This window comes from Emydura macquarii, unplaced genomic scaffold (genome assembly GCF_026122565.2).
Source record: "Emydura macquarii macquarii isolate MOO-44397 ecotype Brisbane River unplaced genomic scaffold, CSIRO-AGI_Emac_v2 contig_1790, whole genome shotgun sequence".
NCBI classification, from domain to species: Eukaryota; Metazoa; Chordata; order Testudines; family Chelidae; genus Emydura; species Emydura macquarii.
Window position 1 is genome coordinate 28,088,166 of NW_027131927.1, and position 60,948 is coordinate 28,149,113.

Here is a 60,948-nt window from a genome sequence, read left to right on the forward strand (position 1 = left end):
TGGCATCATTTTCAAAAGTGCTGAGCCCTCAGCAGCTCATGCTGATGTCAACACTTCTGAAAAGTAGACCATTTACCTAAATGCCTAAATGCACTGAATGCCTGGATCCCCAAGAATACGTTTAATCACAATGGCACTACTAAAGACTGATTTTTGGGTCTTCTCTTCTTATTTAATTGGTTTTGTCAGGCTGTATCACACCTCTTTAATAATATGGTATGTATTTGTTAATACATTTTCTATGAAATATCCTAACCCAACTGTCTCTGAGTTTTGTTCCAAGCCATTGTATTCTTGCCATATTTTGAACAGGTCACATTCATTATTATTATCTCTCGGCACCCTCTACATTTAGCTATATAAGAATCTGTGTGAATACTTCAGGGTACAATTCAAAACTAAAAGACCAAATCAGAGTTAAACCTTAAAAAGTCTTTGCCCACATTCCATTGCCTTTCTACATTTATGGATTGTAGCTGTCTCAGGTGACTCTGTGATGTTTCATACTTTCTAGGTGCTGCAATATTTAGCCACAAAAAGGGTCTGTTTAAGCTGTTGTGCCTGATCCTACAGTCGGCAGTCAATCAGAATTCCCAACAAACTTAACTGAAACTGCAGGACTGGAGCCAGATTAGCCATTTTTATTTTTGTCTTGATTCTGTGTGATTAAATCGAATGGTTAATAATGTTGAAACAGAGTTTATTTATTGGTATTTAAATTATTTCAATTTTTTACAGTATTTAAAACAAAACAAACAAGAAGTATTTGCATCAGCTGCCAGTGGCCCAGAGGGAGCCATCAGAGTAGCTGAGAGGATGGGAGAGCATAGAGACGTGATATGTCCCTTTTGCAGTGGACAGGGACCAGGAATGGGATGGCATAAGACCCTAGGCAGAGGATTCCCCTGAGCTGAAGGACTACTCTACTGGCTAGTTAACGTGAATTTATGGCAATTTTGAGCCATCAAAGCATCATAAAGCAACTTTAATGGACTGGAGAATCCAGCCCCCTATTTGTGAATTGACCTGATAGTCTCTGTAACTGCCACAAACAGAAGAAAATAGGCAACTATAAATGTAAGTTTAGCATATTGCTGGATAGATACATAACTACATAGTTTTGAGATACCTAATAGTAAGTAGAACAGATAAATACGTGAACAGGAAAGTTTTACTTTTGAATCTCAGAATGGCAGATACAGCTCCGAGAGAGATTATAGTGTTATAATGGATGGTACTACTTAGAGATCTTTTAATTCGCAAATCACTGCCCTGATCAATGCTGTTGTGGTCTATTGGGTAAATGTACAGTGAGCCAGATCTTCACCTGGTGTAAAATCAGCAAAGCTCCATGGCTGAGTAAGTGCTGGTGTAAGTACAGTCAGACCCAATTCAGCAAAGCACTTAAGCATGTGCTTAAAGTTATACACGTAAGTACTTTGCTGAATTAGAGCCTGTGTGTGTCTGCAATAATGCTTTATGAAATCTAAGACCTATTGTGCATGTGCAGTACTTCCGATTTAAAATGAAATAACATAAAAAAAAATCCAGCTGGCTAAAGTAAATGTTCATTCTGATATAAGAATTATTATTAGTAATGAATGACAATGCTCTTGTGACAGTACAGCACATAAAACCAAAAGATAATCCTCATCCTGAAGAGCATGAAGTGGGATTTTCAAAAATGCTCAGGATTGACCTAACTATGCTCTCATTAAAGTCAACATAAATCCCACCCTTGCCATCTAAAGATAAACACAGAGAAGATGGAACATTGGGGAAAAGAGAAGGATATTATTGATGAGTAAGTTCAAAACTGTTGCACCGCAGAATTTGCATCACTTTAAAATAAAGCATCACTTTAGAAAGATCTATAACATTGCGGTCTCTCTATAGGTGAAGGCCAGTCGTATTCTCTGTTAAAAATGCTACTAAAGCGAAAGGTGCAGAATTCTGAATTGTTTAAGGAAGTGACCAGAATAAATATTTTCAGTTCCTCTCTTGACAATGTGTCAAGTTTTTGTTTTGGTGGCTTTAAGGGTAACTCTCTGTAGACCTTTAGACAGTCAGTAAGCAATTGATTTTATATTCAAGCTCAAGAAATATAATCATACCGTAACCTCTAGCAAAGAGGGTATTTGTTCATTATTAGCATTACCACTGGACAATAATGACAAAACCAGCAGAAGGAGATTACTGTTAGTGTGCAAGCTTCTAGAGTAACTTGTTGGTGGACATTTAAAATTTTAATAGGATCCTTAGTTATGTGCTCATATACAGTACTCTCTTAAATAAATGGGGCCAAATTCTGCCTTTATAATCCACAGGTGAAGAGTATCCATCTATATTTCTCTCCTTCCTGAAGGAGGGGGCCCTCCCTTTTTAAAAATCCCATGGATAACTGTGAAGGAACAAGGTGTGGACTGGGCAGCCAGGCAGAGGGAGGAGGTGGAGATGTGGGGTGGCATGGCAATGGAACCTAGCAACATGGTCTGCAAGTCTGCATCCAGGAGAAAGGAAGCAATACATTTAATGCCTGCCTGTATATTAATCCCCTGGAACTTTAGGAGAAAGTTATGGTAAGGTGAACCCAGTGCATACTGGAATTTTGTTTGAGCTTTCTTTTCAGAATTGAACATTCATTGATAAGTTTTAGTAAATCTTCTCCAGGTCTTTTGGCTTTTGAGCCGAGATTGAGTTAGGAGTGCTACTGAGAAATTCTGGAAGGACTTCTTTGAAGAGTTGAGTAGTCTTCCATGGACTGAACTCTACGTTTTAATAATATACAGAGGATCCTTGTGCTAGCAGTAACGGCCTGTTTTTCCTTACACCTGTCACAGATTGGTATAACTCCATTGATTCCATGGCCCTAATTTTTTAACTTTAGTGTAACCTTTCGGACTTGTCTCTTCTCACATCCTAGTGGTTGTTATGGCTTGTCCTTTTGCTTATTTGCCTGGCCATTTGTTAATAATGGAAGGAAAGTAAGTTTCTGCATGAGATAAAATAGTTTTTTGCAGTGTTATTGTAGCCCCGTTACTCCCAGAATATTAGAGACACAAAGTGTAGGAGAGGTAATACCTTTTATTGGACCAACTTCTGTTGGTGAAAGAGACAAGCTTTTGAGCTTACACAGAGCTCTTTTTCAAGTCTGGAAAAGCTACTCAGAGGCAGGCCCGCTAAAGGGGTGAGAGGGAGGCAAGGGGGCAATTGCCTAGGGGCCCAGCAATTTAAAAGAGTCTGGGAAGATGGGATAGATACCTTGGGTGGTCGATGAAGCTTCCCCTCAGGGAGGCTAGCTCCCCGTCCCATCTCTTCCACTCACGGTGCTGCCCATACTCTGCCCTCACTTCTTCCCCAGGCCCACCCCTTCCCCGCATGCCACAGTGTCCTTTCCCCTACCCCCTCAGCCTCACGGCTTGCTCTGTCCGTCTTCCCCACTCAGCCCCCCCCCATTGCTGCTTACTGTGTGCATCCCTCCTCTCCTCCCCCGCTCACCTCTCCCACCGCCGCTTGTCATGTCCCTTCTCTCCCCTCCTCCCTGCCCAGCTCCCCCACCATTGCTCTCTGCCTCGTGGGAAAGGGGTGTGGAAAAGGGGGGGCCAAGCAGGGAAGGGAAGTGTGGAAGAGGGGAGGGAGAAAGGAGGGACACAGTGAGTGGCAGGGCTGAGCAGGGGAAAGGGCAGGTCCTTGGGTGGGGTGGAGCCTGGGGCAGACAGGAGGTGGAGTGTGGGCAGGTACAGGGGCGGAAGAGATGCAGTGTAGGTATTCGAGCTCTGTGGGAAGAAGGGTGAAATAATTCAATTGCTACACTCTCAAATGAACTCATGCAGAAAAACAATAAAAGACAAAAATAGCATATCATCCCTGGGTAAACACTTTCACAAAGAGATCACGCCATACCTTACCCTCAGTGCTCATCCTCAAAGGAAACATTCACAACACCATCAAAAGAGCTTAAATTCATAACTTTGCTAGACAGTAAAGATCATGGATTTAATAAAGGCACTGGATTTATGGTTTATTACAACAATCTGTAACCCACTAATCCCCCCTCTTGTGTCCTGTGACTGCAGAGGCATTAATTGGCTACTTCATCTTGAATGGATTCTTACAATATGTGTTAACTCCTTATGCTAAACAATCTGTTCCACCTTGTATATAGCTGTGACATCCGAAGTATCTTTTGCAGACCTGAAGAAGAGCTCTGTGTAAACCTGAAAGATTGTCTCAATAGAAGTTGGTCCAATAAAATATATTACTTGCCCCACCTTGTCTCTCTAAAATAGTGTTGGAGTGCTGGAAATTACTCATGAGGACTGGCTGGTGGTTTTGTGATGTATCCTATAATAAAAACAGTCTCTAGCTGAATTGATTGGTGGGCTTCTATTTTTGTAAAGCTCCTTTTAAATCAGAAAATGGAGATCGCTTCCACCATAGTGTTCCCTCCAGCATTTTGTTGTAAGTTCTGGGCTGATGTTGGAAAACTAATGCAAGAGTTGTTTCTGGGATATAGATTCCACATCCCTATTATGAGGGAGCTAAAGAAATGTCCTGAATTACTGCAGTTAAACAGACAGCCATTTAGAATTCTGGCTCTATAAGCTTGATTGTCCCTAGCGCTAACTCAGCTGCACAGGATAATAACAGGAGTAAGGACTCTTCCATGGCCCCTCTGTAGCTGCTTTAGGACTGCCTGGATGTTCCCGCAGCTCAAAGCTATGTCGTTCTTTCTCTTTCATCAATGTGAAGCGTCACATGTCCTTCCACAAAGAATGTGTTTGTGTGCTAATAAAGCTTTCTTAGTTATACAGAAGTCAGTTTTAATTTATGTATATAGACACTCCTACAAGAGGTGTTAAAGTACATTTTACCATTTGATTTAACCATCCTTAAAAATCTATTTTGTGTTTAGAATTATTCCCCAAATACACACGTTTAACTTCCTTATCTGTTTCCCACCATTGTTTGAAGCTTCCTCTATAATGTGTCTTTAGTGCAACGTTTTAGTTTTATACTTTCTACACTGTTAGCTTTATTTAATTTCAAAGGAATTTGCCTTTCTTTCACTGAAACACTTGTTTTTTCTCCATAAAACTCTTTCTCCCTGTGGCAATGCAAAATAGTCTGCTGGCACCAATGGATGACCTAGACCTTCAACATGTTAATTTCAAATTCACCCTAGAGGTCATTTTGTCTCATGGAGGAGCACAGTTTTGTAATTTAAATATATAAACTAAAAACACACAACAAATATAAATTTGCATACTAATTAAGCAGGGTTCATCTCCTGACAAATTGCTGATTCAGCCTTCTAGACTCTTAACATTATCCACTGCTGCTGGAGCATCCATTGACCTTAAACCAAAAGTTACTTGGACAGTATGCTATCTGGCCTAAGACCATAGAAAGTTATATATATAAATAAATCACTTAGGGCAAGATTTTCAAAGGCATTTAGGCATCTAAATATGCAAATAGGTGCCTAGGTGGATTAGGCACCTAACCACCACTGAACTAAAAAAGAATTAGGCATTTAACCTGATTAGGCACTTTAGAAAAATTCCATTAGCACCTGTCTGCATCTTTTAGCCACCTAAATACCTTTGAAAATCTGTCCCTTACTACATAAGGAGTTAAAGCCATAGTGAGATAAAATGTTACATGTCCCTTCTGCTAGGTAGAGTCAGCAGCAACAAGGGGTGGATTCAATGTGTAAGGGTTCATCTTAACATTACAAAATAGAATCAGCTTGAGCCTTCATCCAGAAACTTGGGAGAACTAAACACCACTCCTGGACACCTCTGAGTCCCAATACTTCCCCACTTGCAAGCACTGAGTCTCTGTGTAACAAGAGAAAACTTTTATTAAGAGAAGGCGCACAGCATTAATTTGGGGAACGCAACACAATTATTCAAAATGATGCAAACAGTAAATAAACACCCACCCCCACAGTATCTTGGACAGTTGTCCTTTGCCTCAGTTTCCCTCCATGCAGTGTGAAAGTCCAACAGATGAATGTTCCTTTAACATGTCACTTCCCCCTTCCCTGCGCTGCTTCCCACTCATGGTTTGTTGTCCAAGATCAGCAACATCCCAGAGTTCAGGGGCGTGTTCAGGTGGGTTCATCTCCCACTCCTGAGGTAGGGTGACGGTTGAGTAATGCCTCTGTCGCTGCCAGTGCTCGCTGCTGTCGCTGCCACCACTTCGCTGTTGCTTTTGCAGCACACCACTGCTGCCACTGTTCATCACTGTCTCCATCAGTGCTCACTGCAGTTGCTGCTGCTCTTAGCTGCTGTGTCTGTTCTGAGGTTCCACCACCTATTCCAGTCATTAGTGATTCCAGCCCTTCGTGGTTTAACTGGGTAGTGGGCAACTTCACTGATGCCTCTTTTGAGTTGTCTTTCACTGCAACACTGCCCCCTACAGCTCAGCCCCAGCTTATCAGTGATTTCAGCTCCAGTGATCACTGAGAAGAAACAAGGACTCCCAGTTAAGTCTGATCAGCTCTGGCTTTAAACACTAGAGGGGGAAAGTCAAAGGACATCTAAGACCCTTTAAACACTGTGCCTGTGACCAGGTAAGAACACCTGTCTCCACCCCCTTTGTCTTTCACTTGGATTTGGCATCATTACACCCGTTTAGTGAGTGAAGTTAAATTTAGCATGACTCCCACTCAGTTTGGGTATGTTATTTACAGTTCTGCTGCCCATTAGTCATACAATAAGGATAACAACATTTCCTTACCCTTTGCATGACGTAAATGAATTTTAAGCCCAAACCAGTGAAAAGTGATAAATTTGGCAAACAAGCATATCTGCTGATCTAGGTAAAATAGGCTTCTGTGTAAATATGCCCCTGAGGCCTTTTTCCCCCCATTCATCAGTAGAAGGCAGGGGAAAGCTCACTGAAACCACTGGCTTACGCAGGTTAAATGGAATAAGACAAAATGATGGTGATGAATGAACTATAATTCTTCCTATAAAACTGCAATTCCATCTCTGGATTCTGGTGCCATTAACAAATCAATCTGTGTGTACAGCACTCTTATCAATGTAGTAGAGCTTTATAAATGTATTAAAGTGAACATGCACAATTCTTTGGTTTCCCCTCCATTTTCCAGTGTGTGCACAGGATTGGTTTTTGTTGTTGTTGTTATAGTTGTGGTGACACTATGGGAAAGTAGGTCAGAGAAAGCTCATTCTGCTCTGAAGGCTCTGAGGTTGGTTGTCATTATAATCTCATCTGGAAGTGAGTTCCACAGTCCTGTGCCAGCTGCCTAAGAAGTTCTATTTCCTGATCACACAAGTTTTGTTCTTGAAGGTGTAACAGTTCCTTGGTTCCGGAGGAATGTAACAGGCATAGGTAGTCATAATCATGATGCAGCGTGAGGCAGATCCTCAGGTAACTTGGGCCAATCACGTGGAGAGCTGTGAAGATGAAGTTTGAAACCTTGAGTTTGATGTGGTATTCATCTGGAGCCAGTAGAATGATGAGGTGGAAGTGCGCTTGGTGGTCTTTGTTCTGCAAATGGGTTGCTACATTCTGAACCAATCAGTGCTTGATTCAGGTCAGTGGTGTCATCCTTAGATTTACATTACAGTAGTGAAGTCTAGAACTCATAAATGCATGGACACAATGACCAACTTCAAACCCACTAGAATATGCCACCATCTCCTAGAAAATGATAGGTAGACAAGAACATTTTTTGCAGTCATGGCTTAAGAGGTATCCAAAAATAGCAAGAAGTTCAATCTACTAGTGCCTTTATCTAATGGCTGCAGGTGTAAACGAACAGAAAACCCCTATGACCTCTAGGACATCACTATTCATGATGAGAGGAAATGAAGGACCAACGGATAAGGATAAACAACATTTTATTCCCGGAAAAGAGAGGGGGTAAATTAAAAGAAAGAAAAAAGAGGACAGGCAAATGAATTATTATATCAAACAGATGAATAACCAACCAATCCCACAGCAATAATTGAACACGAAATGCCCACAAACAAAGTCAAATAACAAAAATGCCCCCAAGTCGCTCCACAGGCCGTAGCTGTCTGGTGGAGATGGAGGTCAATAAGGCGGGTTGGTGTCCCTCACTGGGAAGCTGATAGCTCTCCTTTTTGGTTGGAGTGGATCCTTCACGGCCCTGCCTGTCTCCTGCTGCTGGAGAGGCCTACAAGGCTTAGCTGGCAAGTCTTTTATTATATTCTGAAACACAGCAATAGTAATTTTTTGCCTATTATTAAATACATATTATTGCCTCTGTTTTTTGTTTTGAAGATTGCTTGCATTTTTCTATATATTCTGTACCGCCCTTAACAGACAGAATTCCTGCTTTTTGTATGCACATTCTGAAAACAATAACGTGAAAGTGGGGGAGGGCTGGGAGGAAGCACTCTTGCCTGAATTTGTAGCTGTCTTGTCAGGTAAAATAGAAAAATCTCGGGGGTTTGCTGGAGTCAGAGGTGGGAAGAAGGGTCAGCCAGATTGGCAAGCATGATGAGGCATGCAGCTGGATGTAGCAGAAGTGGGTTGGACTTGTGGCATGTGCGGGATCAGGTGAGATGTTGGAAAGGAGAAGATCCTATGTATCTGGTTGAGAATGGGGTGGATAGACTGGATTGGAATTGTGAAGGGGAGAGGCAGACTGGAGGTCATGTGGAATGGAACCGGTGGTGGGCTGGCAGGTCAGGCAGCTAGGGAAGCTGGAAGAATGGGCTACAGAATCAGAGAAGGCAGTGATGAGAGAATGGGACTGGAGGGCAGGTGGGTTCAGGGGATATGTTACACCAAAGGTTTACAGTGCCAGTGGGAGCATCATAGACATTTACTAACACAAGTACCACTGACTTTCAATCAAACTTAGGCTCCTAATTCACTTAAGCACTTTTAAAATTTACCCTTAGTTTAAAGTTCCTATTAAATGTCTTAAGTTTAAAGGCAGAACTCACTGTTGTCTCATATTCTCAATGGGAAACCAGCTCTTTCTTCCATTAACTCGGCACTTGTATCTCTTCTCTTCTACACCTTGAAAAGTCATAGAAAAAGTGAAACTTCTCTCTAAACTTCGGTGCTTTAAAGTGCTGCTGAAGGGTGTTCACTCGTACAGGGTAATAAAAGCATGTATTCATAAAACATGAAAACAATCTATATAGAAATTCAAAGAGAAAATTCCAAAGATTTTCCCCTGCTGTTATGTATGGCAGCAGGATGCAGCATCGCTTTTTCTGGGGTAAGGACACTTGTGTAAAAGAAAACATGGAGGATAGAGAGAAGCAATCATAATCATTAGCACTATTGTTTATATGATGTTAGAGTAGATTAGGTCTGTCAGAGCACACAACTCTGCCCTCATATATGCATGCGCATCCCCTATTAACTTAATAGCAGTTGCAGGAAGGAATGCGTCTGAGAGTAGAATCAGATGTAAAAAGACTAGAAATCCAATGCTGCATATTATGAGAGAAATGCCTCAGCTTCAACTTCAAAGCCCTGGTCCTGTTTCCAAAGAACTTAATGACAGTTTTGGTAATAGGAGCAGGATTGGGCCCCCCAATTCAGGTATAGCTAGCAATGGATAGTGTTGTTTTTGTAATTTGGCTTGAGTTGTTACTTTCAGACTCTGTTCTGATGCTTACTTTTGCTGTGTGTTGGGTTAGATTTTGATTAGTGGGTTAAAAAATATACGCAAGCTGTTTTCAATGTAAAGAAAGAGCTTGTATAAATTCGTGCTGACTACCTAAGTACGTCTCAGATTATGTCTATTTGGATTTTTGGGTATAACTGGATGCTTTATGTACAGCTTCTTTGAGCTGGATGGTGCATGTGAGATACTGAAAATTCAAGGTTTGATCATTTAAATTGTTGTTTTTATTTGTAATATAAAATAACACTTCAAAGGGGTTGTACTCTTGAAATTTGGCTACGAAATGTGCTAGTTGGATTTCCCCACAAAATCTGTACTGTAAGTATGTCACCTATGTTAGACCCCACCAGGCATAAAATTCTTTTACCACATTTCTTACATGCTTGTCCATCTGTCTATATGCACCTTGAAAAATGAACATCCAATTAACGAGAGCAGCCAAAGCAAGGCTCCAGCAGTACTTTGCAAAGGAAACCAGCTGCAAAGAGAAAGCATATGATTCTAATCAGTTTGGCCCTGTCCACACTATGGCATATAATCACGTTTGAAATTCTACCTGTGTGCGTATTCTTAAATAGTGTAAGAGGGATTTAGGTTTTAATAAAACGAACTTCAGAGGTATGTGGAAAAATTATACAGTATTGTAACAGACAAAACAAAATTATCAATTTTACCAATCATTACATTTTCATTATTATTGATTAGTTCTGTGCACTGTGAGGCTTTCATATGAATCACATTTATAGCTGTCAGGTCCTATTAATTGCAAAACTGAATTTAGTAATTTCCCCTCCCCACATTGATTCGTGAGATTGGATGTGCAGGGAATTTAGGGTTGCTGATGGGTAATGTTGAGGATATAACTGGTTTATTCTCATGGTCTTGTCAACTTGAAATGGAGCACTAGAATTTTTTTAGATTGTATGTTTGTTTTGGGGAATAGTTAATCCACTGTCACACTTCGTTAGATTCTTTTAGTCACACAGAAACCCATTTGTGAATGAATAAGGAAGTCTAAGTTGGTGTAACATAGATACAGAGAAACTGGAAGAAATTGTAAGTTAAAGTGGCATTATAGCTACTTTTTCTTAGAGAAGCAATTGCCATGATAAACATAAAATCAGAACAATGAGTGACCAGATTAATTAACTGAGGCAGCTCTAACTTGTGGTGTGGAGGTGGTGGTAGGTAGAGGGGAGTGGAGCATGTTATTTCAGTCCCTACAGCAGCTTAGAATCTGGGAGGCACAAAAATAGTTTAAAGCTGCCATTGTCCCCCCCAGTTCTCAAGCTGAGCCTATTGTACTGTGCCCCTTAGGAGTCACAAAACAGAATGTCCCTAATTAAGTTGTGAATCACAAAGCCAAATATTCTTCCTTTGCTGTGCAGCTTCAGTTACAGCACAAGAGCACGTACTCCAGCATAAAAAGCCTATATGTTGCATAACAAGGAAAAAAGCCTCAGGTGATTATTGAAAGCTTCTCAAATTCTGTGTTTTTTCCAGAGTCAATATGGGCAGTAACTGGATTTCTGTTTAAGATTCCTGCTCAGACACTCAACCAAATCCGAAAGAGAAGTTACAAATCCACTTCTGTCTTTTAGAAAAATCCTCCAGTATCCACTGTCCCTCAGGTCCTCATTTTATGTCCAGTGCTGCAAGGTTCTTAGTGTGTCCTGAAAGTTTCTGAGCAACCTCCTTTCCTATCATGGCCAAGGAGCACTGAGGCTGCTCAGGAACTAACAGGAGGAACCCACACCTGGCAGAAATGGATTATAAATCCCCTTATAGTTCCATACATAGACCATCACCCAGTGTATGTCCACAACTTGGACCCATATCGGCCTGCGACTGGACCGTATGTCAGGCATGGTGTTTCTGCTCATCCTTGCTAATGGGTTAGTTGTACAATACAGTACCTGCTTATTTGCTGTACAATAACTTGACAGCCCTCATTTACCATTAGCAGATGTAGTAGATAAGATTCTCAGGTGTTTTACTAAACCACTTCTCTTCTTGATCCTGATACACAATATACATAATAATGTGACTACTTTCAATTTTGGTATGCTAGGATTTATATTTGATAAAATGTAATTTTTGCAATGAAGTAATGTAGATTGCACTGAGGTTAGAAAGTAATGTAACATTTCCACATGTTAACACTTGAGGATTTAAACTTTATGAATTACTGAGTAATGGCCTAACTTGATCTGTAGTCTGAATAAGTCAATCTTTCATGGTAAATAGTTGGAAAGATGTTATGGAGGCACGGTTGGAACATGCTTTGTTGTGTCATAATTGCAGTACTTTTCACCAGCAGCAGGTCAGATTGCTCAAGTGTTCAGTGTCATTTTAAAGTAAGAATTTTTACAAATGTGATTTGATGCAAAAATAAATAGTAAAAGTTATTGCCCTCTATTAGAACTAGCATGGAATTCTGAAAGCAGCTGAGTAATACAGGTCAGACAAATAGTCCATACTCATGGTTAATAGGCCCAACATTTAACACACATATGCACCACACCTAAAATTTACCCTTGTCATTTTATGTTTCCTGTCAGGTTTCAAAACATAACATTATATACTTAATGTTTTCACTGAAGTGAAACCCACTCTAAACTTTCAGTCAGAATGTCTTAAATTTTAGGTTAAGAAAAACAGCAACAATGAAGAAGGAAGTATAGAATGATTAATGTGTGTGTCTCCTTTGTACAGGCTGCAGGAACGCTGATAACAAAATGGCTCTGATCTTAGCACACAGGCAAAATTTAGAAATGTCAAGGTGTAATACACAGAAAACAAAGTAATCACAGTTTCGTAGTTACGTGCACTACAAATGAGTGCTCAATCCCTTGTCCTTCAACTGGATGACCCAATAACCACCTCAAGATGCACTGTATGCAAGGTGACCGTGCAACTGCATGTCAAAAATTTACAGCAGTAGGTCAGAGTGCATTATGAAACTTTTAGTGCATGGTAGCATGGTCCACAAAGCCAGTTAGTATGTGTCAAGCTGATATGCTGTAGATTCACATTCTAGCTTGCCAAAGACCAAGTTTCCATGTAGACAGGCCTTAACAGGTTTGTTGACGTAAATAATAAAGTAACAGCAGTGACTGCTGTAGATAAGTTTCAAAAGTGATTTACAATGTAGCAACTTTCCTCATAGTTTGGTCTCTACCACCATAGTTAGTCTGCAGCTGATTTCATCCTGTAGATCTGAGGGAGGACATACAGACTCTAGGGCCCTGTTAGAGTTATAAAGTTTTTGAATTGCCCTCTGGGACCTTTTTGGAAAGGAGCACATTGGGCCCAATATTTAAAACAAGTAAACAATTCTAAAGAAAAGGTAATGCACAGTGTTAATAAAATGCATTTCTGTTCTCACTCTTGCCGAGAGTAATTTCACCCATAAATACATCTCTCTTTACTAGAATAGCTATTTCCCTCCAGGGACTGGAACTGAAAGATGAGACAAATTATGTTGGGAGACTTCACTGATTAGTCAGTTATTGAAACATAAAAGCTTAGTCACTCTGGACTATTTTAATCAGATTTATTAGTTATTCTTCTCTCTAAATGTTTCATTATCAGAAGGTTTTGATGAGTGTTAGTCAGAACAGTGCAGGATTGCAATAGATTTTTGTCATTGATTATACTGAACAACCACATTTCAGCTTTCCAATACAATTGTCTGTAGGTATTTTCATCCTGTTTTATATTTAGTGATGCCAGCACCTTCCTCTTTTGCCCACAGAGTATTTTTTGTACTAAAAGCCCTAAAGTGAATATACATGCAAAGCAGAGCTACAGTGACCTTTTATTTTGTCTCTTTGTAACATGGAGTTTATTGAAATGTCACTTTCAACATCCCTAGAGGAAAATAAGGGAAAATGGCCCCTAAAGCAAGAGTCGCATCTAAACAAATACGAAAATACATCCAGAAGCTGATGAAGTAAATCCGTTTCATTGACTCAAATACAGAGAAGTGAGATAGGGAAGAAGAGTGGTTGAGCAGTAATTTCATGTTGTTTGTTGTCTTTTTTTTTTTTTTGTTTGTTTAATTGTGCTTCCTACATCAAAACAGTAATGATCTATTTGTTCAGCTTTCCAAGGTCTGGTCTGTGCTAGAAACTTTTGTCATTGTAGTAATATCGCTTAGGGGTGTAGGGTAGTCATAGTTATACTGGCATAAAAGTGCAAAAAAAGATTTCTTCTGCCAGTGTAATCTGGGTCTACACTAGCAGCATTTGATGGTATAGTGTAGACAAAGCCCAAGAATGATGTCTGGTAGTAAATTGTTGACATTTGGGGCATGAGGAAAATAAGATTGTGATCAAATGTAAACAGTTTTGGGGAGAAGGGAACTTTGAAGTAAGCTCAAGGAATCAAAATGACAAATTGACTCAAGTGTTTAAAGGGAAATCCTGCAAAATAAAAGCCACAAAAGACAAAAAGAAGGATAAACCCTCACAGCAAGTGTGAATACAAAACACATTAGGCCAGTTTCTGAGGTATGGGAAGTGGCTGAAAAAGGAATGGAAGCATGTATGACGTGCATGCCAAGGGAACAGAGGAGGGAAGTTTAGGTGGAAAAGTGACTAAGCAGGACGGTCTAAGAAAATGTAATTAAAGTAGACCCTTCTTACTTCAGTGTGCACCTTTTTGTGGCCCTATGGCAATCAAGTTACACCAAGTGAAAATATCCTTACACTTAGTTAGGTCCATTTGAAACTTAAGGTGAGCTGTATCGGTTCAAATCAAGTCTACAATAGAGGTTTGCACCCGTGCCCAAAATTCCAGTGTAGACAAGGCCTTAGACATTCTTACATGCACCTACTAATACATCATTCACACCACCCTAAGCCACCTCTGAATTTGGCCCGTACTTTTGTGTCCACACTTGGTGTGTGCATATTTGGGTACGGGGGTGTCATTAAAATTATTTCCCTTTTAGCTTTGTAGTCTTTATTTACTCCTCGATCTGGAAAAGCAGAAACAGCAGGGGCTAATTGGTTGAGCATTGTTTCATCTTTCAAAAATAAAATTACAAAAGCTTTAACTGATGTGTTCTTTTCATCTGCAACTTTTTTTTTTTTTTGGTCTGTATTTTGGGAGTAAGGGGCCAAGTTTGTTTTCCTGTCTCACCTCTGATTTATTTGCTAGACAATTAAGTTATGGCTGTTAATTATTTATCTTCAGTTTTGTCGGCAGGGCTTCTAACTGTCCAGTGAGTGAACCACTTCATGCAATGTTGTGGGTTACAAAGGGCAGCATTTGATGTTTTATTCACATTGTAGGTAATGGTATTGGCTCTATCATGATTTATCAGGTCAAATTTCTGACAAAATCAAACTGGAAGATAGTGTAGGAATGACTTTCAAGGAGCCAGCAAAGTAACTATAAGATGGGGATAATATATATAAGATATAATTATATCATGTCAAGAACTGGCCCCAGTGCAGTGAGAGACATCTTCCATGGGTAGAGTCTCTAAGGTCAATGGAAATTAATGGAAGTTCAGCAAGGTATTTGGGATTCAGTCTCAAGACAACCAAAAACAGGGGGAAAGACAAAAACAACCAAAAACAGGGGGGAAGACCAAAAAAGCCTAGCCCTTGACCACATCTCTCACGTATATTTGAAGATTTTCCCTTCCTTCAGTAGCAGGCTCTTCAGTACTTAGATTTATAAAGACTGCAAAGATTTCTCTCTCTCTCACCCCTATGCCCGCTTTCTTAAAACCAGTTGGAATTTCCTAAGTGACGAAGACTTCATGCAGGTATATGAAATTGCTGTAGTCCAGCCGTGAGGTGACAAAGACGTGAATAACTGAGGTCAGGTCATCATATGTCAGGGTGCGATGGGGTCCCGTAGTCACGCAGAGAGGATAGCAAGTTTTACTTGCGATTGCTGCTATATGAGAGCTCAGTGTCAGTGAGGCATCCTGCAGGATTCCTAACCTGGGGACTGAACTGATCAATTCAAATCAAGAAGGGTAGCCGTGTTAGTCTGTATATAGCAAAAACAACGAGAGTTCTATGGCACTTTAAAGACTAACACATTTAATTTCAGCAGGCATAAGCTTTCGTGAGCCTCAGCTCACTTCCTCAGATGCAGTAGGTAGAAATGATACAGCAAATAGGTAACATATATAGGAGGCATCATATACATATACAAGTGCATAGAGAACAATGGGTAGGTGGATAAAAGTCGGGTACTTGAGGCCTGATTACAACCATTGAGTAGGAGGTGAGAATGGGTGATCAAAGCAATTTACTTCTTGTAATGAGAGAGCCATTCCAAATCCCTGTTTAAACGCAGTTTGAATGTGTCAAGTGAGCTAAGGCTCACGAAAACTTATGCCTGCTGAAATTAAATTTGTTAGTCTTTAAAGTGCCATAGAACTTTCGTTGTTTTTGTTTTATCAATTGTGAGTGTAGACCTTCAACCAAAGGAGACTGCCCTGTGGCTGCAAACACATCAAAATGCTTTCCTCTGTCACCTACCATCACCTTTGTCTTGGCTGGGTTCAGCTTCAACCAGCTGTTCCTCATCCATGAGCTGATCACGGTGGTGGTAGTGGCACGGTTGTATGTGGTGAAGGATAGATCAAAACTGTCCCATTTAACCCTGTACACAGCTTTTCCCCTCACGTCCACTTCATGGGCTCTATCTCTCACAATGCTATGCTCCTTTAGAGAAAGCCAGAGGAAAAGTGACTAGAAAGCTGTTCACTTTTTTAACAACTCCTGCTCTCTTTCTAAACAAATTTGCTCTGATGGTTCTCAGGGTGCCCAGGACTGCGAATCACCTTGTTACCCCCTACTTCCAACATGAGCGAGTCTTACTTGTGCTTAGATGCGTGTCAGTTTTCTAATACAGCCAGGCTTGTAGCCACTCAAGCATTCAGCTCTTACATTGCTTTGCAGGTTAACAATAGGTCCAACCAAGTCCCTGAGCCTCTTTGAAGCATTCTCCCGTAGTGTTCAGCCGCTTATCCAGTGAACACACACACAAACACCAGTTCTACTGTCCCCAAAGGAACAATATACACACTAGTGTCTAACATTCAGCTCTAGAGCAGCACTTCACTTAATATCACAGCACCTTAGATACATTTATAGTGAAAACAAGAATACGTTTATTATCGAAGATTCAAGTGATTGTGAGGGAGGATATTGGAAACAAATGGTTACATATAAAACAAAATCACAGCATGCTTTTCTAGAGGCTAAATATCACTAACAGATTAACAAGCTCCTATCTAAAGAAGTTTGATCTCACGCAAAGTCTTCTGTGGCCTTTTCAGCCATGGTTGCCTGAGATCTCATTTTCATGAATGTAAATGCACTGCGTGTTTACTTCCTAGGTGCAAGATGAGGGGGTGTCTTCTTTCCCTCCTACATACACCCACAGAGTTCATTGATCTCAGAGACAGAAAAACTACCCAAGGCTAGTTTTTCCTTTGTGCTGCTTCCTGGTTGACTTCACATCTCTTCGTTAACATCTGACTTCATGGTCATCCATTGTGTTAGCTAATTTACATCCCGACAGAGATATATATTTCTGACCTCCTGTCTGGAGGAAAACTGTTCTTCACATCTGCTAGTGACTAATGCCTTGGTATGGAGTTTAAAAACAGATTTTCAGTATATATACATAATATCTTTCATAGTATCTGTATATACATTTCACAACCATATTAATGACCAGTGTGACCCCAGCTTTCATTTAAGATCTCACTTGACATTCTTTGGTGAACCAGAATGTACATGCCCGTGTCAAGATATTTCTGTAACCCATTGCCAGTTGGCATTGAGGAGTTCTTGGGTCACACCTGCTTCTCCTGCTGTGCTTCAACTTCTAGTGAGGCTTCTCTATTGTCAAGATGTTCCATAAAATGATCTCCCATGCATAAACCCTCCTCCAGCCTGTCCAAGTTCTTGCTAGTTTACTCAAAGACAAAATAAATGCTCTCCAGCAAAGATCTTCTCCTCTTTGACTGTAGCCTTAGACTGTAGGGTCTCTCTCCTAATGCTCTCTGCTATCCCTTGGACACCCTATATTCTGATGCCCTTTTCTTTCCTGCACATCCCATACCTGCCCTATTATTATTATTATTATTATATTTTTCAGATCACCCCAAAGTGTGCTAGACACCTCACAGAACAAATAAAAATGCCTGTGTCAAAGGGTTTACTATCTCATTACTAGCAAGCTGCAATGAGCGATACCATAGCAAATAATAGGATAGCAGTGGGTTGTGGTGGCAATAACAAGATCACACAATTATCTATGGTTGTTATGTCCAGGCCTTGGAGGTTCCATTAATTTTGGGGAGGAGGGATGGTGGTTGAGTGGAGAACTGAGGCAATAGGACATACATAATAGAAGAGGTCAGAAGGAGAAAGAGATGTAGGAGGTCTGTGGAACTAGGAACAGGCAAATTGAAAATAAGGGCTTCACTCTCTTTTTTTTTAAATCCACTAGATCTGTAATATCTTTGGTTGAAGAATCCAAAACTTCTTGACCTTCTTAAGCTTGTATCATCACCTGGTTTAGATCTTATGGGCTACAGTCTGCCCTGCCTTACATCCTGTATAACCCTGGGTGCAAATGAGGGCACAATTTGGCTCTGTGAGCCAGATCTTCAGCTGGTCTAAAATGCCAGAGGTCCATTGACTACAGTGGAGCTAAGTCAGTTTACACTAGCAGAGGATTGGGCCCTATCTATCTGAACTGTTAGTATTTTAACTAGTATGTAAGCTCCCTGTATGTCTATAGATTGATAAACACACTGTTAGCAATTAATAAATAATAATCTCTATTAGACTTGCAGTTCACAATCTTCTCATTGACAATGCTAATAAGAGCTGAGTGGATTAGCTGCAGGCTGTCTTGTTCGCTGAATTTGGCCATCAATAGACTTAAACTTGTTTAAAAAAATACACAGGGATTTGGTGGTTTTGTTATTAATGCACTGCTGATAGTGGCAGTACTGGGAATGTCAAAATTATTTAACATGCTTGTACGAACACAAGCATTGCTACAGCTGCTGTTTTTCCTCTTTTCTTCCAGTTTTTCCATGTAGAGTTCCCAGGACTCACAGTATCGTCAGTCAAGAGGATTGGGGGAGGGCGGGGGAATAGAAACATAGGAAACTAGTCTTTGTCATTCCCAAGGTCAAGTAAAGGGATATGATTAGAAATAATGTTGACAGTTGGCATTGCTACTAATAAAAGCAGATGCATGATGAGCTTTTTGTTTGTTTGTTTTATTGAGACTTATGTTGCATTATATAGAATGCACCCTAACTTAGATTCTGTTTCAGCAAATATGGTACCTATTTATATACAAACCCATCTTTGCCCTTTTCATATCATCAGATTAATTTCATTATTCTGAACCTGTATGTTGTGCCTCTAACAGTTTTTAAAATATTTCCTCTTACATCTTTTTATTGAAATCTGTATTATTTAGCCCCAAAAAAGTCATTCAGGTTTTTGATGGAAATTTAACTCCATTAACAGGTGACCTGAAAAAGACTGTATGTGTTTATTTTCAATAGTTCCTTTGGGCAGGTACTGTGCTTTCAAGTCCCTCTGTAAAGCAACATGCACACATATAACATTATTATTTATATTATGGTAGGATATAGGAATCCCAATCAAGATCATGATCCCATTGTGCTAGGCACTGTACAGGCACTAATGCCAGCTGAAGCCAATGTCACTGGCATTGAAGCAATGATTCTTATGCACCAACTATGCTGGGTTGGACATTGTTTGCGGATACCAGATTTTCACTTACCAAAACAAGCTGTCTACTCTCAGCTCACCTCTGGTCAGAGATCTTGAGGTGGTCAGAGGAAATGCTACAAAGATACACACAAAGCACATCTCAAGAAAGCTGATGTGGATATCATAAGCTGGGAGGAGCAAGCTACCAACCGACCTGTATGGCACCATATCCTCCATCAGTCAGTGGCCCGCTTCAAGGAGAAGCGTCTTGTCCTCAAAGCTGAAAAGAGAGAGAAGGAAGGCAAAATAAATAACTTTCTTCCAGAAGGCAGCTAACCCACTGGGAAATGTTTGTACCTATTGCGGGTGGATCTGTGGCTCCAGGATTGGATTCCTGAGTCAGGACTCGCATGTAAATCCTGTGGTAGAGATCATCCTCGAGTTGAGGGATTGCCAAATGACTGTTTAGGCACATAACAAAAAAGACAGTCCCTCCCTCTAAGGATTTACAGTCTACACTCAAACAGGAGACAAATGGGATGGGGGTGAGTTGAGAGGATGAGATTACAAAGCTTTGCAGAAAAGCTGAGTTCTCAGCTTGACACCCAGACAGGGAGTGACTGCCAAGCATCATGGCACTATACATAAAGATTAAATAATATAAATAAAACAGATTTTTATTAGGACCTCTCCTTAAACTCCATATTCTTTTAGCATTATCCACATGCCCCCAAGCAAAAAAAAGAAGGTATGTTGTGTGTGAAAGGTGCTGGACAGAGAGGCTTGGAAGGTCAAATGCTCTGTTTATGCATAGTACAAATATAGCATTGTGAATGGTAAGGCCAAATACCCTGCGTGGCTCTACAAAAGTGTCTCAACTATATATGTAAGAATCTGGCTTTAATTTGTAGCATGTGTTTAGAGAGGTAAAGTGTATGGCCTAATTGTCCCCTTGATTAAAAACAGTGATTGCGGTAACTTTAATTTTTCCTTTGCTTTTCTTTCCAGATCCTGGATATGGGAACTCAACACCACATTGTGACAAAAGTAGATGTTCCTGGTCCTATACTTTATGCTACTGGAACCTGTGTTCTTTTAATCGGATCTGTTGGAGTTATAGGAAACCTTTTAGTTCTCTACGCATTTTACAGGTACAGGAATTCAGTTCCATACATGGTTGATTTAGCAAGCCCAATGACTTGAGCTTGTACAGTAGAGTGTGTGTGTGTGTATGTGTGAGGGAGAATATTCTGAATCAGTTTCCTCTTTTATTAACTCTGCAAGTATTGGTTGATGACATAAGATGCAGACATGACCCTGTGCATATCACCACAGGGAGCATCACTGTAAATTCCTTTTCCATTGAGTAATTCAAAACTATGAGAAAATAAACACATGGGACTTGTTTTATGATTAACTAAAATTACAAATTTGAAGGAATGTTTAATAATTGAACCATTATATTCTCTCGCTCTCCCTGACTTCCTTCACCCTCTACCGTTCATGAATATGTAAAAGATACTGTCAAGACTGACTCTCAGACAATCACCCCCAGGTGCTGGGGTAGGGGTGGGTTGGATCCAGGAAACTCCATGGAGCATGAAATGAGCATATGCCATCAATGCTCTCCATGCCTGCAGGCAGACAGTAGAATTCCTGTCAATATTTATATTTTGATAGCTCATAACAATGTAACAGGCTGGGGAAGCAGGTACAAGTAGTATACATGTGCAGTCGCAACAAGCCAGACACCCTTGTTTTATTGCTGGTGGAGCTGGGCACCCGATTCTTCATTGCTCTTCCCCTTGTGTAGTCATTCACACCAGTACAAAGTGGGTATAAAACCAAATCTGAATGGTCATGTTTACACTCAGGGCAAGTCTACACAACAAAAATAAGTCAACTGAAGTTACATTAACGTACAGCCACCACAGTAATTAAATCAGTTTTTTATGTGCACACTACGTTCCTTCTGTCACCGGTGCACATCCTCACCAGGATTGCTTCCGCTGATTTAACTGTCAGTGTTGGGCACTGACAGCTGGAGCCGAGCTGAGCTGAGCCTCCTGGGGCTGAGAGCTGGAGCTTGGTCTGGGAGGGCTGGTTTACCACTAATTTTCATTTAGGAGTCAGATGATGACTGCTTTTGGTCATACCAAAAGGTATAAATTCAACCCAGTGACCTAATGCAGAAGAGAAAGGTTCCATGTCTCTTTACCAGTCCTTTGAGCCAGACTCCAACTTTAATATAGAATGACATTTGTAGGCTTTATAATGCAGCATCACATGCCACTCCTTTGGAGGTCATAGCTCAAGCTCTGTCTCAGAAGTCAGTCGTTGGGCCAGAGCATGACAGTGTATGAAAACAGCACATCTGATATTGCAGGCTTTTGATGCTTGTACCCAGCTATGGTGGATAGTTAATATATGGCATGTCTGCACTTTCTGATAGCTGAAGGGAGGATCCTTCTGGCACAGCTAAAATTCTCAACAAAGATTGAGCGTAGAGAGAGAGAAAGATGAGAGAGTATTTTACAGGGGGCAGAAAATGTGGATCAAACCTTGGTCAGGCTTTTCTGTACAAGTCACTGCCTTGTAGAAGTTGAGTGCAACTTTTGGCATATGCCTTGAGTTTGAATGAATATGAAAATGAGAAACTACATAGAAAATCATTGAGATGAAAGCTCCACAGTGCCATTTTTACAGTCACTTTTCAGTTTAATGGTTTTAGAAACCTAGAGAAAGTAAGCTTAGCATTGTATACAAGCTTCTTTACAATGGAGGGATGAGATATAATTATGGTAGCCACCATGAGCTACAGTAGTTATGAGCTGCTTCCCTGCTGTGATGTGCTTCAGCTTCTTTGTTGAAACACATCATAAAGATATTCCATTGCAATATTAATTCATCTGTGATCAGTATGGTAGGTACAGAGAACAGTGTATTTTGCCAATGTTACATTAGGTGGTATTGAAGCAGTTAAAATTGTCTCATCGTTTCCATTCTGTAGGTGTATCTTCAAGGATTTATAACTTGGATGTAACAATTCTCCCAGGCAGAAATTTGGCATACAAGCAAGACAAACATTATACATCATACAGTGTTAGTCAGAAGAAATGAAAATATGTAATTGTTCATATCTTATGGTATTTAGTCTCTTTGCACACAATTACTGTTTCAATTATAACTACATAGTCCATAGTTTTGCCTGTTATAAACAGCTCTATAATGTGAGACTTCAAGTGAACATAATGTTCCTTTGGGCTCGTGGATCTCCTTTGATGCTTAGGTTATCAAAAAGCACTTTGCAAAAAATTAGTTAGATCCTGCTAATACAGTGACTATCTAGAGCACACAGCAGCTCACTGAGCTCAGCTCAATGATCACCCATGTGCAGCCTTTGACATTGTACTCTCCGTTAGGATCTGACCTGTGAAGTGGTGAGCACTCTCAATACTTACTGCTGTCCATTGCAGCTGAGGGTGCTCAGCACATGTCAGGATCTGACTTTTGAGCAAAAACATGTTTCTCAGGAAATTTAGAGTTAGATCCTACTCTGTTAAAATGGAGTCCGGTAAGTACAGGTGTATTCAATATATTTCTACCTTTTTATTTTTAAAATGTTGGAAAATAGATTCCCTTCCCCACACTCCCGTGCTAGGCATTGTTTCAAAATCCTGACATCCATAGCTGTGGTAATTGATTGATGAATGAATCATAAAAGTGTGACCTAGCAAGCACCCATTTCTTTTAGGAAGTAAACAGTAAAAACAAAGTTAACTTTCTGGCTTGTTTTATTTACTTACTTATTTATTGTATTATTTTTAAGCAACAAGAGGCTGAGGACACCACCAAACTACTTTATAATGAATTTGGCTGTGAGTGACTTCCTGATGTCTGCTTCTCAGGCCCCCATTTGCTTTATCAACAGCTTGCACAAAGAGTGGATACTTGGAGAAATGGGTACTTTTCAATGCCACTTCCTATTTCCCTCTCCCCTGCACTGCATGGAACCTGTCTTAGCCAGCAACACAAGACTCGTGAGGCACAAGCCAGAGTCTTGGCATCATCAACCAACAAGACTGGCACACAGTCACTGAATCCTTAACCTCTTGTGTTTTATAGGTTTGGTTCCTTCCCCTTCCAGTTCTTTGAATGAAAGGAATCAAACCTCTGGCTTCAAGAGCAACAACATAATGATCACACGACCACTTAGCATGTAAGGCCAGTTGCCATGCTTGATGATGGGTATAATAATTAATTAGGTAGGACAGTTTTGTTAAGCCATGTATAGAGTTTTTTTTCATTTTCTTGATTTGACAGTGAATTATTAATTTATTTAGAAATGTATACCTGGTACACAGTGCGAGGCCCCTGGGAGCATTACATCAATAAAGAGAACTGCAGAATAAGAGAGCCAAATGAAGGCCTCAGCTGCTTCTCTCTTCCCCAAAACAAGCAATGTGAGAATGTGAGATCCAAACTGTAGCTCCTTTGAAAATACTGCAAGTGTCGATTAAAGGCCTGATTCACAACTGCGTTACTTTTACTTTTAGGCTGGCATAACTCCATTGATAGCAACAGAAAAAATCAACATAAAACTGGAGTAGCACAGTGATGAATCAGGTCCTGAAACAACCTAGCAGAAAAGATTTTTTCTTTGGGCTCACAATTTTGTTTCTCTCTCCCACTTTGTTATTTAGATATCAGTCCAAATCCTGCCTGACTTGCTTCTACAAGTCAGCCTGTTATCATAAATGGAACAATTGCATGAGTGAGCCAAGGATTTGATCCATTAATTCCATGCTCCTGACAATGACATGGTTACTTTTGGTGTCAACAGTGGCATTTGAATTATGTCCTGTCTCTAGCGTATCATCATGTGTGATGACATGGTGTCACAGAAAATCCCTAGAAACAGCTATTTGACACAGATTTCCAGGTTAAATTCTTCAAATTGCATCTCTGTCAGTCTTTGTCTATTAGCAGAATAGACAAAGGAAATATCATTCTGCTTCAAAGGGAAAATTGTAACTTAAAAGAACATTTTCCACCATATTTCACAGGCTGTTTTTTTCCATATAGGCTTTTAAATAGCTGAGGAATGAAAAGCACCTCTGCATTTTTAATTCATATAAAACAAAGTTAGAGAGACAAAGTGAGTGAAGTTTTATTGGACCAACTTTTATTGGTGAGATGACAAGCTTTCAAGTTACACAGAGCTGTTTTTCAGGTCTGGGAAAGGTACTCAGTGTATCACAGCTAAATAAAAAATGGAACGAATTTTTATCGTGAGTAGTTAGCGCATGTATCAAGTTCCAGAGGGGTAGCCGTGTTAGTCTGTATACAGCAAAACCAACGAGAGTTCTGTAGCACTTTAAAGACTAACAAATTTAATTTCTGCAGGCATAAGCTTTCGTGGGCTGTCACTCACTTCATCAGATGCAAGAAACAGAAATCAAATGGCAGGTATATATATACATCCAAGTTTAAGGAACAACAATGGGGAAGTAGTTGAGGCCTATTCACAACCATTGATTAGGAGGTGAGAATGTGTGAATAGAGAAATTTACTTCTTGTAATGAGATAGCCATTCCAAATCTCTGTTTAAACCCAGTTTGATTGTGTCAAGTTGGCAGATCAGTTCAAGCTCAGCAGTTTCTCTTTGAAGTCTGTTTTTGAAGTTTTTTTGTAAAAGTGTGGCAACTTTCAAGTCGTTTTCAGAGTGTCCTGGGAGATTGAAGTGCTCCCTGACTGGTTTATGGATGTTTCTATTTTTTATGTCTGATTTGTGTCTATTTATTCTTTTGCGTAGTGACAGTCTGGTTTGGCCAAAGTACATGGCAGAGGGGCATTGCTGGCACATGATGGCATATATTACACGGCTCATTCATCTGCACATCTACTAATGTAATATATGCCATCATGTGCCAGCAGTGCTCCTCTGCCATGTATATTGGCCAAACCTGACTGTCACTATGCAAAAGAATAAATAGACACAAATCAGACATAAAAAATAGAAACATCCATAAACCAGTCAGGGAGCACTTCAATCTCCCAGGACACTCTGAAAACGACTTAAAAGTTGCCACATTTTTACAAAAAAACTTCAAAAACAGACTTCAAAGAGAAACTGCTGAGCTTGAACTGATCTGCCAACTTGACACAATCAAACTGGGTTTAAACAGAGATTTGGAATGGCTATCTCATTACAAGAAGTAAATTTCTCTATTCACACATTCTCACCTCCTAATCAATGGTTGTGAATAGGCCTCAACTACTTCCCCATTGTTGTTCCTTAAACTTGGATGTATATATATACCTGCCATTTGATTTCTGTTTCTTGCATCTGATGAAGTGAGTGACAGCCCACGAAAGCTTATGCCTGCAGAAATTAAATTTGTTAGTCTTTAAAGTGCTACAGGACTTTCGTTGTTTTCACATGTATCAAGGGACCATTCAAGGTAAAGTGCTCATTAACACTTCTCCAGTCATAGAGGGAAGGGGGAAGGTAAAGAGTCGGGGAGGGGGCGGCGTGGGTTACAGATTGTTGTAATGAGCCATTAATCCAATGTCTCTGTTTGGTCCATGATTTTAGGTATACAGCAAAGTAATTAATTTAAGCTCCCAGGCTCATCTTTTGAAGTTGTGCAGGTTTCCTTTGAATATGAGGACTGTGAAGTCAGATATAGAGCAATAATTTTTTGAAAAGTGTTCACCCACAAGTGATATGGTGTTTTTGTCTTTTATCATTTTCCTATGTGAGTTAATTCGAGAGCACAGTGATTCTCATTTCACCCACATGGCTTGTGTAGGACCCATGGTTCTTGAAACATGTGTTGTGAGGGGTGTTGATCTTCATAGCAGTAGAGATAAATCTACAGGTTTTGCATTCTCTGTTCTGGCAGGGTCTGGTGCCACTATGAATTGGTGTGTCCAGGTCTATTGAGAACTTGCTTCTGATGGTGGACTTGGAGAGGCTAGGGAGTTGTTTGAAGGCCAGAAGAAGGGTTCATCCTGATTTCTTTCAGAATGTGATCCTAATCTAGTATGGGTTGTAATTGTTTGATGATATCCCATGCGGGTTCCAGTGTGGGGCGGTGGGTGACAACTAGAAGGGTGCAGTCGGAGTGGTTTTATTTCTGTATTGAAGCAGGTTCTCTCAGAGTATTTGGATAGTCCCTTCCCCTCTATGACTGGAGAGAGATTAACAGGCCACTTCACCTTGAATAGTCCCTTGAAATATGTGTTAACTACTTATGCTAAGCAATCTGTCCTACCTGGTATTTAGTATTTAGCAGTGACACTCTGGGTAGGTCTACACTGCAGTTAAAAACCCACAGCTAGCCCATACCAGCTGACTCGGGCTCCTGGGTCACAGGCTGAGGGGCTGTTTAACTGAAGTGTAGAAACTCAGGCTGGAGCCTGGGCTCTAGGATCCTGCAAGGTGGGAAGGTCCCAGAGCTTGGGGTGCAGCCTGAGCCCAAACATCTACACCACAGTTAAAGAGCACCGCAGCTCGAGCCCCATGAGCCTGAGTCAGCTGGCATGGGCCAACCGTGGGTTTTTAATTGCTGTGTAGACTTACCCTCTGAGTACATTTCCCAGGCCTGAAGAAGAGCTCTGTGTAGCTCAAAAGCTTGTCTCTCTCACCAACAGAAGTTGGTCCATTAAAAGATATAACTTCACCCACCTTGTCTTTCTAATATTCTGGGATCAACACGGCTACAACAACACTGCATAAAACCCTGTTGATTTTTTGATATAGGAGACAAATGTCTGTTTCAGCCTAGTTAAGGTCATTAAATTGGGCAACATTCCAGGAAAATGTAACTTTAATTGTATTGGATTTTCTTTGAGGCAGTTTTCCATTGACAAATGGTTCTCAGTTATAGCCTGCAGTGGAGGGTGGGACATTTTTCCTCCTTACCTTTATATTAATTTTATACTTTCCGTATTAAACAAAACAAAATAAAACAAAAACACTGATGCAGGGAGGCTGTAAAAATTGTTATGATGAAAGAAGAATCAAGAACCACATGATCACAAATAGGAAGTTTACTGCATCAGGCAGAGAGAGAGAGTTCTTCATTTGTTTAGAAAACTAAAAATCTTACGCTCCACTTCTCTGTTTAGGTTGTGACCTGTATGCTTTTTGCGGGGCACTCTTTGGAATAACCTCAATGATGACTTTATTAGCTATTTCTGTTGATCGATACCTTGTGATCACTAAGCCTCTGCAATCAATGCGGTGGACTTCAAAGAAACGCACATCGCAGATCATTGTTGTTGTCTGGCTCTACTCGCTGGGATGGAGCGTGGCTCCGCTTCTTGGGTGGAGTACGTTTTTTATTCTTTTGTGTGTGTGCTTGTACATTATGGCGCTTTTGCTTTGTTGGAGATGTGTAACATAGCCATAGGCATTATTCTTGAGTATATATAGCTAGTACCTGGCGGATTGCATTAGTATAGTATATCTGTGTCTATTGCAGTACAGGTACACTCAAGCAGAGCAAATTCCCCAATGGAATAATAGGTATATCTCAGCACTTGTCAAGCCAGGAGGGGTAGGTACCTTTTCTTTTCAGAAGTTGTTGCCAGCATGCTCTTACTTCTTCAGATAGTGAGTTTTATGTCACAGGACTAAGTGACGGATTATTAAAACCTTCCCTTCCCTTCTGAGCCTGCAAATAAAGACAGGAGTGATTGACATCACGTAAATATCTGAGGTGAAGATATAACCTGGTAGTTGGTTATCTACATTAAATCAATAGTGACTATTTATTTGCACATACAAAATTGGGTACGCAGAAAGGGAGGCCATATTGAGACAAGGCCAAGAATTAGTCCCTAATATTTTTCTTCCTTCTGTACTGACCATATATAAGTGAATTGAAGTAGCTATCTCAGGAGAAGTAAAACAATTTAGTGTTCCCATTTTTAAAGTAAGCAACTTTGAAAGATAACATTGAAAAATAGTATCTGTCTGTCCTCATATTCAATGAGAAAAACTTGTCATCTCCATTTCAGCCTGGAGAGAGATTAAAAAAAAATATTAATGCAATATTGGGAGTCTATTTTTAAGGATTTATCCAAAATCCACTGAAGAAAGGGGGACCCAGTTCATTGACTATAATAGGGTTTGGATCAAGACCCTAAATTCATCTACCTTATTGTCTTTGCTAATGAGTATCTCGGTCTGACTTCTGAACTTTTCCTTGGAAGTGTTTGGCAATTCTAATTTTGTTTAGCAATTGTCATGCTCCTATGAAAAGGCAAGTCAGCACAGCTGAGAAGTAACAGTTCCATCCTGCATTGTGATCAGAGAATCTTCTCTTCACCCATCTGAAGAAAGAAATCCATGAGTTCTATCCAGCTTATGTGATGCCCAATGCACGCACAAGTGTAGGGCTAGACTAGCAGGTGGAAATAGCAAAGTCAATATCTTTTGAGCAGCCTGCAAAATGTATTCATAACTCCTTTAAATTGTACTAAAACTAAGTATTGTATTAAATGTTATGCACAAGCATACCGATATATATATGAGAGGAGTTATGATCACATTGTGTAGATAAGAACATAAGAACAGCCATCCTGAGTCAAACCAATGGCCCATCTAGTCCACTATCCTGTCTTCTGTCAGTGGCCAATGCCAGCTGCTTCAGAGGGAATGACCAAAACAGGCAATCATCGAGTGATCCACCCCCTGTTGTCCACTCCCAGGTTCTGGCAATCAGAAGTTAGGGACAGATAGAGCATAGGGTTGCATCCCTGACTAATTTGACTAATAGCTATTGATGGATCTAACCTCCATGAACTTATCTAATTCTTTTTTGAGCTCCATTATAGTTTTGCCCTTCACAACATCCCCTGACGATGAGTTCCACAGGTTGTGTGAAGAAGTACTTCCTTTTGGTTTTATTAAACCTCCTGACTACTAATTTCAGTGGGTGACTTGTGTTATGTGAAAGAGTAAAGAACACTTCCTTATTCACTTTCTCAATGTCATTCATGATTTTATAGACCTCTACCGTATTCCCCCCATTACTCACCTCTTTGCCAAGCTGAAAATTTAGATCTGCATCTAAAATCAATCAGTGTTCGCTTCAACTTATTTAATTTGGAATTAAACTTTGATCATAAATAATTTTAGCTTCCTGTGCTTGTAGTTTCCTTTCTCTTTCCTTTTTTAAATTCCTGCTTTCCTCCTGATGCCCAATTTTTCCTCCATTTTCTTTTCCAAATGATCTCTCCCTCCTCCTTCCTTTTCCTGCTGCCTCTCCCTTCTCTCCTCCTTTCTCTCCACCACATGCCCCAACCTTCTCATACTCTCTGCAGCTAAACTTCTCCAGACACGTGTGCACACACTCACACAGCATACCTATCTGTCCTTACACTAGGGTAGGGCTCGACAAACCCCGGGTGCCAGGTCGCCATGGTGCCCAGAAATTTAAGTCTGGCGCCTAGTATTTCTCCGGGGGGAGCGGCTGCCGCACTCCAGCCAGGACACCACTGCGCCCATGTGGCAGGGCTGGGAGGGGGGAGCACTGCGGCTGGGTCCACGTTGTGGGAGAGGGGCGGAGAGAAGAGGCAGGGCTGGGAGGGGAGAGCGGCCGCTGCACTCCGGCCAGGGCGCCCTGCCGCTGGGCCTGTGTTGTCTGGCTCCTTAATTATTGAGCTGGCTCCTAGCTCCAAAACAAATTTGTCGAGCCCTGCACTAGGGTGACCAGATAGCAAGTGTAAAAAATCAGGAAAGACAGTGGGGGGTAATAGTGTGTATATAAGACACAGCCCCAAATATCAGGACTGTCCCTATAAAATTGGGACATTTGGTCACCCTACACCACACCCACCCACAGATCTACAACCTGTCAGATATCCTCTCCACCACACATACATCCAATCACCCAGCAGTCATTATTTCCTCCCTCTGTTGGGTCATTCGCAAACTTCTCTCCACTCTCAAGCTCTTATGCTGGGACTTTGAGTATCTATCTCTCCTGCTGTCCCCTGCTTGGCCTCTCAGAGGGCCTTTCCCCCCCTACTCCATCTCAGGCAGCCTGGCAAAGTGTGACAGGGGAAGTGAGAAAAGCGGAAGAAGTATAGTCTTGTGGTTAAGGCACAGACCTGTGAGCTAGAGTGGATAAGGATTTTGTTCCTAGACTCTCAACTCCTGACTGATCTTGTCCAATAACTTGACCTCACTGTCTTTTAATTTTCCTGTCTGTAAAAATAGGATAGCACTTCTTGCCAATCTTACAGGGCTGTCATTTATTAATATTTATTAAGCTCTCTAAGATCCTCAGATTAAATGTGCTACAGTGGAGGAAAATAATATTTTTGAAGGCCAACAATTTCAAAAATGACTATCAGTTTTGGGTGCTTGTTTTTGTTTTTTGGGGGTTTTTTTTTGTTTGTTTTTTGTACCCCATTTGAGACACCTTAAAATATTTTTAGAGTTCTGAAAACTGGGCCTCTTTAAAGCATCCAAAAAATCAAGGCATTCAGAATTATTGGTCACCTCTGAAAATGTCAGCCTTCAGTAACAATGACATTAAGTTGGTTTTCTGTAGCACATTTCATCTGAGGATCTCAAAGTATTTTACAGATATTTAAAGTGTCACTCGCCCCTCTTGAAAATCTTGGTCTAAATCTAGATATTTAGCATATCAGATTTTTGGTCTTAAACTTTGAAAATATTGTCCTTTCGGCTGTAAATTTCTCTACTTTTGGGATTTTACCTCATGACCTTAAAGTGAGGTTCCAATGTGAAAAATGACCTATCCAAAATTGTACCTTCGTACTGAACAGAAATGTTCCTTGAGTCAGATCTTCAGTTGACAGAAATTGGTGGGGCTAATGTGATATGCACTTGTTGAGGATCTGAGTCCTTGTGTTTATTCAGAGTCATAGCTACTGACTTCAGTAATAAAAATAGCCTCTTACTACTTTTGAGGCCTATTAGCCCAGGTAGTCTCAAAACAGTTGGATGAGCTGGATTTTTGCTTATTATTGTGCCTCATTCACAGACACGTTTTGTTAAATCCCATTCAGTTAAACCTGTGCAAACCAACAAAGGCAGTTGGGATGCAAAGATGTACCAGAGGACATAATTTAGCCAGCAGGACATTTATTGATGGTGTGATGCACAAAAAAGAAAAAACTGAGGCTGAGTTTACAGGGCTGGTAGTTGGGAACGGGTATGGAGGGAATGGATTTTTACTTATAGGCAGAGCAGCTTTGTTATGGAAATTATTGAGAGACCATGACACTATGTTCACAGACACCTTTCAGAGTAGAACAACACTTGAATATTTCACATTTAGTATTTGATTAAGCAGAACAACCTCTTCAGACTTAACAATAGTGTATAATCTCATCACAAATAGTAATGAAATCTGTTTATTTACCTTTTCCTTGGGTAACTGAGACAAACATGCCATTTTCTTCTTGAAATTTTGTTTGTATTTTTAGAATTGACTTTTTTTGTCAAAACAAAAAGTAATCTGATTATTGTGGGTTTTGCCCCTTTTCCCTCTCCTTTGTTCCCTTTCTCAGAGTAGAACCAAAAATGGGGAGAGGAGGCAGATCATTCCTGTTTGAATCAAGTTGAGATGTTTCATTTTGAATCAAAATGAATTTCTTTTGTTTCATTTCATTGAAAAATTAAAATTTCTGCCACATTTTGGAAAAAAAAAAAAGCCAAACTCACACTTAAATTTCTTAATTTTTAACTGAAAATACATTCCATTTTTGAAACAGACCTTATATTATCCTAAACTATTAATCTACTATAAAGCCAGAAGCATTTTAGCCTTCTAATCCCCTTTTATCAGAATCTTATAAATTCTGATTTAAATGCCTGTTATTCCTTTCACTGCAAGAGAAGTTGCAGTATAATAACTGGCAATAGAATTTGTATTTTAATATTAAGATAACTCAATCCTATGCCTTGTTTTGCTGTTCTGGTTTACTGTATTGATTTGTTTATTAACCAGCTTTATTTTAAAAGAAAACAAATTAGGTGATAATTAGATATCCCAATAACCACAAAAATCGCATCATTGCTGCTCTTCTGTTCAGTATCCAAAACTGAATTATTGTGATCATAGAACATAGCATATTTCCTGCATTTAGGCTTTGAATTGAGCTGCACTGCAAAAGACATCTGCCTGTAATGTATAGCTTTACAGCTAAGTGTACTGTGTAGGATTTAACTCAGAATAAGGCTTTAGCATTGATATCTGTGGCAATTAATTCTTGTAATAGTAAGCAATGATCTGCTTAATTGAAAGCCTTGGATATGCCAATAAAATAATATAAGATTATTGCCTTAAATCAGGCTTGAAAATTTTACTCACTCATTTGCCTGCAGTAAAATTTTTGTAAGATCTTTAATCATGAGAGCTGCCACAACAACAAATTTGGGTCTTAGTCCCATTTACACTAGGAGGTTTTGCACTGAAATTTACACAGATGCCCAATTGTCAGGAATAAATTCTTTACAATGCAGCGTGACCTGATAGATCTTTTCCATCGCGAATTCCTAATATGTGAGTGAAAACAATATTGTTGCACCAGTAGAAGAAAATAAACCAGATCAGCCCTGTAGTTGCCACATCGGCTAATTTCCCAAAACATGGTTGTCATAGTCCAGGGCTATCAGCACCTTTGAACCTGCTCAGTTTTTTTGAGCACACTTGATCAAGTAACAAGCCTATGCCTTCACCTCTCAAGGTGGAATTACACAATTTTCTGCCTCTCAAACTGCACAGCACTCTGTGTACCAACAGTGATTCCTTAGCAGGCCTAAATGGGTTTGAGCCTTACAAGTCTTCCCTTCAGAAGCTGTGACTAGTGTGTGAACACAGTGACATAGACAATGGGGTGTTCACCCTCACCTAAGGCAGAGAAGGGTAAATTAGGTGAATAAACCTGATAGGCTGCACCTGAGGGAGAGCCATGGTTTGAGAGGCTGATTGATGATAGAGCCCAGCTCAGAAGGAACAGGCAGGGCTGGTATAAAGCCAGGAAGTTGGCTAAGAAGGGAGCTGCAGGGAAAGTAGTCTACAGTCTCCATCTGAGAGAAGGTAGGTAGGTAGTATGGGAGTTACAGAGCTAAGTAGTCTGCAGTTACTCACTGGGAGGAGGGAATTTGGGCTGATAAACCCAGAGAGAAGAATCAGGAGATGTAAAAAGGAGTCCAGGGAAAGAGCAACAGGTCTGGGAGAAAGGAGAACATAATTGCTAGACATAGAGTTTCTGGACTGAAAATGGGGTACTGGGTGGGCCCAGGTTCCCTATCAGCAACTGGGGGAAGTGGCATAGACTAGGCAGGGGAGCAGAAGACTAGCTGGGGCAGTCATATGATGGGACTTTAAAACTTCAGAAGGGGAAGACTATAGTGAACTGCCTGGGAGAGCCAAGCCATGAAGAGAGAACATCCTGAGCTGCCCAGGGGGTGGCAAGGTGCATGAATGAGTGACAGAGGAAGCTGTTGGACCTGGAAGGAGCTAATCCCCAGAGCAGCCAAGAGGAGACACCCTATCAGTGCGGGGACCCCATGACAACATAAAACAGCCTTTCCAGAACAAAGTATAGTTTAATCTCAACAGTAGGAGCAAGGCAAAGAGCATAACTGCCTTACCTAAAGCTTATGCATGCAGTGTTGTTGTAGCCGTATTGGTCACAGGATACTGGAGGGACAAGGTGGTGTGAGGCAATATCTTTTTATTGGACCAACTTCTCTTGGTGAGAGACACAAGATTTTGAATTTACCCAGAGCTCTTCTTCAGATCTGGGAAACTTAGGCCTTGTCTACACCAGAATGTTTTGTTGATGCAAGTTACAGTGATGATCAAAATGCACTGTAATTACAGTGCTTGTGCCTGTCCACACAGCACTCATGTCGCCAAAGCACATCCACACTTGGTGCCCTAGCATTAACAGTGAGAGCAGGCAACTGTGGGCAGCTATCTCACTGTGCAATTTGCCACCTTGTGCCGCTAGGGGTAGTGGGAAGGTGTAGAGGGTCACAATGTATCCTGGGTGCGGGCTCAATGTCCCATGATGCAGTGATTTCCCTCCTGACATTCCATGGGTTTCCAACTGTGTTTTGCAGCATTTTTCAACAGCCCTAGTTTCCTGTGCACCCGCCATCTCTATCTGCTTGTTATCAGTGTTCTGAACACATTGCAATTGATCATGCAGTATATCATAAGCTCCCAGTCGGAACTGGAATCGGAGGCACCTGACCTGTTGTGTGCTATGCAAGCAAACAACTCTGGATTACTGTTTGCATTCATAGAGTATCTGCACATGGTGCACCGCCACTTTTGGGCACGTGAAACAAGCACTGAATGGTAGGATTGCATCGCTATGCAGGTCTGAGATGATGAGCAGAGGCTGCATAACTTTCCAATGCCTCTACGCCTCTCGGCAAGGTGGTTTTATTTTGTTGCAAAATCAGAGGAGTTGGGTCAGCGGGGGGTGATCGCGATGTGTACACCACCACTGTTTTGGTCACCAAAACTCTCTAGTGTAGACCAGGCCTTAGATTGACTTACTTTTGTTGTTTAGATTTGCTCTTTGTCTCCCTGTGTCTCTTGACCCTGGTTAAACATGCAGGTCAGCGGAAGCCTGAATTATCTCTTTGAAATCATATAGCAAACAATACAATCAACATCAAACAGACACATAACATTCATAAAATATTACAAGCAGCTCACACATCCTCCACAACAGTGACTGCGCCTTTGTTAGAAGTGCACCAGCATGCTAGTGATCTTTCTCTAAAAACTTCTTAAAGAGCGCAGCTGATATCATCCACTGTTGTTCAACTTTCTTGAGTGAAGAAATAGAAGTGGGCAATTTTTTTGTTGTTGATAGTGACAGCTGGGCAGCAAGAACAAGAAAAAAGCTTAATTCATATGTTAAGTTTCCCTTGACTAGTCTCTGAAAAGCAAAAACAGGAAAGTTTTACCCTGATGCAGAGAATGCTCTAAATTCTGTCAGCATAATAAAATAGCTAGCATGCAAATGCTAATTGAATTACTTTTATCTAATGAAGAGGATTTTCTGATGCTAAAAGAGGCAATCAATGACAAAATCTCATTTAACATGCAGTGAATAAAAATAATAGCTTAAAGAAAAATTATACTGAGCCTCTTCAAACTATTTTCCTTTGCCTTCATTGATTTTTTTCTTCTAATTAGCATCTCTGCTTATATCCATTCCGAAGCTTGTGCTCGCTCTGTAATCACTACAGCTCTGCTTTTGGTATTCCGCACTGTGTCTCTTATATCTACAGCTCAGAATCCTGCAAAAGAGTTAGATGGAACAATGGGTTAGTGCATAACCTGTTTTATTGTTTCTTATGTGTTAAGTTTTGCACTCTATAAAACAGGTCATTCCCTGCTTGGACCATATCCTAAGATGTTTAAAATCTAAGGCCTAATCCTTCAGACAGATCTGACAGCAGACCCATGAGCTTGCATGGAACCCCATTCAGGGTATGTCCAGACAGCAGGTGAAGGAGTGATTGCAGACACCAGCTTCAGTCTGGCTAACGCAGGTAAAACTAGCAGCATAGACATAGTGGCAAGGGGCTAACAACTAGAGTATATACCCAGGTTCCCTTGGTTGCTAGCCAGTGTTGAGCCTCATGCCACCACATCTACACAACTATTTTTACCAGCGCTAACTAGATTTAAGGCAAAACACGAGTGTGCTTACCCGTGCTACAAGTGCACCTGCACTTGCAGTATAGACGTGCCCTTAGTGATGCTCTGCTTGAGTATACGGTTCTGCCTCCACTTATCTGCTTGCAAGATCAAGGCCTGAGCTCCTGCCTGTGCCAAGGAATCTGAATGGGTATGTGCTTGCAGCAGAACTCCCTGTGGGTGTAAGATTTTGCCCATGCAGAGTTCAGGCCTTCCGCTGAGCTATTGTGACAGTTCTGGCTGACTGGAAGGGAATGGTTAGCATGGAAATGTTTATGCAGTCTTCACTGCTCCTCCTGCTCTAATGCACTTGTACATGGACCTGGAGTTAATACAATATCCGGGGTCAGATATTTCACTGGTGCGAAGGACAATTGCAGCCATCTCAAGCCAGCTTCAGAGAATTTCCCCAGCACAAGGAAGTCCTCAGCTGGCAGGAAGCTGCTCTAGCCAGCTTTGTGCCATTCTCTCCCCCTCCACTTTCAACGTAGGCCCATGTCAGAGGCAGGGAGCAGGAGTGGAGCATACACACTGACTTATTTAGGTTGCCCCAAATCCTAAATTAGTGCCAGTAAAACCTTTCAAGTGCACCACACCATCATGTGTTCTGTATGCAGATATTGCAGGAAAGCGACTTTAGAAATGCTTCAGAGGGGTTTTTGAATATTTTAGTGGGACTAGTTTTGGCATCTGTCTTGTGTACAGTGAGTCCAGTTTTAACCACCACACACAGTCCCTTCCACCATCTTTCCCTGCGGGTGGCTGCTGAGATCCATCACAAATATCTGAGATGATACACAGGGCTATGGGGAGGAATTGCTCTTTGGCGAGTCTCTGCTTCTCATGCTGCCAATCCACATCCAACACATGTCTTTTTAGGATATATCAGTTGGTAAAATAGGGGTGGGGGAAGTTGCTTCTAAGATGAAACTTTGCCAAGATTCAGCCTGTTTCAAATTTGCACAGGTAACATTATGAGATCATTATTTAAATGAGAGACCTTCTCCAAGGTAATTTCAAAAGATCCTCAATTACAGTGGTTTTAGTAGATGCGCCTCTAACACGTCTGCTGTTGTTAAAGATTCTTAAATGTGTCTGCTGAAAATGACCTTTTTGCAAGTAGTTGAGAGGTGGGGGCAGTTGGATAGATTGCCTCTCTCCTAGCCAGTATTCAGCATGCCATCATATACGACCTGGAGTACTTTAAAAGGTTGCTCATGGAAGACGGATGGTTTTCTTAATGTCTATGCATGATTAATTTTTTTTAATGAGTTCTGACTAGGTGGGAGACAAGATCCATGCCAACATTGTATTGGTGCTATTTGTTTTGCATATGCTAGGACAGGCTTGTATAATACAGCAGTTAAGTGACTGTACAGTACAGGATGGCAAGGGAGGCTCACATGCATAGTATTACTATTTGCTTGTTAATTGTCCAATTCTTAGACCTTGACCAGTAATTGTACAAACTTTGTGTGTGTGTATATATATATGTGTTGTGTGTGTGTATATATATATATATATATATATTTACTTTTCATGTTTCTTAGGTTCCTATGTGCCTGAAGGGTTGATGATATCTTGTACATGGGACTATGTAACCTATTCCCCAGCAAACAGAAGTTACACCATGATGTTATGTTGCTGTGTGTTTTTCATTCCCCTGGTTATAATATTCCATTGCTATATATTCATGTTTCTGGCCATAAGGAGTACTGGCAGGTAAGCAGGGTATCAAGCACAGTTAAATCTCTTGTCTTCTTGATGTAAAGCATATTCTGTAGCTCCTGGTTGAAAATCAAGCTGTGCTGTAGATATATTAATGGTGCTGCTTACACTGACTCTGTATTCTCCTTTGATGTCCTACAGAATCACAATACAGAGAACTCCCTGCTTACATGTGATAGAACATAAATGCTATTTTCTCATACAAAGCTACTTTTGATTTTCTCCAGTGTTTGGGTTCATCATCTAAGCCTCCAGGAGATTATGACAATGAATAAAGATATTATACAGCAAAATGGGCATCACCTGATTTTGGGCACTCATTAAAGTCTTTTGCCTCAAGAGTCTCATTTATGGTAGATATTCCAGAGATCACAGCTTCTACAGCTGACCCCAGGGAGATGACACAGGCAGTGGTGCACACAAATACCTATTCGTGCATGCATTTGACCATATTTCATGCAAAAATACAGGCAAGTACAAATTGTTTTACACAGAGGTCTCAGCCTCTTCTTGTAAATATTTGAACAAAAAATTTGGCGTCAGAGATCAAAAAGGGAAATCTCTCTATTGTTTTTCCTCTCACTATTAGGGGTCTAATCCAAATCCAGTTGAAGTCAATAAGAGTCTTCCGCTGACCTCAACGGGATCAGGCCCCGTTGCCTTGTTTCAGCAAAGTAACTAATCAGATGCCTAACTTTAAATGCATGTTTAACCTCCATTGACTACCGTGTGACTTAAGCACATGGTTATGTGCTTTTCTGAATGGGGGCTTGTGCGTGCTCTCTACAATTGCAAACTTGATAACAGAGAATGGAATACACCTTGGTCCATAAAGCAATATCACTACATTTGAGCATTCAGCATGACTGCTGCAAGATTTTAATATGTATTCTACTTGCTAACACAGTAAGTGTCTTCTGCAGGCTTCTTCCATAGTGCACCTATTTGTGAACTATCATTGTATGGAAGCAAGTCATCACACTGCTGATTTACAATAGCGGCCTTCATTCTTAAGTAAATCTTCACTAAAATTTGTTTTTGTTTTTATGCTAAATCCTATCAAACCAGTTTATTATGAATTGCAGGATGTTAGTTGATTTTGCTGCCCTAAAAAAGAAAGTGATGATGGTATCTGAAGAATCCCTGCACATATCTGTTAACAATAGCTGCAAGACTTTCTTCAGGCTTGTGTTATTGATTCCTTTGGAATATCTGCAGCTAAATCACAATCTCCAGAAATTATTTCCACGCAAAAAGAATGTCCTCTCTCATTGGCTCAGATACCACTGTCCAATGGATAAACTTGCAGGAGTGTAAAACAGGCCCCCTAAACATTATGTGCCAGATTCACCCATGCTCTTGCTTTGCAAAGCAGCCAGCATACCATCCCAATGCACTTGACTCAAGGTGTGGGAATCTATGGAGTGCATTTGACATCATCTCCTCAAGAGACAGGGAGGAGTCAGTAGAAATGTGGGGGCCACAAGAAATGCTGCCCTTGTGATAAGTGAATCCATGTGTAATGCACGGAATCCCTAGACATATTAGATCAGGCCTGAAGAGTGCTCTGCTGACTGGCCTCTCACGCAACCCTAGCAGCATGGCTCCTCAAGGACATGAACTACCATTGAGTTAACACCCTTGTGCCTCTGCACTGACAGAGGGCAAGGAGTGGGAATTCTGCTCATTTGCTATTGGAGATCTGTCTGGTTCCAAAAGGACCATGCTGCTCCCTACCTGTCTGTCCTGTCCCTCAAAGCTCCAGAACCCTGTCTGAGCAATTCTTGAGGACAGGGAGTGAGGATGTCATGGAGGCACCGTCTCTCTTCCTCCTCACTCCACTGCTGTTCTGAGACCATTTTGCATGATTACTCCCCTTTGCAAGGTGTAGTAGAACAAGAGCTTTATCCCTAAGATGTTATATAACTGAATATGTTTGGGCAGGGAAAGATAAAGCGTATGCTCCATTTTATTTATTGCTAATAAGACATTGGGCATCTTGTACCAAACATTTTCTTACACTTGGTGAATTCCCTTGTTCTTCCTCTCACAGGGCTGTTCAGAAGCTAGGGTCCTGTGGTCGGAAATCCTATCTCTCACAGTCCTTGAAGAACGAATGGAAGCTGGCAAAAATTGCCTTTGTGGTCATCATTGTGTATGTCTTGTCTTGGTCTCCATATGCTTGTGTCACTATGATTGCATGGGCGGGGTAAGTAGAAATCTGCTGGCCTTTAGTCAAGAGAAGTTAGTAATAAGGAGCAAGTGATCTAGCCTGAATCTGCCCTGAGATATTTCAGATATGACTCCTCCTTGGATTGTAACTATAATCAGTGCTGTCACCAGGAGCATATCTTCCTTTTAAAAAGAGTTAAACTAGACATCAGATTAGAGGTGATATTTCACTCCTCAGGATACCCCCATGGATAAAAGAGAAGAGTGTCTATTTCATTTCTTACATGAAACTTTGTGTGCTTTTATTTTCTGAGCAAGATTTCGGTTATCATTTCCCTCATGCTGCTTTTTTTATGTGTATATGTGATTTTATGCAGAGTAATCCTAGGCGTCACAGCAGATGATCACTCTCCTCATATCTGATCTCCTGAGAATCCCTCTTCTCAAGACAGTGACTAGTAGAGGGAGCTAAATTTCCAACTTTTTTAATTCAGAGATCATGTTTTCCTCCCTTTCCCTGCTCTCCCCCGTAGGGGGACCTCTTCCCCTATTGATACATATTCAACTTCACTGATATTAGTGGGAGTTACACCATCAATGGAAATTAGACTCCTTGCTGTTGGGAGGGTTTGATGCAAAAAAGGCTAAAGCCCGCTTCCCCTTTGATTGTGTGTTCTGCGAGCTTGTCATTCCTAGAAACAGAAAACTCATTGGATGATGGTTATTCAGCTTCTCCAAATAAATGTAACCAGTATGTGCCAAATAATGGTGGTCTTAGTCTCAGCAAGGAATGCAGTGTAATTAATTAACTTTTCAAAGCTATTTGTTGTCAAAGGATCACAGCACGTAGTCATTCAAGAAAGAGTAGTATGTTTTGTTAATTTAGTTAACACGAATCCATTAAATACCTTTGTGGGGGGGTTTTTTTGTTCTTTGTTTTATTTTAGCCATGGCAATACTCTAACTCCATATTCTAAATCTGTGCCAGCTGTTATCGCCAAAGCTTCTGCAATCTACAATCCTATCATCTATGCAATAATTCACCCAAGATACAGGTACAGTAAACACATACATTTGGCTGTAACTATATATACGACTGTATACATTACAATAATTCCTTCTATTGATGGGATCTCCCTGCAGGATTAAGTGAGCACAGCTCCACTGACATCAATAGCTTTGTGTCCCCTTTTGTCAGTGGTCCAATAGCTGTAAAATATGGGCCACATGATAAAGAAGTTATTGCAATTACATTACAGGCCTGGGGGTTTGCACTTATGACAAGTAAGAAGTTTTCAGTCCCAGGGTCAGTGCTTCACACTGAATTTGCTTGGAAAATGCAAGTACTATTTTATTGTTGTATCTTTTACAATAAATCTTATCTGGAGAATTCTGTGAATGGGGATGGACTCTTTGTGGTATTATGGCCATCTGGCTTCTTGAAAACCCATCAGAATCTAGAAAAATGCATAATAGGTGATTTTTAAAACACTGAAAATCCTTTGGCAGTTTTTATGGAGTCTCTTCCACAGAAGTGTTGCCTCATCTTATCCAAGACAAAATACATCAAAGGGCTGGGGTCTTTCACTGGTATAGTCTCAAAAGAAATTAAAAAGTATTAAACCCAAGGGTGAGCAAGTGGGATGTCCAGCTAAATGGTGTCAAGTTAGCACAAACTTGCACTGCGTTTCCCAGCAATTGCTTAAGCCTTAGGCTTGGTTTAAACCAGAAACTTGGTTTAAATCAGTTGAGAGCTGCCATGACATTTCATCCCAGATAGACCATTGGCCTTAAAGATGGCATGGGTCCTAGAACACAAAATATGGCTGGTTGTCGTCATTGATTATGTTGGATGCTGTATAATTGTCCCAGCTAACAGTGGCAAAGCTCACTGGATAATGGTCACTCAGATTTTGCCTACTACAAATAGTTATAGCCAGGATCAACCACTATCCCAAATTCAGCATTTTCTAAGATATTCAGCCTGTGTTCTATCCATCTACACCAGTTTCATCTCCATGGCTAAAAGAAGAGGGCCGTGAAAACTCAAAACAAACCGTAAATGGGAATAATTGCAATAGTATTTTTTCTATCAAGTTTGGAAGTGAAAAGCAGAAGATTTCATTGTGTATTTTTTCTGTATTTCTCCTCACTATTCTTTTCTGTTATGATTATTAACTTGATAGGAAAGAGTTAAGGGGCTGATAAGGCAGTTTCCACCTTTAAATATTCTAAAATGTTTGATTTCCAAGAATCCTGTGAAAACACTTCTTTTTCACACATTTTCTGTCCTAATAACCCATTTTCAATAGAAAATATGTGAATTTTTAGAAGGAGAATTTCTTCTAACTATAATTATTTTTTTAATATTTCACATGACTCGCCAACAGTTCTTTCAAGGAGTAGTTGTTACAAAGCGACCATATATATACAGCAAGCCAAGCCTTTGGGGCAAAGTAGATGTGTGAGGTGATGATAAATATGTAAATAATTATACCACTAGATGGCAGTGTAAATTGCTTATAGGATTTTATTGTTGTAGAGGGGGGAAATTGCAACATTGTCTCACTTGAAGCTGTGATTTTCCCACAGTTGGAGTCTGGGAAAACCAGATAGTTAGTTACTTTTAATATCTGGTGTGCAATTAATGAAGATATTGGAGGAAAATATAAATTTCTAGCATGTTAGAAGATTGATACAAAAATGTGAAAATATTGTTGGTGAAAATGTTCGCCATTCCAATTAAGGCAATTTTGCACCCCCAAAATTTTGAGTGCCTGCTTAATTTCAGAAGACTGTCAAATGTCTTGAATTTAAAGTAAAAATGTTTGTACCACTTTACATGTTAATTGGTGTTCACTAGAGGTGACTAGCCCTTCTGCACTGATTTCTCTGCCTATGGGAACCAAACTGTTGAAAGCCTGGGGAAGAAAGAAATACACACAGAGCAGATCTATCTCCTATAGGAAACATAACTATTATAAATACAGAACTGTTGGAGAATCAAAAATTGCCAACATCTTTTTGGAATGGCATCTGCCCCGACTGCTTACAGGGGATATATCAGATTTCGCTGTCTACTTTCAGAAATCACCAGCCTCCAGTGATTTGTGGAAGTAGTGGGAAGGTTTCCATGACCAGCAAGTATAGTATGAAGCAGGAATTTCTGTCCCAAAGCTATTTTTTCCATGATTCCATATTTATATTTTATGTTTGTATAGAGATAAATTAGTGTTCCCTAAATAAGTACTATACTGTGGGAACTGCTTTTGAGAGTCTTTGCATATTAAATAGAATTCCTGAACCAAAACGTTATGGGGCTGGGACTTTTCAAAAGTACTCAGCATTGGTTTTATTTTATTCTCTTTGAAGTTAGTGGAAACATTCTATTTATTTAAATAGGAGCAAAGTTAGGCTGCCACTGAGCACTTTTGAAAATCCCACCCTGTGCGAATCTTCATCCTCCCTTCCCATCTGTATTTCCATGACAACTGACACCAGAAGTGTTCATGAAATCATTATGAAAGCACTTTATGGGTCTGAGAATCATCCGCTTAGGAGACTTAATAATGCAGACCAACTAGAAAGATACAAATGGCGAATAAGTAAACACAATGAATAGTTTGCAAGCAGTCCATTGACTGAAATATATTTTCATATATCATTCCCCAATAAGTGTGACTAATGAGCAAATATGCAAAGATCAAAGACTGTTTATGGATAATTCACAAATGGCTAAAATGGGTTGAATTAATCAAATTGTTCATTGCAAAAGAACATCTATCTAACTCTAAATATCACAAAGATGAAACATTTTGTTCAGTTTTTGACCATGAACAGAACAAAACAATTTTGTCTTTCTCTTTTGACTTGAGTGAAACCAACTTTTTCCTTTTTTGACTTTGATAGGTTTGGATGATACACATAAATCAGAAAGTTCAAGAATAGTGAACTAAAGGGTTCACAAACAGTTGAAAATGATAGTGTGATGCTCAGAGTGCAGGACATTTCCTTGTGCTGAGAATTGCTGTTGGTATTGGGATACATTTAAAAAAGAAATGAAACATGTATTTATAATATATTTTGACTGTAAGCCAAAAAATAAATGACTGCATATAATAGAGGAAATAACGCTGACTCCAATTACAGTCATAGCACTGGTAACTTCAGGAATTTCTTTAATATTAATGACATGCATGTTCTTTTTAGCCTTGCTGGGATCCAGTAAATCCTGTGGAAGTTTATTAGTTGAACTGATCAGGTGTTTATTCCTAGAACTTTTAAACTGCAGATACATGCTGAAAAGGCAATATCTAAACATTACTCATTATGGGATTACTAGGAGTTCAACCATTTTTTAAAAATTACTTTGTCTCCAGAATTAACTTGGTGTCGAATCAGGATCTGAAGATTAGAATTGGTCAAAAAATTTCAAATTTAAAAGTTTTTGTCCGTTTTTTGTTTGAAGTGTGAATGAAAAAAACCTGTTTTTCAGCCAGCTCCACTTGAGATATTATCATCTACATTTCCTAATACATCTCACCAATTTTCTCTATGCCAGTACAATGAGTAATAGTATGACTTCTAAGAACTAGACTTGAAATTTGAATGATCATTCTGATGACTTGGAAAAACCCATCTCTCCATGAGAGAGATCACTGGAAGTAACAATTGTTTTTTTGTTTGTTTTTTGTTTGTTTTTTAAAACAGCTAAATATTAAAAAAAAAAAAAAAAATCCTGTAAACAAAGCTAAACAAATATTACTTAATTTTAAAAGTTTGGCATTCATTTCATTTTAGAATAATTACTGCTACTTTCACTGTGATTGGGAGGGTTTTTTGTTTTTTTTTAAATGATTCATTCATTCATTCAGAACAAATGACAACATTTTTCCTTTCTGTGTTTGTGAATCATCCTCAAACGGATGACAATTTTCTCGAATGGATTTGTTGTTCAGAATTATTCACCAAAAAACTTCCATGAAGAAGTCTTGGTTGTAGCTTATTCTCAAGGAGCTCTTGTGAGTTTGAAATTTTATTAGTTTCTTTTGTTTCAATTTACAGTAAAATCATCATTCATTAAGTACCCATCACAAGTTGTGTCCATTTCAAATTCTAAAAATGTACATTATGAAAGTGCATTACAAAATCCGTGTTAGCTTCAATGTCCTATTCTAATAATCTTCAGAAGATCTACACAATTATAAATCATATTCCTTAATCCACCTGTTCCTCACATACCTCAGGAAAAAGCTGGGTTTTGCAATGTGTCCTGATGGATAATGAATGGCAGACTAAAGGAGAAGAAAATACCAATGGGGGTTCAGCTCAGTCCCTTCAGTCTGATTGCAGCTATGGCTGAATAGCACAGGTGGTTTCTGAGGTAACCTGGTCCTAAGCCATTCAGGGCTTTAGAAGGTTAAAATAGATCTTAAATTCTACCTTGAAATTCACAATTGATGTAGTTCCAGTGTTTAATAAGCAGGTTGCCACCAGCCTTAGTTACTGAATAGTGATGAAAAGTATCCCCAGGGAGAGTGCATTACAACAATCTAGTCCGAGTGGGACAACAGCATAAATTGCACTGGTGGTTGCACTTCTCTTCCCAGCTGCAGACAAACTAAAGTGCTCTTTGCCACAGGGCCTACCTGACAATTCAGCAGCAACCTGAGGTCCAAGAAAATATCTCAACCATGAACCTGTGTCAGTCACTGGCTGCATTCCCTCAGCTACCAATAAAACTTTTGATAATTCTTCCCATTATTCCCTCCGCCCCATCAGCGTTACCTCTGTCTCATCTGGATTAAAGTCTCAATCCTGCAACAAGCTCCGCAGGGGCAGATCTCTGCATCCGCTCAGTACTACTGACCTCAGTGAGGGGCTCACCAATTGCATGGGCAGGACTCATAACAGGAACAGAATCTCAGACTCAGCCTGCTAGCACTCATGTGGGCCCAAATTGCCTGTAGACATTAAGGCTTCCATTCCATTGTCCCAGCAAGATCAGAGATGACGTATACGAAGATCTGGGGGTCCTCAGACTACAGAATATGCTGCTGTCTTTTTGGATTCTCAGGTCATACAGTAGATTTTTGTTCCCTGTTCATGTGAGAGTAACTTTCAGAATTAGATTTCTGAGACCGATGTACACTGTTACAACTGTAATATTTTATTCCTGTGAGTATTGGAGTGTTTGCTAAAAATTCACTGCTTTCTCACACATTCTTGCATTGAAAGTCGTTCAGTGTTAAACTTACAGAAAATGGGAACAGAGGAGCAAACATAGTCAAACACATTTGTTTAAAAAATTGAATTAATGTTCAAGCAATTTGTTATTGTTGTTGCAATATTCATCCAGCTCTAACTTGTGCCTCTGGAGTTTAATATGTGTCTTGGCTTTCTCTGCTGATATGTGATTCACAAGTGCTCATAGCAGAGCGCTGGTTATCCATTTTATATGTGGCTTGTCCTATCTTATTCCTTGTGTCTGTATCAATATTTGCTGGTATTTTGTTGATTGTCCTAGAATTAATCTACAGTGATATGGGGTTATAGATTTATTGTACCAAGTGCAAAGGCATGGGGCCAGATTATCTGCCCTTGAACTATCTGCTTTGCACAACACAGGCAGCCCAGAGGAGCTGGAATCTAGTCATAGCTAGCCAGCTGAGAACACCCTCAGCAAGGAAGAACCATCAGTTGGCTTAAAGTCAATATACCTGGCTCCTCTGCCAACTGACCACCCCATCCTGGGGTGAGGTGGGGGTTTGTTGGAGGAAGGAGCGGAGTGCTCTGCCAATTCTCCTCTGCCACTTCTCAACTGACATACGGTCCCTTGTGGAGTGTAGCCAGGTGGCGTGGATTAGAGGAGCCCCGTAGGCTGGTCTAATTTGTGCTGGGGCTGGGCTAGCACAGATGAGCCCAAAGAAACAGGGAGCTATAACTGTTACTTAAAGCCTGTCTACATGGCGCAGCAATGTGCACTAGAGGAATGTGAATTCTGAGGCACACCAGTGTGTTGCACACGAAGGGCACATCTACACTGCAATAAAAGACCCGCAGCAGAGCTGCAGTTGGCCTGAGTCAGCTGACCCAGGCTCAGGCAGCGGGGCTACAGAATTGCAGTGTAGGTGTTCAGGCTTGGGCTGGAGCCTGGGCTCTGAAATCTCATGAGGACGGTTGGTCTCAGAGCCCGGGCTCCAGTCTGAGCCCAAACAGCTCTACTGCAATTTGTAGTCCTGCGAGCCCAAGCAAATGGACCTGGCCTCTGAGACTTGGGGCCACAGGCTTTTTATTGCAGTATAGATGTGCCCTAACTGGCCCCATGCTATGTTAACGCACACTGGGGAACTTTTAGCCAGCAGGGCTATACAGGCTTGCTAGTGCACAACACACTGGTGCACTTCAGAATTCACCCATTGCCATGCTTGTGTAGGGGGGCCCTTAGACTGCTACTAAACATTATGCAGATTGTAAGTGCTTGTAGATTGTAAGGTCTTGGTCTGTGACTGAGGCTCCTAGACACTATACAAATAAATAAAAATGGGCTCCCCAGTGCTGTTCCCCTTCTCCCATGCAAAGAACCGATCTCATCACAGGAGAGAGTCTGGCCCATTATGGTCTGTATGTCTGCAGTATTAATCTTTTATTCATAATCAAATGAACAACTAACCATTTTTTAAAAATTGAGCATATTACTAAAAATGCATTGTATTTTCAATTCTCACTGCTCATCCATGCCTGCTTGCAACGGGCTTTTTGGTTTAAAGCCACTGAATCCCCCTGATGCCTTTCCCTTTGTCTTGTTAACTGTTCATATTTGCCCTACTTCCAAGTAATCTTTAACCTTTATAAAACAAAAAAAAAGCTATATTGAGGTTACCAATAGAGAGAGAACGTCTGTCAGATCATTTTCCAAACAGTGCTGCCGGTATTTGTGGTGTTACATAGTCTGTAATTTTTTACTTTCCTGTGCCCCCATCAGGAAAACCATTCACAGTGCTGTTCCATGCTTGCGATTTTTCATACGGATATCGAAGAGTGATCTCTCATCAGGTTCTATAAATGAATCATCGTTCAGGGCTTCTGTTTCCAGTCATCGCTCCTTTACCTCCAGGAACAAGAGTAGTTGTGTTTCATCAGTTTCCACTGGAGAAGCAGTAAGTCTTTGTCTTGTTTCCATGGAAGGAACTGGGTATAAAACTTGCTTGACTGAGACAAGTCAGGTCCTCAGTGAATTACCCGGTACTCTAAAAACGTATCCAAAATCATACTTTTGCATCTGTTTCTGAAAGTCTTGGAAAAACAAAGTTGTTTCTGTATAGGAAATTAACTGTTGTTCAGAATTTGATGTATTTATCTGACTTTTACCATGCATACAGATGTGGTGGTTTTGTAGAAGTGGAATCGTGGATGTCATGGCAGCTGGTGCTCTGCCTGGGGGTATAGCTGTGACCATGCAGAGGGATTTTATGTGGAAAAATCACATTTAAATTCACATTAATTTTACAAAAATGTGTATTTTTTTTAGTTAAAATTGTGAAAATGGTGTTCTCAATCCTTTCACTCTTTATCTGTCAGGTAGAATTCAATAGAGCTCATGCCTTGTAGGCTTCATATCCATAGGACCATATAGAATAATACTAAAAAAAATAAAAAGTTCCCTTGGGGAACATCCCATTCCACAGAGTGACCTCTTACCATTCCTTTCAACTCCTAAAAAGTCAGCCTCATATGTACTGATGCTGTGCCTATTAGAGCATTTATTCAGCACATCCGTGGTCTGCATAGGGGACCAGTGCTAGGCTTTTCTATGAACCTACTTATTCAGCTCTTTCACACTTCACTGAACCACCATAAGAGCTCAAACTATCATTAGGATCATTTACAAAGATACAAAGCACTGTGACAGGCTGAACTTGAGAGTAAGTTAGGCTTTTACCCCTTTGAGTTTGATGGCAATAATCTAGGCAAGGATGAGGACTCATAGATGTATAGTGTGTAACTTACAAGCTATTTCTTCCAGGGTACCAATATCAGAGTAAAAATAACATGACCAAGTTGCCAAATATTCAAAGAGATGTTTTAAATCCTTCAGATAAGATAGATCCAGGAAGTGGGTTGATGAACATCAACAAAACCAGGGAGTATGACAAATCTGGCCTGAAGATGATCCTTTTTCCCCACAGGTTAGAAAATAAATTACTCAAAAACCTGGTCAAAAACTGTCCATTCTGTGTTATAAAGCGGCCTGAGTGGCTTTCTTCTCCTATATAGCATTACTTCTCAGAAAGCTAATAAATACTGAATTTCCATCATTATCCATAGTAATCTCTTGTTTGCCAGTTCACCAATAGATTTACAACAGTTTCAAGTTGTAAGTGTCTGAGTAGAAACTGGAAATATAGGACTTTATTTTTTGCTTTATTCTCCAGTCTACCCTTAGGAATGTAAAATCTGCTTCTCAGAGAACTGATCCCAGTACCGGAGAGATTTTTAAAGAACAGTATTGTAAACAGATAAGAAAACACACATACATGAGTAAAAAAGACAATGCTCATTGGCAAATTGACGAAATCCCATTCAAGGCTCCAGAGATGCACAAAATCTTTTGTCATAGATTTCTGGTGACCCAGCAAAGGGAAATGCACACATTTCAATCCCTCCCGTGCACACATTGCACTCCTGTGTAACTTCATAAGCACTAACAGAAAAGTTGTGTTTGGTAGCTAGCAAGGTTAACACCAAGTATTGGAGGAATCCATTCCTCTGCACTTTCTAACACAGTCCAAACCCTGGAAAAAAATCCTGTTTTACACAATATGATTTTCTCTTCCCACATTCCAACTAGTCCTGAAAACCACTCAGAATAATCAAAATATTTGTTCATTGCAGCTCTAGACTAAATTGACTGACCATCATTTTGCATCCAACCTAGGTCTATATTAACCTTTTTAGATTCAAATATTTGACATTAAGTACATCTTATGTTCTTTATTCTCTTTAAATCCATGATGGTCATCATGGTTTGATTCTGCAATTGAAAGAACACAGACAGACTGCTGCACCTGTTTCGAACCCCACTGAAGTCAGTGGGGTTCTGTGCTGCAAAACACTCTGCCCAGGCATTGTCAATTGCAAGATCAGGCCTTTAATTTGTAAAAATCTTTTAAAAAACTAAATACAGAACACATAGTGAAATAATATGTCTCTTCCCTTAAGAAAAGATCCTTTGGTAAGACCGCAATCAAATTAGGCTCTGTCATATTTATAATTATAGACCAGATTAAGTTAGGTGTTAGGCCCATTGCTTTTGGAACTCTTCTAGACAGACCATGCAGCTATTTTAATTGGACATCCAACTGAAATGGAAAATTCTGTTTTATTAGGTACTGTCAGCAGTACAACTGACTTAGATGGTAAGCTCTTTGGGTCAGGGAAGATCTTTTTGTTCTGTACAGCACCAAGTACAGTGGCTTCCTGGATCATGACCGGGGCTCCTACATGCTACCATAATACAAGTAAATAATAATATGGCAAGAACCACAAGTGACATACACTAGTCTTGTTGCTTAATGCACTCTTGGAAGGCATTCAAATATCAGGGTGACAGAATAGAATAGAATAGAAATAGTTGTTTGTTGGCCAGCCCTTCTTCATTGTAGAACTATATATTCAGTAATAGATAAGTGGTAACCTTTTCCCCTAGCCTTTATATGATACATTTACAGTACATTTCTTTTTAATTAAAATGAATAACATGCCAAATGATTATATTTTAAAAATTGTTACATAGCACCAACCTACAGTGTTTCTCATGTTTATTATTTTGCAGGCTAAGGGTTGTATTTGGTAGTATTCTACACTGGTTTGTCCTTGACACACAAGCTTTGCCTATGCTAGTATTTTGGGCGGACCCTCCCACCATTACAGGTAGCAATGGTTGTGGGGTGCCTACTTTCATAGACAGAGCACAGTCATTTTATCACTCTGTCACTTAGATCTTGGTGTGTGCATTAAAAAAAGAGTAATAAAACAAATTAGTAAAAACCTGTCCCCTCCCTACGTTAGCAATCTGTCATACGTAGCTAATTTAATAGAGTTTCACCAGTTCTCTGAAAAACACTAGCGCAGACATAGCCACAGGAAACTACATACCTAAATCCACATGCACTGAACTGAGAATATCTGTACCCATTGAGATTCTTGTGTGTGGTCAAAAAATCTTCCTGTTCAGTGCTTAGGTAATGAAAACTTTTAGCAGGCATACAAAAATTCTGTCATCTAAAAGCACGAACTGGCTTGGGTCAAGGCTACCTGTGAGAATGCCTCTACCCTGAATGTCTCACTGCAACAATTAAAATTCGTTCCAGTGCTTTTACAATTGCTGAATGGAACAGAACTTTCCAGAAGCAGAGTATTTTCTGCAGAACGCCATCCCCTGGGAACTTGCTCCTTCATATGGTCCTGACCTTAAAGTCTATAAGAACCAGGGAGTTTCAGTCTTCAGGGCAAATTTGAAGGCTTTCCTGTTCAACCAGAAATGTAACTGATTGTCACCGTGTTAGGATGAAGGATCTTAACATGGCAGAAACACCACAGCAATTGTTTATTGAACCATCCCTATGAATGACTCATTTTTGTATTTATTATGAAGTGCTACGGGTGTCATAGCAACAGAAGCTGTTAAAAAAAAAAAAAAAGTATACGTAATTCTGTTATAATGTAAATTAAATGTACAAACTTTCGCCCATTGAGCTAATTTACACTCACAGGCCATTAAGTTTCGGACTATAGGGATGATACATTAAGCTATTGCTCATGAGAATGGATAGTAATGTAATTTCACTGGAGGCTCTGTAGAAGTATTAAGATTATTCTCAAAAACCTGGACCGCTGTATAAAATATATAAGCATTCTGACACAAAAAAACATGTATCTTTTCTGCTGTAAAATCCATATCCAGCAAAGTCACTAGGACAACTCATATGCTCTGAGTTAAGCAAATGCTCAAGTGCTTTGCTAGATCAAGGCCTAAGTCACTAGTTGTTCATAGTGCTTATGCAAGGGTGGCACTGGAGATGTGTTGTTTCTGGAGATGATAAAATAAGAGCTAAAAACAAAGGAAGAAAGAATGGCTTCTAACTTGTTTCTTTTCCCTTCTCCTCTATATCTTTCTGTTCTTGGCTCTCATTTTCCTTGACTCTCATTTTCTCCTTTATTTCTCTCTGAACAAGTTTTTTGTGGATGAGTAGATCAATGGATGCTAAATGAGATTCACTGTAGTCATTCTATAGCACCTTGCATATCCTAGCCTGAGCAGTTTCTTTTGTTCTGGTAGTCACTATTCATTTTCTGTAAACTCAGTTTTTTGTTTTTAAAGTATTCTCCTTTCGAGACATGGGATAATGTTGTTGTTTAAAGGTGTCAGCCTGTGGTCTTACCTTTGCTTATAGGTCTCAAACAAAACTGCTGCTGCTGTTATAATGTCATGCTGTGTTGACTAGACACGGCCAGAGGCAGTTATTCTTTCAGTGGCTGACAGGAAACGTGGTTTTAAAATGCAAGTTTAGTACAGCTGTGTAGATGCCCTCTGAAATAAAAGCTTAGCCCAGTGGATTTTGCATATTGCATTGTAGCAATTCATGGTGACATTTTTGCAGCTAATGCACAAGTTGATAGAAATGACACTGACAGCATCAAATAGGAAATGTGACTGTTTCCATTGAACAAATCTCTAGTGTGTGCGCGTTTCTAATGTAAATAAAATGGCATCTATTGTTTTAATTTTACAAGGAAGGAGAAATGAAAAGACTGTTCATAGCTGAGGGAGCTAAGTAAATCAGCGATGTTAAAGTTAATTAGTTTTAAGCCTTCATGGACCTCATTTCAAATCCTAACTTAAGTGCACGTGGAAAACAGTTTGTTGGTTTCCACCTTTTGTCCGAATCACAAAATCAACATATAGTTTGTCATAAGTTGTAATCTTTGCACAAGATAGGCCCAGAAATGGAATCATCTGGATTGTTGCAAGTCAGGTTTGAGCTTCACTGCTAATGAGGTACAGGAAGAATAAGTAAAGTGTCTGCCCACATTCGAGGCTGTGCTTTCTTTCTGCTATGGATATCTCATGTCTAGGTGCCAAGAAACTACAAGCGTCATTATACCACAGAGATCAAAAGGTGAATAAAAAGTTCTGGTGAAAATGGATGCACTGTGTGTTAAGAACTCTGTGCTTCCCAAGAGACAAACCTCAGGTGAGCAGTAAGATTGAAAATCAAGAGTATGTGGAATAAATCTTGTCTAATGGGAGATTCATCAGGGCTGGTTATAGTCTCATTTTAGAAAACCCTCATTTTGTCTACATGCTAAAGCAGCCTGCTAACCAACAGAGAATATTTAAAAAGCTGGAAAGAATGTAGCTGTCTGAAATAATTCTCACCTGGTGTTTAGGTTTGGAGTGATCTAGAGCTTGACTCAGTGGAGCCAGTTCATAAGAAACTGCAGCCTCCCAGAAGTAACTCTTTTTCATCATGCCCAAGACAGGAGGAGAAGAGGGAACTGCTTCTGAAGGCCCACAGCTGCAATGCAATAACTGAGGAAAAGGTAAAAGGAGGACTTACTTGCGTCTTGTTTTTATTGTCTAATCTTTTTTTGGCAAGTCATCTCAATCTTGCTTCTCCTGAAGACCTCACCTATATTTGTGGTTTTGAAGGTTTCCCCCACTCCGCCATTACAGATCTATAAATGCTTTTAATATTTAAAATTAAAATAGTTACTGTTAACTCTTTTCCCAGCTGCTTTGCCTTTTCTGGAAAAATAAGGCAACATGCCAAATCAGATGCTGACTTGTAGCTCAGTAAGTTAGTGGGGATGAATGTAAGAACATGTCCTCTTCGTCTCAGCATGTTTACCGCCTCCAGCCCTGATTCATCTCATACCACTCCCAAATCTAAGGAACTCACCTCCATGATGTTGCAGACTCCATTTGTTACAAAGTTGGGGTTTCAAGACAGATTCAGAAATAGTGGAAGCCCCATTTTTTTGCACCCTCATTTTAGTATACATTAAAAAAATGTTTTCTCTTTGAGGGGGAAGATGAGAAAGAAACTCCCATTTCTCCTTGAGAGTGGGAAAGCCTGGCAGCTGCCCCCCATCTCTCCCTGAATGTGGAGATGGTGAGTACTGAGCGCATCTCTTGTGGATGCAACAAAACCAGACACCAAACTACTGCAGTTTGGTGTCATTTTCTCAGAAGTGTCACACTTCCAGAGGTGGAACTTCAGAAGATGACCTTATATCACCCCTGAATTAGCTGTTGCCAACACTTCAGTATCACTGGACTTTCAGATTTAGTACTGCTGTGAATCACATGGGAAAATATGCCAATGCTACACCTTCAGTAGACAAAGGCATAAAACTCACAATACCCAACCTACTAATAGGTTGGCTAGTACTCCCAAGTTTGTAGGTACCCAGATCTTCTTGGGGGTACCTATGACATGTCTAACTGAAATAATAATACACCATAAGAAGTGTCACCTGATTCTGTCACCTTTCTTTCCTTCTGGATCTCTGGTTGTTTCTCTAAAGAAAGTATAGTTTAAAAGAGAAGCTATGCTGGGAATCACAGGGAACTGTTTCCCCTACTCTTGAATGCATCCATTCTCTCTTCTTTCAAATGTCTCTTTAAAATCTCTTCTTCCACAAGGCCTATAAAACCTTAGTCCTCCTCTTTATAAAGTGTTGACAAAGCAGGCAGTAGAAAATAAATTAAAAAAAACAAAACAATAGAACAGCATAAGAATGATTGTGTCACTGACAAGTTGTACGGTATTGTCAGCTTGTGCTTTTGGATCCCATCTCTGTGCTTCATCTATTTATTATCTGTTTAAATTGCAAACTGTCTGAGGCCGGGACCTCCACTCTCATCTGTAAAAGCATCCACTGCACCGTTGCTGCTGTATAAATAATGGGATCGATCCTCATTCATATTTGTGGCCCCTGTATGCTGCTAAAGCCATGTTAAAAGGACTTAAAGTGCGGGTAAATACAATCTGTTTCTACTTTTAAGACCGTTTTACACTGCTGAATGGTGTAAAGGGGCCTTAATGTAAATGGGAATCTGGCCCAATGAAACATTGCTGCTGGCTGAAGAGTAACATTAAGGCTTGTGGAATCGTGGGCAACATAAATTAGATAATTCAGTGTGGTGTGATACTTCCTTTCCCCTTCTGTTGAAAGAATAATCATCCCTTTCATTCATTCCAGGTAGTGCCACTGCAAAAGTCCCATCAATCAGTTTCATCACTTTAAAATTAAAAAAAAAAAAAAAAGACGATGACAGAGATCAAGTGCCACCACTTAGGCCAGCAAACTGTGGTTTGGTGAGCCAGTATGGACGATGAGTAATTCTGTTCCTCTGACGTCAGTCAGACAGTGCAGGAACAATTGGGAGCAAGAGATTTAGCGCCAAATCCCACCTCTGTCATGCACCCTGGGCCACACCTTTGGCATATTTCCACATAAATCAATACTTTGATATACAACAGCTGAGGTTTTGACCTCAGTTTGTTCCTGTTTCTTGGTGAGGAAGGCAGCAAGTGTCTCATATTGAAGTGCTATATTTAAGCCTTGGCCTTGGAAGCCATGGAAAATGGTAAAAGCTTACACCCTCTATACCAAAGAAAGTGGGAAAAGGGCCCTGACTGTGGAGTCTCCCTCTAACCCTCTGTCACAGGGTTGGGGTGCCTGAAATGTTCAGCTCCAGAGGAGCCCAGCTTCCTACCAGCAGGAGTAGACCCAACCTGGGTGACCTGACCTTGCTTCAGAGCTCCCTCGCTAACTCCATGTCTGGACATAACACCTAAGACAGTGGAAAGGAAGCAGAGTTTGAGGATTCCTTCCAGACACCTGCGACTCCAAATTCAATCTCTCCTTTTTTTCTCTTCTCTCTCTGAGAGAGAAGCAGAGGGGAGGGATTCTGAGGTTTTCTTCATAGTAATGAATTATTTTAATGACTGTCAGTTGGCCACGCTGTTCTCCACAGGAAGAATCAGAGGCTATACTGACTTTGTCCTCGAAGGATGGCTGTCAGGTAGTTTTGATAAGTAGCCCTTGATTGGGTCCTTGCACTCTATTGCTCTCAGTACTGTTCACTGACATAGATAGTGTATAGTGCTTTCACAATATTGAGTGTCCCAGGTGTAGTGTGTAGTCAGTTCAAGGATCATTTAGTCCATGGATTTATCAATATAGTACAGTTTCTGAAGGAGAGAATAATCTCACTTTTCCTCTGCTCCACCTTAAAATAAAAACCCTAAAACCTGCCCATCCTGTCAAGATCTTGAAACCTATTGTATCCTAAGATATTTTCATAAATTGAGTCAGATCAAGATTGCTTGATGCAAAATTGTTGGTAGGCTGCTGACATATAACCGAGGCCAGAGTGTGGCAGTTAATTACCATTTCAGGTACAATGCCACTCAGAGTTCCCCACCATGGTGGGAGCGTGTGCCTTCTGTGTTAGCACCTGGGAGTGATCCAGACTAGTGGTCTATGGAAACAGATCAAATCTAGAATGACACTAAAAGATGTGAGAGACAAGGTGGGTGAGGTAATATCTTCTATTGGACTGACTTCTGTTGGTGAGGGAGACAAGCTTTCGAGCCATACAGAGCTTTTCTTCAGGTCGGGGAAAGCGATGTGTCAGGTGACAATGACAAAGCTATGTTGGTGGTGTGAAATGAGGATCTAATCCTAAATGCAGACAATTACTATGTGCAGGTGGCATGTAATATTGCATATATCACAGGGCAGTCCCCATACCTGCTTTGCATGCAAATATTGTTAGCTGAGATACAATGGGGATGGGCACTACAAAAATACCTGTGGCAGAGGAATGATAATGGATATGTGGCAGAAGACCTGTAGTAATACTGAAAGTCCATGTTTTAACACTACTCCAAATGGTACATTTTTAAAAGTTCCCCTTAGTCTTAGAAAGCCATGAGCTCTCAAAGATAAGGACTGCTACAATGTTATCAGCTTGACAAGGTCTGTCACTGGGGCTAATGTATTTGTTGTCACAGTTAAGCAGTTCTTCTATTCTCCCTGCTCTTTACATTCTTGAGAGTCTGCAGGACTTGAAATTAACAAGCATTCTGCTGTCCTACTTTCAAGAGCAGGATCCGTTATAAATAACAAGCAGTCTGCTCACAGGATCAAGGCAGGCACAGAGAGCTGGGAAATGGGGCCGTGTGCACATGCAACCACAGTCACTACAAACAGCTCTCTGCTGTGCAGTGAATGGTTCATGCAGCTGGAGAACTGGGGTTTTAATTCTCTAGCTATCCTTGTTTTGGAGGACTGGACTTTTCTTCAGTATTAGGGATATTTAAAGCATTCATTTAGGGAGTGTCATATTCTGGTTTTGTCAACTTTGAGCGCATGCCTTTAAAAGGACCATCACTGTAGCTGCATGAGCAACGATAGTTTGAGCTAAAGAATCTAGTCGGTCAGCTCCGAGGCTTTAGCAGACTCAGCAGACCTCTTGGGTCCAGCCACTAGAAGGAGATAAAGATACACTTAGCCATCATGTTGCAGTGTACTAATGTTAGGGGCTTAGGTACTATGGTTTATCGGTGCTAGAGAAATACCTCCAATAGAAAAAAGACAGTTAATGTATGTTGAGTGTAGGAGTCCGAAGGAGGCACTCAAGGTTAATAATAAATAGATGTATATATTACCATAAATGTACAAGATGCTTTATAAAACAGAGTAAGACTTGTTCCCTGCCCTGCGCTCTATCAGTCTTCACAGAAATATTCAGCGGAGTGAAGTATACATTATATTTTTCTTGTTAATGTTGTTTCTCATTGCCAGAGAGGGGACTCTTATCTTTCCTTAACCACTTCCTTGCTATCTCTCACAAAGTGTTTTTTTATAATCATCATTATAATTATTTTAGGAAAACCAGTATTAATATGTCACGCTTACCTCCTTCAGAATGTTTTGCAAACATTTACTAACTAATCTTCAACAGCATTCCTGGGAGGGATTGCCATAATTTTGCACATGGGAAAATTGAGGAAGAGGGGTTATGCAACATGTCTAAGGTCACTGAGGGAGTCATTGTCAAAGCCAGGTTTAGAGCTCAGGAGTCCCTGGCTCCTAGATATGACAGAAAAGAGAAATAAAATAGGTTTTGAAAAGAAATTTCTCTGTCTTTTTATCTGCCTTCTCTTTCTTCAGATGAACTTATTAACAGATTTACGTTCTCCTGAAAGAACACAAACCTATTTAATTATACTTTAGATTAGCCTCATTACAAAAATTTGCTTTATTATTATTTACGTTTTTCAAAGCATTAGCAATGGTGGTGATTGATTTTTATACTCCTGATGATATTTGATCTTTTTTGAGTCCTGGGTAAACTAAAATGGTCATCATGAAATTATAGATAGATCAGAGTGAATAGAAAGTGAAAAGCTTCTGAAGCCAAAGAAGTGGGATTATTTTTCTTTTCCCTAATTTGTGTTAAATATGGTACTATCTATATATTTTATGATTACAGAGCCACCTATTGGCAGGACAAGGTACAAAGGAAGCATCTCAATACACAACTATTAAAATTGTTACTGTGGTTGTGACAGGGAAAATGGAACTTTGAGAAAATAGAGATATGAAGAATCAAACTGTTCTATATAAATATTTCCTCTGAGACCCTTCTCTGTTCATTATACAGGGGGGAAAAAAAGGTGCCAGGATGTAACAGGTTGAAATGTATTAAAATGTTTGAGAAATAACATTTAAAGCATGTATGAGGCATCTCATGCAGGATTGGAATTTTCTTAAGGGAGGGGGCAGAGGCTATTCTAAAACCCTCAGGGTATGTCTACACTGCGATAAATAAAACCTGTAGCATCGAATCCCAGAGCTTGTCAGCTGACAGGTTTGGGGATCTCAGGCTGCAGGGTTAAAAATAGCCGTGTAGACATTCAGGCTCACACTGGGGCCCGGGCTCTGAAGCCTTCCCCATGCACTGGATCTCAGAGGCCACATTCAAGGCTGAGTTTGAACATCTACACTGCAATTTTTTAGCCCCACAGCCTAAGCCATGTGTGCCAGAGTCAGTTGACCTGGACCACCTGCAGCCATGTACCAGGACTTTTATTGCAGTGTAGATACAGCCTCAGCTACTGCAGTGATGAGTGCAGTATGAGTTGTATAAAACAGAATGAATAGAAAGTTTTGTGGAATAAACCTCAGTTTTATTCTGGAGAGTGAGCACATGGAAGTTTCTACTTTCATCCCCAAAGAGTTTTCTTGCAGCAGCATAATGCTGTGTCACCACTCGGATGCTTTTAAAAAAAAACCTCTCCCTTTTATATATAAATGTGTTCCTTGGAAGGCTTTTTTTTAAACAGGAAGTGGGTCAGATCCTTAAATGGTGCAAATTGGCATAGCTCCAGTGGAACTCACTGGAGCTGTACTGATTTGCAGCAGCTGAGGATTTAGCCCATTAACCATAAAAACATATGGCAGAATGGGTACAATACAATTCCAAATTAGTAATGAATAAATAATGCTTGAATGTGTTTCAGAATGTGCTACTCCATTGATCATGGCATAAAATGGGACCAATGTCCACTACCTCCAAATTTTTGAAAATGTTTGACCAAATATTTGTCTCTTTACTTCATTCAATATTTTGTTGTATATGCTGTGCATTTCTAAAACTGACAGTTTGGTACATTTTAATACATTGATCACATGATATTGACTTTATGTTGAGGCAGTGACTCAAATTTTGATGGGGAAACAGCTCAAGGAAACCGGGACATAAAATGTAATGGACTGGTACAAGAAGTTTCAATGAGATGATATAACCTATAATTGTTATATATCAAACGATGGTACTAAAGATTTAGTGGGTTTTTTTACCCTAGGTTTTGCTCTCCTCCAGCTACTTCCAGAAGCTGCTTGGGTGGTCATTCCTGCAGAATTCCCCTGAAGCACTTGTGACCAGTTCCTTAAAAGCAGCTTCTCTTCCCATTGGCTTGAACGGCGTCACCAAAGGAAGAGGCTCAGATACCTCGCAAGGAGAAACTCAAATAAACAGAGGCGTGGACTCCATCATTAGTACTGCAGTTCCACGCATCATCATCATTCCTACTTCCGAGACCAACCTCTTTGAAGGACAAGAAGAACATGAAAATGGAGAAGAAGAAGAGATTGATTTATTCCACTTTCATGGCAAAAATAATTTGTTGGACATAGAAGGGCTTAGCTCTTCCACAGATTTCCTTGAAGCATTTGAGAAGTTTCTGTCATAAGTGTAAAAAAGGAAAACTTGCTAGTCATTATTTTCATGGCTGCTTCTCCACATTATTATACCAAATAACTAAAGCCTTCTAGATTAAATCATCAGATTTTTTGTATGTTTATATTATAGTCACTAGGCAATCTTTGACTCCATCTTTGTTCAGACCTCTTCAGACACTGAAACAGCCTTTTAGATGGTACTGTGAAAATGAGCTGTGGGATATCTGGTGGCAAACTAGAAAGGCATGTTTCAAGTAAACCTGCTACTTCGTGGTATTTAACATAGATGTGTAGATGCCAGCAAAGAAATATCTATCACCCACTGAATATTTCTCTCACCTGGGTACCCAGGATGGAGTTTTATGATTCAGCGTCATTCCAAGTACTATTATCTCTAGAAGGCAGTCGTTCCTGGAATGTAATCATAGCTTAAGTTCTGTAGTGAGTGCACACACCAAAATTTGTTCTTGACAGTATTGACTTTAGAGGTAGTACTGCCAAAAATTATGGGCAGACCGTATAGCAGCAAGCACTGAGTTCATTAGTCATGTGAACACCCTGTACCACTGTCTCTTGCAAGTCTATATACCTCACACTCAGAAGCACCTAC

At 40.2% G+C, this 60,948-nt stretch overlaps 1 protein-coding gene across 1 annotated transcript; it reads left to right on the plus strand.

Moving 5' to 3' along the window:
- Nucleotides 1–8,499: 8,499 nt before the first annotated feature.
- On the plus strand, nucleotides 8,500–60,437 carry LOC137159085 (melanopsin-like). The gene is made up of 10 exons (XM_067557267.1): nucleotides 8,500–8,562; nucleotides 20,401–20,543; nucleotides 23,222–23,355; nucleotides 27,529–27,732; nucleotides 37,664–37,835; nucleotides 39,895–40,050; nucleotides 40,961–41,068; nucleotides 47,998–48,172; nucleotides 53,466–53,618; nucleotides 59,963–60,437. Exons 1-10 carry the CDS (start codon nucleotides 8,500–8,502, stop codon nucleotides 60,347–60,349), a joined length of 1,695 nt encoding a protein of 564 aa, XP_067413368.1. The 3' UTR covers nucleotides 60,350–60,437.
- The last annotated feature ends 511 nt before the right edge of the window (nucleotides 60,438–60,948 follow it).

Coding starts and splice junctions, on each gene's coding strand:
- LOC137159085 (XM_067557267.1), top strand. CDS start 8,500: ATGATGAGGCATGCAGCTGGATGTAGCAGAAGTGGGTTGGACTTGTGG. Junction 8,563..20,400: donor TGTGGCATGTGCGGGATCAG/GTGAGATGTTGG, acceptor TTTTCTTTCCAG/ATCCTGGATATGGGAACTCA. Junction 37,836..39,894: donor GCCATAAGGAGTACTGGCAG/GTAAGCAGGGTA, acceptor TTCCTCTCACAG/GGCTGTTCAGAAGCTAGGGT.